The 72,089-nt window shown below is 42.2% G+C and overlaps 3 protein-coding genes across 3 annotated transcripts; 1 reads left to right on the top strand and 2 right to left on the bottom strand.

Moving 5' to 3' along the window:
- Positions 1–13,128: 13,128 nt before the first annotated feature.
- On the top strand, positions 13,129–29,985 carry itga4 (integrin alpha 4; the record flags this gene model as incomplete). Its single annotated transcript, XM_079230876.1, has 28 exons — positions 13,129–13,316; positions 13,646–13,764; positions 14,206–14,306; positions 14,885–15,017; positions 15,325–15,392; positions 15,725–15,857; positions 17,627–17,712; positions 17,911–17,973; positions 18,054–18,194; positions 18,372–18,480; positions 19,744–19,838; positions 20,401–20,491; positions 20,573–20,618; positions 20,909–21,063; positions 21,262–21,416; positions 21,511–21,663; positions 22,664–22,740; positions 23,312–23,453; positions 23,938–24,039; positions 24,674–24,750; positions 24,897–24,986; positions 25,271–25,358; positions 25,589–25,696; positions 26,303–26,428; positions 26,550–26,675; positions 26,994–27,092; positions 27,285–27,404; positions 27,869–29,985. 28 exons carry the CDS (start codon positions 13,129–13,131, stop codon positions 27,977–27,979), a joined length of 3,102 nt encoding a protein of 1,033 aa, XP_079087002.1. The 3' UTR covers positions 27,980–29,985.
- A 336-nt stretch (positions 29,986–30,321) lies between these two features.
- cerkl (CERK like autophagy regulator) lies at positions 30,322–56,007 on the bottom strand (the record flags this gene model as incomplete). The annotated part of the gene is made up of 14 exons (XM_079231060.1): positions 30,322–30,400; positions 30,560–30,756; positions 32,729–32,825; positions 32,953–33,061; positions 33,164–33,189; positions 33,386–33,433; positions 33,817–33,994; positions 36,562–36,636; positions 36,797–36,927; positions 38,997–39,060; positions 39,883–40,014; positions 49,379–49,609; positions 55,484–55,593; positions 55,850–56,007. The coding sequence occupies 14 exons, from the start codon at positions 56,005–56,007 to the stop codon at positions 30,322–30,324; spliced, it is 1,635 nt and encodes a 544-aa protein (XP_079087186.1).
- A 3,875-nt stretch (positions 56,008–59,882) lies between these two features.
- Positions 59,883–62,190, bottom strand: neurod1 (neuronal differentiation 1; the record flags this gene model as incomplete). Its single annotated transcript, XM_079230831.1, has 3 exons — positions 59,883–60,445; positions 60,684–60,913; positions 61,952–62,190. The coding sequence occupies 3 exons, from the start codon at positions 62,188–62,190 to the stop codon at positions 59,883–59,885; spliced, it is 1,032 nt and encodes a 343-aa protein (XP_079086957.1).
- Positions 62,191–72,089: the final 9,899 nt, after the last annotated feature.

Raw genomic sequence — 72,089 nt, 5'->3', positions numbered from 1 at the left:
ACACACATAGGAGCTTCATTAGAGATGTTATTAGTGTGAACCCGTTATAGCTTCCTTCCCCCAACACACCCACACAGCGACCACAGGAGGTCACAGATATGAGGCAAACAGCTGGATCCAACACACACACACACACACACACACACACACACACACACACACACACACACACACACACACACACACAGCACAAAGACACACAGATCCTTTCCGGTCTGGCAGGAGACCAGTGGGACAAGGTCTTGAATGTGTGTGTGTGTGTGTGTGTGTGTGTGTGTGTGTGTGTGTGTGTGTGTGTGTGTGTGTGTGTGTGTGTAGTTGTCAGAGATAAGCATGTCATGGCCACAGAGAGATAAAATTCAGGATGAAGGCCTCCACACACACGCGCACACGCGCACACACACGCGCACACACACTGTCTCTAACTGCCGTTTGAGCCAATCAGATTGCCCGTCGGCTCGTTAACGGACTTTTCCCCCCAGGGGGAGACGTTATCTGCAGCTCATTAACATAATTAATTGCTGCTCGTTAGCTTAATGAAGCTGCAGGTTAGCAGACAGAACAAAGTCCTTCGTGCTCCGCTCAGATTTCGAGTCTGATGCAGCAGAAGATTTTCCACCAGCTCTATGAATAAATAAACAAACGTGTAAACAATCAGTGACAGATTAGCTCTCATTAACAGTGTGGCGTCATCGCCGGTGACTGTGGAGAAATCAAGCAATACGTCAATGATACAATAGATGATCAAAATATAAGCGTACACACTAATACAACTATGGAAACTGTTTTCATCAATGGTGTAATTAAACTAAGTATTTACTCAAGTACAAATTTGATTTACTTTATACTTTTCTATACTAGTCTTTTAGTTGTGTGGCATTTTTTACACAAAACCATGTGTATGGTTCCAGCTTCACAAGGTAAAGATTTGCTGTTTTTTTCTTCCTTTTTTAATTATTGACGGGGTCACCTTGGGCTCTGAGTAATTGGGACAGCATTTCTCGCTATTTTCAGAATTTCTAACCAAACAGTAAATCAATCTATTTAATGATGGAAATAATCAGCAGGATAATCTGTCACAAAAATAATCATTAGTTGCATATACTTGAAGTATGTTTTTGCTGATTATGCTGCCTACGTACTTCTACTGAAGTACCGTCGTCAGTGCAGGACTTTTACTCGTAAAAGAGTATTTTTGCAGTGTACTTCCTCCGGCACTGTTTTTCATTAAACTGATTTGATGTGCAGACTAATAATAGTCTGGGGAATGTTTTGTCTGTCTAACAGACAGCAATGGCCGCCTCTCCCTCCATTGTTTCTAATGTAAACACGACGGCAGCGGTGAGGAGAGCGAGAACGACCGCCGCTATTCATCGCTGCCGCCCGAGTTATCGATGATCGAAGTTTTTCAACTTTTTCCCAGCAATTTAACAATGAGGAGAAAATGACCTCGGAGCTACGTATCAAAGTCTGACTATCCAGTCTTGGACGAGCAATTTATGACATGAGTGAACTTAATTTGTCTGTATCTACCATGTGTCGTGATGTGTCTCATAATGCTAAACATTTCCTCCGGTTTTACACGACAACCCGCTGACTCTGTGGTAGCGTGGTGAGGTGAGAGTCTGTGACATCACCACCTTGTACTGCGTGGTAACGGTCCTCGATGGGATCGGATGCAGCAGCGGTTGCAGCCGGTCCTCAGCTCCCAGGGGCTTCAAACGCCGGCGCTTTGTCACGTCCCTCAAGCGTCTATAAAACGCTTCTGCATCTTTACTCAGTGAGATTCAAGTACCTCAATCAACCCGCGTCGTTATTGGACGCTCTGAGAAAAATGTTATGGGAGTGTTATGACGTAGTATACTGACCCCCCCCCCCAAAAAAACACACAGTTTGGATAAGAAGTCGGGTGTTTGTGTTATTTTTATGTTAAATGACGGTCTTTCTTTAGTCTTTAAGTCTTTAATACGTGCATAAAGATGAACTGATACATATTGGGGAATTGCTACAAGAGTTGGAGATATCGATCAAAACCACAGATATGAAATTTGTCCAAATCGAAAACAGTTGTCAAAGGCTTGCTTTGAATCAGTCAGTGAAAAAAACGCAGAACATCGTACCGTTGTGAACTTAACGCCTTCGCACCGTATCGTGGATCATCTTACATGTTCATGGAAGGAGCCTCTGCTCGTAAATGACCTGCGTTGGTGTGAACATACAGTTAAAAAATACTGTCACGGGTGATGGATCTTCATCATGACTCTTCCTGTTGAACAGCAGTTATCGGCGTCAGACCGCACTGACTGACCCTCGGCGGGAAGAAGGAACCGTCCGCGGGAAGCTCGCTTCCTGGGGAGCACAATGGCCGTTGTTCCAGACAGGATGTGACATCATCGTGAAGGACTTCGGGACAGGAAGGAGCTCTCGTGGGTGAAACTCGGTGACTCCTTCTCTAGGGTGGAGGACGGAGCATCGTATCTGTCCACCCATCTTCTGATCGGATCGACTTCCACTTCCCCGGGTCGTGTTTGGTATTCAAACTAATCCTGTTTACATTCTGTGTGGATAAGAGGAACGATCACAATAAGAGTGGAAGGTTTATAGAAATAGTATTTACAGTTATTTGTGGGGCCAAATCAGCCAGCATTAAATGAATAAATGACATTCAAAAATAAAGAACCATGAATGCATTTAAAATAGATATAGATAACCAAAAACTGTACGTTCATTTCTTAATTTACCAAAATAAATCTCAGTAATATGAGAGTTTCTTACCATCTATTCTGTCTTTTTGAATTTATTACTCAAAGATTTTAATACATTTTCTAGTTTTGGAAGTTGTTCCGTTTTGGAATGCCATAAATGTCTTCTCTTTTCTTTTAACGGCTTTTTTGTCTTCACAGTCGAACCATTCAAAATCAGGAATACGGAGCGGAAACCCAAGCAGTCCCAGCTGACCAATCCCAGCTCTCCTCCTCTCCGCGGGGCGTCCTGCAGAGGTGTTGTTACAGGTTTGAGCTGCAGAGTCTTCACACAGAGTCTGACCCGGGAGGATAACTCCAGCTGTTTTCAGTTAAAAGTGTGAAGGCTCACTGTGTGCTCGTCATCACCGTGAAAGACTGAAGACAATCGTGAACACACCAGATTTGAGCTGTTCAGACTGAGAAAGGTTTTCATATATATATATATATATTTAAAAAAAAGGCATCTTTACATGTGATCTTTATGTGATGATACTTTTAAATGTGTGTCTCATTTTTCTGTTCATCAATGTCATGGTGTAATGTTATCAGCGAGCCAATTCTGCAGCCTGTCTTATACTCCATGCATGTCATCCTGCTGAGAGGGGCGTCAGATCAGATATGTACTGAATTTAGCTGAGAACATTTGTAACGGCTGTCCTTCTCGTGCTCCGGGTGCATATAATAATATAATCCTCTTTCTGTAAATGTTGTGTCGTGTCCGGATAACATTTACGTAAGGGGCACCTATCTGAATGACAACAATGTTACAGATCCCAGGTCTGTAAAGGGGCTTCAGTCTGCAGCGTCATTAGTTGAACTCCTCGGATGCTCCTCTTGTGATTGTTCAGTAGCTAAATCATTTTTTTTTCTTCTCGAGACATGAAGGAGGACAGTGTTTAGAAAAGAAAGAGCTGCTAAAGGTCTCACTGTGAGTAGTAGAGTCATTTCCTCAGTCAGTGTGTGTGTGTGTGTGTGTGTGTGTCCACAGGCATCTTCTTCAGTAACAGCTTGTGTCGCCTGTGGGACAACACACACACACACACACACACACACACACACACACACACACACACACACACACACACACACACACAGAGTCTAACTGCTGCAGGCCTATAGCTCATTACTGATTCAACATATGGCCACACACACACACACACACACACACACACACACACACACACACACACACACACACACACACACACAGTAAACAGTCTCTTTCCTCTAATTTTGTCATTCATTACTGTTGTATTTGAAATAAGACAGATTGACGATATGAACTCTGACCCAGTTCACTGGGGGGAGTTTATTTATGTTGAGTTACAGAGTCGGGACTCCTGCATCGTTCTGTGATGAGTTTTCTGTCGCTAAGCTAAGTTTATAGAAAATCTAAAATCCTCGAGTCGAAAGGCAGCCGGGTTTGAAGATGTTTCTTTTCTCATCCGAGAGACTCCCTGGGTTCTCCTGACTGGTGACAAGTCCCAGACATTTCAGAATTTTCTTTTTAAATTCTATCTATTTTGGGCACGTTTTCCATGTTTCCGCTCATTCTGTAGCATCCAGTCCTCTCACACTGCAGCCCTTGTCTCCCTCTGAAGGCCTCGATGCCCTCCGAGCGGCCTCGTTTATGCTGCTGCACACAGACACACATGTGCTGTGGGTTTGTACGGTCACGAGGTTTGTGGACGTCCAGACACGGGCAGATGACACAATCTACATCGCTCCTCAGAGAGTCGGGTGAGGAGATTGATACCACGCTCGTATTTATCTGTTCAACACGAAGCAACAGCCAGGAGCCTGACATAAAGTACATTATTCCCTCGAGTCTGGTTTTGTGGCGCTTCACTGGAGTTTTTGAAATTCCTGCTACTCCACCACAATTCAGGGGGAAATATTGAACTATTTACTCTACATTTGTTTGATAAGTTTAGTTACGAGGAGTTTCGGATAAATACTATTTCATATATATATATTATTATTAAACTATAAATTAAGCCACCTCTCATTATTTTAAGATCCTAAAATTAGCCCCAGCTCAGTTACAACATTCACATTATCTTAAATAGGCCATCTGCATAATGAGTAGTTCTGTTTTTTGAAAAAAAAAAAACTTTGAATGCCTGGCTTTTACTAGTCAGAGGGTTGTTTTCTTCACTGTGATATTTTACTTAAGTAAAGGATTTGTTACTTCTTCCACCATTGATGTGTACCACTCTGTAGGCGCCACTACCTGGACTTGAACCCCTTGACCCCTGTTTTTTTTTTTACTTCTTCTGGAGAGTTGGTGAGGTCACATGTCCGAGTAGTCCGAGTCAAAACGAATCAAGGTGAATTGGTGTGAGACCACCTGCGAAGGATGTCGGGACACGGCGTCACACTCTCCTCCCTCCACTTCGACCCCTTCGGCTGCATCCTGCGCTCCAAAGTGGTGACCGGCCCTTTTTGCCACGCTGCTGAGGAAGGAAACGGAAAAAACTTGCTTGAAACATACAGGAAAAGTACTTGCAGGCAGTTTGTAATAGTTACTGTGAGATAGTAACTATAACATTGACCACAGCACGCCCACACACACACACACACACACACACACACACACACACACACACACACACTGAGGCCTGATGGAACCAATTAGCCGACGTTATCATGGCCTGGAGACGTCACAAGCTGTTCAGACACCCCGTCTCCCCTCCCTCCCCTCGGGGGGTCTGTCTGTGTGTGTGTGTGTGTGTGTGTGTGTGTGTGTGTGTGTGTGTCACTGCACATACATCACTGCTAAAATATTTACAGTCCTCTGTGTTTTACAGTTTATATTACTGACCTACATTCATCACTGTGTGTGTGTGTGTGTGTGTGTGTGTGTGTGTGTGTGTGAGAGAGAGAGAGAGAGTGTGTGTGTGTGTGTGTGTGTGTGTGTGTGTGTGTGTGTGTGTGTGTTTTCATGGCTCACTGTCAGTGACCTCAGCTACAGGAACATCTCCATATAGGGCTGTGGACCCACAGAGCTTCACAGTGCTGTGTGTGTGTGTGTGTGTGTGTGTGTGTGTGTGTGTGTGTGTGTGTGTGTGTGTGTGTGTGTCCTCATGTTTTAAATCAGATGGGTTTTCTCTGAGTTCACATCCGTGCGTCTGTTTACCGCTGTTGCTATGATACAAGGTCGGCATACATTTTGACGTAAGTGTAAAATGATATTAGAACAATGTATTCCAGTATTTTTCATTTTTTTTAATCTCTGACTATAACACTGTTAATGACCAAGTTCATTACTGTGATCGTAGAACATTGCAACATCACTGAAAAGAAGTCGATCAAACTGTTTTGTGAACAAACCTCCAGGTTAGACAAACTTACTTTGGAGAATAAACGAAGTTGAAGAGTCAAGCTTTGACCCAAACCGTCCATCACGGCTCACTGTCCCACTTCCTGTTCACACGTTGACAGTACGGTGGTTGGATGACGAACTGGACGATGGACTGAAGGCCTTAAAGTATGAAAAATGAATTATTATCTCTTTGGTTTTGCCTGCTTGTGATGAAAGATCCAGTTCTGGCTTTAGAAGAAAGGTAATTGACAGCATTGAAAACCTTTAAAAAATCTGCTCATTTCATCTGTGCGAGTTCAACTTTGGTGAACGTCGACAGGTGAATTTTATTTTTGAGGGAAATGAGAGCTTTTAATGAACCTCTTCTGTCAGAGAGGTTAAGTAAAAGGTATAAACTCCACAAGAGAGGAATGGTTTGCAGATTTTACAAGACAGGAGTCAACGTTGCAAATACTGCTCGCATACTGTTAGCAAGGGCCTCGCATGTGTTCAGGCTGGCTAGCGTGTTAGCAGCTAGCTCGCTAACTAGCACTCTGAGCGGTCACTATACTACCAGCCAATCAGAAACAAGCATTTTCTGTCACAGTGCGGAAATGGTTTAATTCAACAAAACATGCGAGACAATTTGAAAAGGTTTGTATCTGATGTGGGCACGACGTCTGTCTGTGTGTGTGTGTGTGTGTGTGTGTGTGTGTGTGTGTGTGTAATAAACAGTCGTTTCCTTCCATTTTCAGTAATGTCAGCAGCCACGCCCACCTCCTCCACGTCTGACCCGCCCTCTCCAGACCTGTACAGCCTCACACGTACACACACACACACACACACACACACACACACACACACACACACACACACCCTACTCTGAGATGAAAGTCCTCTATCTGATCAGGCTGATCTGTGATCAGTAGATGTGAACCCAGCAGGGATCAGCTGTCTATTAACATACCACAGATAAGTGGTGAAGTGAGTTGGCCTCTTTAATCTGTGAATATGTTTGTTATCTTGTGGAGCTCCATCAGCAGGGAAGACAAACAAACCGTTACAGGCATGTAATCTGTTGTTTATGCGTTGCTGCCTCAAATGGGTCTGCTTTTTGTCCCTTGCATCTTTTTATTTCCACATTCGTGGTTTTATTTTTGCATCTATTTATTGGATTGTTTTGTCGGGATGGTCTGCTTCCACTTAAAAATAAACCGTAGATCTTAATTGAAACTTGAAAACTAAAGTAATCTGAACATCTGCAAAAAAGTATCTTCACTTCGAAACTCCACTGACGGAAATTAAATAAACTTAGAACTCCACTGAACAACTAAAATAAATACAAACTAAGTTTCCATCAATTGCTTCCTGCTTCTTAAAGTATTTAGCTGAACGAGTTGAACATGATTTTTCTTTCAGTGTCACGTCACACAGATGTTGTCCATGACAAGCGGTGTTTGTGTCTCTGTTGTCACAGCGACTACACAGACATTGTGAAATGAAGAAAATTGCTTTCTGGGTGTTGCCAAAGCCACTCCTCTAAAAACTGTGATACATCTGTGTTTTAGGAAAACTGAAGAACAGAAGAAGAAAAAAAGATGACTCTTTCTGAAAGCAAAGACAAACCTTAGGAACAATAGTTTTTATGTTTATTCTCCCTGGTCTGAATTAAGACTGGCCCATCAAATGCCTCGCCTCAAGTCAAGGATGCGCTTACACAGTTGCCAGTTTATTAGGTACACCTAGATAAAACTGATGCAGCCTAATACTCAAGTCGATATTTGTATAATGTCACAAATTTGCCTCAAGGGGTTTTAGTAATAATACAACAGTCTTGCAATTCCTCCCTTTATTTCAGGTCACAATGTTCAGAGTTTCTTAAACTGTATTGTCATTTTGGAGCATGAAGTTGTGTTACTGCTACTGACGGGGGTTTCAATTTAAACCCTCACAGGACAACTTCCATTTCCGTTTTTTACCCTGAACACCCCACAACACCAGATCTATACTCTTCTGAAAATAGCTCAGACAGTTCAACTGGGACTGTGTGAGAAAAAAAGAGAGAAGGAAACGAAAGAGAACGGAGGAAGTGTTGAAGCTGCTCGCTCAATCTGGAACAAACAGCCACTTATATTTCACAGGATGACTGTATGACTGATAACTGCTTTCTCTGCGCCTAACTGTTTGAACTGGTTATGTTAACTGGTCTGACTGGCAGCGCGCTTTCAATCCTTTCAGAGTGAAAAGGCACAGAAATATGATTAGGAGTGGACGTGTTTTTATCTGCTTCCCATCTTCTGTCCTCCCATCCAATGACTGTCTGACCTCTGACCCCGTGATTGGTGGCTGAGGTTCACAGTGACCTCAGTGGAACCTGCTCACAGCTAAAGGGATGCTAGCAGGAACACTTCAGACAGCCGGTGTGTGTGTGTGTGTGTGTGTGTGTGTGTGTGTGTGTGTGTGTGTGTGTGTGTGTGTGTGTGTGTGTGTGTACAGCACAGCCCAAGCTGATAAAGTTTGCTATAACAGTTCTCATCTCAGCCAAAAAAACTATTATTTCCAGTTTTAAGAGTTGGTGTCTGATAGTTTTTGTTTTTAATTTAAATTGTTTTATATATCTCCAAAAGCAGATGAGTATAAAAGCCACATTTTATAGAGCCTGAGCTGCCATGTTTGATCGGACTCCAAAAGCGCCATCACCACCAAATTGTTCTGTTTTAGATGACATGTCATCCATCTTATGACTTGATAACTTCATACTGATCTCATCTGAGTTTGTAACTGTGTGTAACGACTTCACACCCAGCAGGTGTATTGCTGAGGACACAGGGAGGTGCAGTGTTGAGTGTGAAGTTGCTTGTGTGAGCGGTTCTTCGAGAAAGCTGCAAGCAGAAACACCCGGCAATCGGCGGGTACCGCAGTGACAACAAACACCCTTCAAAACATGGAGGAAATGTTTTTCTAGACATAAGGGGCCTCAGAGTGTGTGGGAGGGTGGGAACAGTAGCTGGTCAGATTCCAGCATAATAACTGCAGGGTCATTAACAGGAAATTCCAACAAACACAAGTGAGTGGACGTGTGTGTGTGTGTGTTTGTTTGCGTGTAGCGCGGAGTTCCTGTCCGCCGTTCACGCAAACTGTCTGCTCCTCAACCGTCTTTCTGTCTGGGGCTATTTATATGCCGATGACTTTCTGTGAAAAAATGTCGTACAGATACCGGTACTCCAAATAAACTTGAAAAAGTTTGAATGTTTTTATTTTCTCCGTGTCCCTCGATCTGGTTTATTTACTGAGAGCCGGTCGGAGGCCTGGAATGAATCACAGATGCTTTAGTTCATCAGCGACTGTTTCAGGACAAATGTTCTTTCCCTCGAACTTCATCTGCTGTTCACCTCGTCAAACTACTTATAAAGTCATTGTTTACTGAGTCCAGTAACACTGAATGAAGACTGTTTGGATCACACAAAGTAGTTCTGTGTAAATATTCCCTCAGAATAGATTCTAAAGAAGAACCGCTGGATCAGTTGACTAAGTGACTAACGGCCAGCGCAGCAGGACTGATACGAGGATGGAGGATGGGTTGTACTTCCCAACTGCACTACCTTTTCTACTTTTATTCCATTAGCATATCCCCTTCTACTTTCACTGCTGAGCTTTGTGGCTGGGTATTAGACAAAATAAACAAAATAACAACCTACAGTCATGCTAGAAACTCTATGAGGCTGGACCATACACAATCTGTGAGGCTTCATTTGGGAATCTTGGCACTTTGAGCTAAATGCTAACACTAGCATAAGAACAAAGCTATTATATTGATGTTTAAAAAGTAAACTAATTAGCTGCTAGAGTAGTTATAATCACTCTATTTACTATGTATGTTCAGTATGTATTATTTTGATTTTGTAAATTATGTGTGTGATAATCAGGCAATGCTAAATGATGATATAAGCGTATAAACCTAGTTAAACAGTGAATGAGTGACGTGAGTTTTTCTCTTTTTTTTACCCACAATCCTCTGCATCAGGACCCCCGCTGTTTCACACAACGCTAATGTTGCCCTGAATGCTGCGATAATTATATGTTGTACTACAAGGAGTGTCACTTCAGCTGAGCAGGATTACAGACCACATGACGGCCGTGACGTCACCCTGAATGTAAATCAACTTTAAGAGCACTCTATGTACGCTTTTAAAAACGGGCTACGTCCTCCTGCTCACATCTCTCACTAGAATCTTTTCGGTAAAAGCAGCAATTTTGCACACTGTGGTGGACATACCTTGTTAGAAGTTGAAGTCCTGCGAATATTCTATGTAAAAAAGTACCAATAGTAAATAAAATAAGGCTGCTTGTTATGCAGAATGGTCATTTTAGAATTACTAGGTAGGGATAAGCATTATGCATTATTATGTCTTTTTTATATTACATTGTGGCTTTACTTATTGTATTGTATGTAATGATTGACTGAATACAACACAGACTCTTACTTATACTCATATAATCAAGGATAGGAAAATAAGTGAAATCACAATGAAACAATAAACATTAGTGTCCAATAGAAACAAAAACTAAATTGTCACAAATACACTGCAAAAAAACAAAAACACACACATGGGCTGCATTACTTGGGGCTGATTTTAATGACTTAATACACTGCTGATAGCTTAAGCTAGAATAATATATATATATATATATATATATATATATATATATATATATATATATATATATATATATATATATATATATATGTATATGTATATATGTGTGTGTCATAATGTATCTGTTAATTATACTTTGTATTATTTATCTAAGACTGCAAAGTGACTTAAGTTATCAAATACCTGTGGTGCAGTAAACAGCAGGCTGAAATGTGTCCCTCCGAAATGTAGAGTAAGTTTGGCAAAACATGGAAATGATAAGTAGCTTTCAATAGGCATCCCGACATGTGCTCCATTGTCACACATGTGACATCTGTAGCAGCTCTGACCGACGGAGTCCGATTGAAGACATTTATGACATTTGTTTGTTTGTGTGTTGTTCTTAAAGTTGTATATTAGAGCCTTCAGACAGTAGAAATCAGATTAGAGCCACGCTGAGTCCATTCACACTGTAGTGATAACTGAAGAGGAAACACCCCGACACACACACACACACACACACACACACACACACACACACACACACACACACACACACACACACACACACACACACACACACACGGAACCGCGTGCACACCCTCGCGCGCGTAAGTGGACATTGCGGGGGTTGGAGAGAAAACACCGTTAAGTACACGCACGCGCACACACTACACTCACGCGCGCGCCGAGGCAGGGAGGAGGGTCTGCGCGCGCTCACTTTTCAGTTTCATTGACTTCATCTGAAACTCATGTGAACTTTAGTTTTGGTTTTTTTCTTCTTCTATTCGCATTTTCTTCCACCCGGCTTCACTTTTTCTGTCTGTCACAGACCCAGAGCCTCGTGCGCTCCTCCAGCCGGGTTTCACGCACGAGACGGTTCACGGACCGTGGAGCAACAGGAGGTTTCCGCGCGCGCGTCACGCCGGGAAAGCAGACGGATTTAGCGGAGACTTTGTGGAAGACACTGCGGCTGTTTGGTTCTGGGTTCACATCTGGCGCGCGGAGGAAGCCCACGGATTCCACATCTGCCCGGTAGCCCGCAGTCTGACCCGGGATATCTGCCGTCTGACTCGGGATAGCGGTACGGTAAACTTGCCGATAGTTAGACATGACACGAGGGCGGGTAGTTGGTTAATGAATTATAGTGTCCGGGAAAAAGACATAGTTACTGACAGAGTTGATGAAGAAGAGCTTTCAGACATAAAAACAAACATTCTCTCTTTTTAAACCCATTTAATCTAAATGTTTTATTTAGGGATTGTTGAAAAAGGAATTCAAATACATCCAAACTGTGTTTAATGGACATTTTAGATACAGAATCATCATTGATGAATCCATATTAATCTGTAAATATAGCATATTAATAAGACCATGGAAGGACATTTTGGTCCAGTAAGAGAACCACAATGGAAACATGTTCAATATCAAAGTCCTGATGTCAAACTTTCATGAGTTACACATACAGTTGAGAAGAGTTCCAGTGACATGGCCGGACCAAGACGATCGGGGAACCTCTGCCATAATCTGTTCCTCCAACCGATTGTTTTATTCATTTATTTTACTCTGGTTTATGTATCGATTAAACAAACGTGTTGAAGGGTCACTTCTGTCCTTCTCAACCTGGACCCTATTTAACTTAACCTATGTCCACGTGGATAATGGGGACAGCAGTTTTTGGATTGGGTCCAGCATTGAGCGGTGCAGTAGGCTGCCGCTCAACGGGCTGCAATGCAATCTCTCGGGAGGCAACTCCCCAACCTCAATGTGCTCCCTCTAAAAAGGATCGTTATTATCAAAGTCTGACAACATTATAGAAAGGATCCGACGAAGAAAGGAAAATGTCCTCTTGATAATTCCACGTTGAAATCAAATACATATTCAGCCATGTCACGGAAGACAACATGACTCTCTCCAACTCTCACTCATGTGTCCACCTTTGTCTTCCGGCTGCAAGTCACATGACACAACAACAAACAGCCGCGCGTTGAAGGTTGCCCCGAGCGATAACATAGCAGCCCGCTAGGTGGCCTCCATATTGGTCCTGGGACAGAAATGAACACAAAACATGTGGAAATAGGGTCCAGGTTGAAACATATTGAAGTTGCTTGCTTTCAGTCTTCATGCTAAGCTAGGTTGACCATCTACTGTCTGAAGCTATGTGATGTTTACACTGAGATGAATATTAAAACACAAGACTTTGCAATGTTCCATCAAATAGATAATTACAAGTACATTCAGTCTGACATATTTGATACCTTTAGGAACTTCAAGATCGTCACTAAAATTTAAATAAAGTTGTGTGAGTTGAGACAGAACCGAGACAGATGACACGAGAATCTACTAAAGATGGAGACGGAAAGATTGGAAGTTTGTTCTGATCTCATGCGCGTTGATTGCTGATGTGTGTCTCTCGTGGTGTCCCTGCAGTCTGTCCTCCATCATGCGTCCGTCAGCGGGCAGCATGTGTGCGCGCTGCAGCCTGGTCCTGGTTCAGGTCCTGGTTCTGGTCCATGTCCATCCCGCAGCAGGATACAGTCTGGATCAGGACCACAGTCTGGAGTTCAGCGGCCCGTCCTCGTCCATGTTCGGATACTCGGTCCTGCTGCATCGCCATGGAGCCCACAGCTGGTATCGATCTACCCTTGAACTTATTTTAAACTACTATTAAACCTTTGTTCTATTAATATTTAGTTAATCCTCTATTGACCTGCCATTGACCCTGCGTTGATCTAAAAGAGATCAGTACATTTAGATCCCTTTGATTATGTTAATGCTGCTCTATTAGCTGCCACGCTCACAGAGGGGCTGTGTCTGCGTGTGTTGGTGTGCGCATGCTAATTAGCCCGTCCTTGTCAATGAGAGACGCTCTTTGATGCTTCACACACAGATGCCATTCAGACACTGAGCAGACACAAAGACAGATCCTGTCTAACTGTCTCCGTGTCTCTCTCTCTCAGGTTGGTGGTTGGAGCCCCGGTGGCAAACTCATCCTTCAACCCGTCGGTTCGATCTCCAGGAGCCGTGTACCGCTGCAACATCACCGCAGAGTCCCGCCGCTGCCACCCCATGCGCGCTGGTGTGTTTCTGTCTGTGTGTGTGTATGTGTGTGTGTGTGTGCTGTCAGGTCTTTTCTCCTGCATGTGAAACTCTTAAAAGCACAATCTCAAAAATGTCCTAACAACGCAAAATAAGGTCTAAAATGTACAGTATAATAAGGTATACAATAAGGTAAATAATTCAGAGATCTTACAGTAGTACAAAGCAACACACACACACACACACACACACACACACACACACACACACACACACACACACACACACACACACACTTCCGGTCTGAACATGACTAAACACAGTATTAGACTCAGATGTCTACCATGTTAACAGTCAGCTGGTCAGTTGGGACCTTTAACAGTGAAACACCAATGAATCACCCATGGAGGCTGCATGTGTGAAACTGTTGAATTAATGTATGTGTCCGTGTCCGTGTGTGTGTGTGTGTGTGTGTGTGCAGACGTTCCGAATTGTGGGAAGACGTGTAATGCAGAGAGTGATCACCAGTGGCTGGGAGTCAGTCTGTCCAGACAACGTGGAGTCAACGGAGGACATATCCTGGTAACGCTTTCTTTCTCTCACTCACTCACACAGGCACCAAAGTTTAAAACCAGTAATACATATATTTGTATTTTTAGATTTGTATTTTGCAAATTCGCTTGCCTTGAATTGTCCCTCGAGGGACATACAATATTTGTAATGATATTAAATTGACATAAAAGCTTTTTAACTTTTCTAGCTTGATGAAGCAGCGTGCCTTGTCATTTTGTGCTAAATGTTTGTTGCACATGTAGAATTCACCGCTGTTCTCCAGCAGTGACACAGCAGGTCTGTATCTCAACACACAGCCTGGCATGTGTGAATAAAGCTTAATGGAACATTTACACAACACAAAGCTGCGTTTGAAAAATGAATGGATGATAATGGTCGACACACACACACATACACACACACACACACACACACAAACAGAGCCTCTGTCACAATGACACGGGTCATGAGAATAACAACATTCTACAGCTAACTTGTGATTGTGTTATTGCCAGTAATGAGTTTGTGTCACATGGCGCTTGCATGCTCTGTGTGTGTGTGTGTGTGTGTGTGTGTGTGTGTGTGTGTGTGTGTGTGTGTGTGTGTAGGCATGTGCTCACCGCTGGAAGAACGTCTTCTACTCAAAGATGGATGGTCAGAACCACAAGCTGCCTAACGGAGTCTGTTATCGCTACGGAAACGACCTGAGACACGCCCAACCCATCATTCCCTGCTACCGAGGTACACAAGCGCTCAACAGTAACTTGGTATTATACAAAATTATGATCTTTCCAAATGCATTGTGACACAGAGACCCCTAGGCAATTTGATGGAGACATGTTTCGGGTGTACAGACATCTCTGGACCTCACTTCTTGTGTGTGTGTGTGTGTGTGTGTGTGTGTGTGTGTGTGTGTGTGTGTGTGTGTGTGTGTGTGTGTGTGTGTGAACGCAGCAGCTGTTCAGCGGCAGAAGGAAAACATTTGGGTTTTATCTCCTTATTTATTTGTTCACCTTGACCCCTCGACATTTCTGTTTGTCTCTCACAGACCACCAGAGGAAGTTCGGTGAGGATTATGGGTCGTGTCAGGCCGGCATTTCCAACTTCCTGACAGAGGTCAGTAAGCTGCATTCAAATCCCGTTTGTTTTCACAGTTTCAACCACCGTGATTCATCCCTGCCGTTTTGTGTAAAACTTCTGACGGACATGATGTTGTTGTTTTTTATATCTGTAACCGATCTGCTCTCTAATTTTTTCTTCCTCATTCTTGAAACGTAGCAGTTATTTTTTCTAAAAAGAGAACAAAGACTCTTACTGTGTCAAAGATGAAACGGATGTTACAGAAATATGATGTTGTGATATGTAGAGAAATGTTGCATGTATTTCTATTGGTACGATAGAGCTAAAGAAATGTATGTCACATTATACCATGCCCCTGTCCTTCTCAGGATCTGATCATCATGGGGGCCCCGGGCACGTCTTATTGGACGGGTTCAGTTCTGGTCTTCAACACGTCCAGCGGGGGGATGTCGGTGTACCTGAACGACGAAGCTGGAGCCGTCAGCTTTGGAAGCTACCTAGGTAACAGATACACCTGCTGCTGTACACCTCTGTACTCTGTAGCCACTGCTACAGCACCACAGACACAGAACCATTGTCCCTACCGGGCAGTGAGCATCTTCTACCGTCTTCCTAAAACAAATCCCCCCCAAAAAGGTGACTCAGTCGAAACGGGTTGAGTTCTGCTTTTAATAAGTCCATCTCATAGGATGTTTACACAGGCTTTCTTAGTCTTGCCTATAGTGCCTATGTCTATTTTCTCCACATATAAGTGCAGTGACTGTGAGCTGTGCTCTGAGCGCTGCCAAAACGCCACTAAGCCCACAGCAGTCTGATTTCTACTGTCTCTGAATGCTTCCTGTGTGCCGACTGACAGAGGACTGTGACGATGAGCTGCCTTCACTGTGTCGACTGTGTGTGATAGATAATACAACCTAGTTGCATGAGACAGTTGCTTTTCAGTTAGTATTCAGATTTTGCCTCTTCCTATTTGGCACCGTGTGCATGAGAGGAGGCGACGTCACCGCGTGGACGGTTTAAGGATATGACAGAAGGAAGAGCGTTTTCTGTCCTCCCACACAGCTGCTGTTAAATCCAATAGTTGAATGGGAAATGGAGACTTTATCATTCAGCACCGATGTTGGTCTGGAAATGACCTTAAGTTACTGCTTATACAGACCACATTTGTATTTCTGATTCACTATAAGAAAGGCAGGTCATTGTCATCTGGTTGTCAGTGGTGCTGTTGTTTGGTAAAAAGTGGTCTGCTACAGAAGATATGCATGTGTTCTGCCACAGTGGGCTGCCTAAATGAAGATATCATCGAGGTAAACGGCTTTCGCCCTTTGGTCGCTCCAGTGTCAAGTGTAAATTTTAGTAACAATATTGTCAAAACAACATTATTTTTAACTGGTTAATCCATTTATCCTTTTTTTCCGCTGCTAATGCGGGTACAGATCACGTTCATTCAATTAATTATGAGTCATAAATTATTGTTATATACCACTGGGAAGTACTGAAAAAAATGTGATGTGTTGATAAATAATTGGTGCCATATTGCCAGGTATTAAATTGCATTATCTGTGTCCCACGGGGAACCCTGCAAAAGCCTGCATGTAAAAAGTCACGTGTTTCCATGACAGAGAGCCACATTTATTTTAATCCAGTTTCAAGAAATCAGGATTATATGATCAAATAAGAAATGAGTAAACTGCAGCACAAACAAGACGAAAACAAAACCATGTTTTGTGATGTTCACTCAACAGGAAGCTGAACAGAGAGGTGTGATGTTCAGATGAAGTGTTTCTTTTCTCCCTAAACATCTTCACTGTTCTCGTCTTGTCAGAAAAGACTTTGTGTTGTGCACGTGTGTGTGTGTGTGTGTGTCTGTGTGTGTGTGCGTGATCAGCACAAATAAACAGGATGTAGAGGTTTACATCAAAGACGGGAAGCTCAGATGCTGTGGTTTAAAAGTTTCTCTTTGCGTTTTGCATACACCTTTCTCAACCATAACCACTGGATGTCAAACTCTAACCCTAACCAGAAACCAGCTTACAACCAACGGTGTCATTTCTACCTTTCAAATCTTAGTTCCATATTTTCGGTCTGATATACTCATAATAACAAAGTGCAGATGATTCATTGATTCATTCGGACCGCCTTCAGTTATTACCGTGGGCTCACATTTGAAAAGGACAATTGGACATTTGAAAGATAAAGAATGGGGGTTGTAGCTGCTTTTAAGTGATGAATGCAGAAGTCTGAACGTATGTCTCTGTGTCGTTGTTCAGGTTACGCTGTTGGAGCCGGCCCCTTTTTGAGTCCCGGTACTTTGGAGGTGGTGGGCGGAGCTCCGCAATACAACCAGAAGGGCAAGGTGAGAGCTTCTGTACCTGTGCAGCCACCCACCTGTCTGTTTACTGTACTGAGCAACGTCAAGACAGCCGGTCTCATTCCCACTTCTTCTTGATGGTGGAGTCGTTATTGGTGGAGTTGTTATTGAGTTTTGGTTGATGTTGTGTCGTGGTAGGTACTTGTGATGGTTGAAGTTAGCGTGTGTCTTTGTTCTGTGCAGGTCTTCATCTTCACTGTTGACAGCAAATTGCTGCAAGTCGTCTCTGAGGTGTCCGGAAAACAGGTGAGAAGTCACTAAGCGTTAGCGTTAGCATCAGATTCAAAACAATGGCGTACTTAGCACTTACCTTGTGCGTCTTCCAGCTGGGATCGTACTTCGGCTCCAGCGTGTGCGCAGTGGATCTGAACGCCGATGGGTTGTCGGATCTGTTGGTCGGCGCTCCCATGGCAACAGGCGTCACTAGGGAGGAGGGAAGGGTCCATGTGTACATCAACCAGGGGAAGGTGAGCACACACTTCAACACAAACGCTACTTCAGCACAGAACGGAGAATGTTTATTTGACCCCTGACCTTGGAGCCAACATGGCGGACATCGGCTTCAGGCTCTCGTACTCCGTTCTACGTTTTCATCTCGTACTTGTTTGGCTCGCCTGTTTCCTCACAAACTGACTCTGTCTCAGGCGAAGCTGTTGGAGCTGGACTTTCAGCTGAGTGGCAGCGATGCCTACGCCGCCCGGTTTGGAGAGACCATCGCCGACCTGGGAGACCTAGACGACGACGGTTACCCCGGTAATGAGCGCGCCGGCACAGCCTGACCACCACTACGATTCTACCAATGAGAACTATTTTGAATACTACTACATTTTCAGATACTGCTAATAACTGCTTGTACTGCAAATACTTTACTTCCTTTGATACTGCTAAATATCACTGTATGCTACTACTAAAAATACTACTCTTTCTGTTGTTACTACAACATAATACTACCGTTGTTACTATTACTACTAGGCTTCCACTTTCAAACATAAATATTGCAAATTGTACTCAGAAACTGCTACTAGCATTACCTTAAAAGCTTGTACTACTATCAATTCAGCTGCTTCGGTAGGAGCAGTATAACTATCTTCAGTGGGTCCCCAAAGCATTTCCACTGGAGCAGATGGGAGTGCACATCGTTGCTCAAGGGCATCTCAACAAGGGTAATTAGGGAGCTGCTCTTTTGGTTTTCTGTCCAGATCTGCTGCCTCACAAATGATCCCACAATACTACTAATACTACTACAATACTTTGATAACCGCTGCTGCACTGAACACCCAAAACACATACAGTTGTATATTTTACAATTCTTACCAGAGTACACATCCACCTACCGCCAACAGTAACTGCCACTTCCTGATAGCTGTCAACACTGACTTTAACACAACGCCCTCACACACACACACACACACACACACACACACACACACACACACACACACACACACACACACACACATAGACCCCCCACCATCTGTGTGTGTGTGTGAGTGTGAAGGTCGGAGTGTGTTATTACGTTCATTAAAGCTGTAATGACAAACTGTTGCCGCTCTGTAGCTGAACCTGCCTTCTAATCTGCCACAGCTAGATGTGTGTGTGTGTGTGTGTGTGTGTGCGCGCGCACATGCTTCAGTAGCTCTATCTTTGGACTAAAAAAAACCCCAGAAAGTGTTTGACTTTCAGACCCTCACATCTTCAAAGGACTCAGGTTAAATATTAAAGGAGCAGACTGTTTTTTTCTCACGTTTGTGTACTAATCCTGGATACTTTCATCTCGCTGAGCATTTTACAACAGAGCCTTCCCAACCCTCAGAACATTTGGACCTGAAAAGACCACACTTTTTTACAAATCCAAAATGTAACTAGTCTCGTAACTCTTATCACATATTTATATAATATCAATATATTGCCCAGCCCTAGATTGAGGTTAGGCTGATGGGTTAGCTAATGGAGACAGCAATGGTCCTCACAAATACAGTAATATCAACTTGTGTGTGTGTGTGTGTGTGTGTGTAGATGTGGCGGTTGGTGCCCCACAGGAAGACGACCTAAAAGGAGCCGTCTACATTTACAACGGCAGGGAGGAAGGCATCTCCCCAACTCCATCTCAGGTACAATTAATGATGCTAATAATACCAATGCTAGTACAAAAACAATTAATTATTGAATACATGAATACATACTTATTATAATGTATTATAATGAATTGTATTATTAGATTTGAGCACTTTTCAAGAAACTTTAATGTACTTAAAAGACAATTGCAGTTTGTTACAACTTGGCTCATAGTTTCATTCTATCAGTGTGAATTAGAATACTGTTAGATAAGTCTGTGCACACATGTGAAATCAAAAGAAGGGAGAAAGTGAATAAATAGAATAATTCGATTAAATGAATAGATGTGTGTGAAATGTAGTCCAGCAAACGGCACAAAAAGATCAATCGTAAACCATCGCTGCTCCTTTAGGACACATTCACTTTCCGTTTCCACCAAACTAAGTGACAAGTTTGATGTCATTAAAGATTAAAGATGATGCAGGGCAGACAGTAAGACTAGGAGGAATTTAACAAAGATTGACTTCCAGTACAAAGATTACATTTGACTGAAATTTGACTATCACTGTCCGGTGATAATAATAATGTGTGTGTGCATGTGTGTGTGTGTGTTTTCAGAGGATCACTGGATCCACTCTGGGTCGTAACCTCAGGATGTTCGGCCAGTCGCTGAGCTCTGGCATTGACATCGACGATAACGGCTACCAAGGTAACCTAAACAGACGTTTCCTCTGTCACAACAGCTGTCATGTTGTACATTTAAACCAGATTCAACTCTCTGTCTCTCCAGATGTGGCGGTTGGTGCTTTCCTCTCAGACTCTGCAGTGGTTCTCAGGTAAAACCACACTGAAGCTTTCTGTTAGGACATATAAATGCTCCAGTTTTAGTTCTGCCTCCTTTCATGCAGGTGTACAGGAAGGAAGCTTCCTTATTTTAGCTGATTTGAAAGGAAATTACACTGCAAGGGAAGCAGGACATCCTGTATAACCAAAGCTTCCCAACTTAATGTGGGGAGAAATCTTTGCTTTGAATAATACGATTTTTAGAAGCAGATTCCTGATTGTAAATCAAATGACTGCATTTCAGTCCCGATGCTGTAATCATTTCTCTGAATGTGTCCCGTAGGACCCGTCCGGTGATTCAGGTGAAGGCATCGCTGATTCTGCCCGAGCAGATTGACCAGCAGGTGGCGCTGTGCCACGAACACAAGACTCCAACTGTCTGCTTCAACGTTACCGTCTGCTTCAGTGTCAAGTCCAGGCAGTTCAGAGGAGCTATAGGTAATGCACACACAGACGCAACCCTCCAAAATAATGAAATGCAGAGAGTATCTCTCTTACTACAGCAACATCATGGAGAGAAAGGCCGGCTGTGCCTGGTTACGTTTGCTAAGGGGGGTTCAGGAAATGGTCAATTATTTTGTACATGAGTGCGTCTGACTTACCTACTGAAATTGAAGATGTTCCCTCTCTCTTCAGATCTTCAATATAATTTGACCTCTGACCTCCTCCATAAACCAACCTTCCCTCATCGTTTCTATTTCCATGGCAACGGGTCATCCAATAGCACAAGGGGGCGTGTGAAAGCCCGACATGGTCAGCTCACTTGTACAACACACGTGGCTTACCAAAGGGTAAAAAAACACACACATTCACAAACAGCGACTTTTCATTAGGGCGTGATAACACACATGATGCTAACGTTGTTCCGGTTTGCTCCTCCAACAGAAAGATGTGAAGGACATTTTTACTCCGGTCAAGTTTGAGGTTTCTTACACTCGCAAAGAAACAAACACCCACAGAGCCTCTTCCAAAACCTTCCCTCCATTGAAACCCATTCTGCAGCAGAGCGCAGGACACCAGAACACTATCACCAACCAGGTACCGACCAGCGCTAACACCAGCTAGCTACAGCTATGCTAACACCAACCATGTGCAGGCCAATGCTATCACCAGCTAGCAGCCACTAGTGGTTATCAAAAGGAGTAGCAAGTCGCAGTGTCTAGGTGTAATTCATTGTTGGTAAAGAGCAATTTGCAAATACTTGGCATTAGTTTCGAGCCATTTACCAGTTTAATGTTTTCCAGCTAAGTCAAAGGCAGTTTTTTCTGGAAGCTACAGCTCAGTGATAATATGTTATCTTGTGAATGCCTCTTAGTTTGGTTTCAATGTGATCGTGATTTGTTATTGTAGATACACATTCATTTAGGAAACACTCATTTTTAATGTGTCCCTCATATTTAATCATAGGTCAGCACAAAACAGGTCAAAGTTAGACAAATTAGCATTTCTTAACTCCTAACTTTTTGTCATAATTTCTCAGAGTATTAACTCTTTCTATTAGCCTCACTCATTTGTTAACCAAGGATTTACTAGAAATGAATACCAGCCTCCAGTTTACTTTTAGGTTTACTTATATTTACTCTATTTACTTATATTTACTCATATGTACTGCTGCTGCTACTACTGTTTGCACCATGCTGTTGTTAAATTAAGAATAATATGGAAAAAATAATAATGATAACTAACCCATCAGTTTCGTGTTGGAATAGCTCCCGTGTCAGATCATTCTGTCCATCACCAAACTGATCTGTGCTAAAGGGCAGGAAACAGCCAATCTGATGTTTCCGCCAGCACACACACACTTCCAGATGTGTTTACAGCTGCAGCTCATTAACCAACATCAGTCAGCTCATCCTGAGTCCGCACCACGTCCCACTGACTCATGAAAACAGAGCAGGATGGGTTAGCATGTAGGAATTTGCAGCTGGAGTTATTCATCAGCACATTATTCATCATTAGTGAAGAATTATGACATCCATTATTATCAACATTGATGTCATCAATAAAAACTCACTGCTACTTTTTCTCTTTTTCCCAGACTTGGTTTGCTCGGTCCTGTTCGCTGGTGAACTGTTCGACCAACATGCAGCTGTCTGCTCAACTAGTGCTGCCACAGTAAGAACACACACACACACACACACACACACACACACACACACACACACACACACACACACACACACACACAGCAGGAAGCTGTCCAGTTAGATCACATAAACCCAGTCAGGTTACTGTGCCATTTCTTTGGCTTTTCTTCTCGGTGTGCACGTGGCTAGCCTAGCTTAGCCATAAACACTGACCTGGTTTTGTTTTAAGATTAAACAAAATATATAAACCGACCTACCAAAACAGCAAATTGTCCTTTTAGTCTGTCCGTGTGTGATATAGCATGTTAATTAGTGAGCTGTAAAGATTCTGGGAGGTGTATTTTTAAACTATTGACAGGCCAGTTTTCAGTGTTCATATTGAGCTAAGCTAACTGGCTCCTGACTGCAGTTTCATATTTAGAAGTGTAATTTATTAACAGTATATCGAAGTTCAGCATTTTCCCATTGGGGAAAGATTCTATAGTGGCAAATATTACAATCATTTCTATGGCCTAGTCCTGGTGCTTGTTGCTTTACTTTGACGTCGGTCTGACTGGAACATCGATGTCGTTGCTTATCGTGTTGTTGCTTGTCATCAGTCAGCAGGAGTACTTTGCCCTCGGCTCTGGACAGACGGTCATGTTGAAAACCTCGCTGCTGAACTCCGGAGACGACGCCTTCCTGCCGCGACTCACGCTGCGCTTCCCCGACAACATCCACTACATTAAAGTACTGCAGAACGTGAGTTCACGGCATGCCATTGGGGCAGCTTGAGGAAATGATCGGTTGGGGAGTTTGCAGTAAAAATAGGATTCAAATCCTGGTGGACTTGGCGACACCTGTGGTTACCCCTGGTAACAGCAGGTGTAGGTTGATACCCAAACACTCAACAGAAGAGCAGCTGGTATATCTGATTGCAAACTAACTCACATCGTGTTAATAAAAAGTCAGCCAATAATTTGCCATTTCCCATCCTCCAATGAGACACCTCGATCTGATGATGTCACGCTGCAAGTTTTCAACACAATGGTTTTTATTTTTACTGTGAGTCTACTATGTACAAAGGTAATAACAGAATGTAAACAAAATGAATGGCTATTGCTGAAAAGAAAATCCAACGATAAATAGCATCAAAAACTAAATCTAATCTAAAGAATTATAACGTGCTCACAACACAAATAGCTCATTTAACACAAGTTGTCTGTGTGTGTCTGTGTGTGTGCAGCAGGACAATGTGGTCAGTTGTGATGTCACACAGGAAGTCAACAGCACGACGGCAGGTGTTGACTGCAGCGTCACCAGCCTGCTGCTCTCAGCCAACGCCCAGGTAAACCTCAGCCGATCACACACACCTGCATTGAAATCGTTTAGTTTAGGCTAGCGCAAAATGAATGGACGTCTGAATCAAGATGTGGAGATGTGAGATGTGAGATGTGAGACGTGGCGCTAGAGGAAGTCAGGGGTTCAACAAAATCAAGAGCAGTCATGGTCTGTGAACCATGACTGTCTGTAAATTCATTTGAGACAGTCGGGACACACGGACATTGCCGTCTCTAGAGCCGACACAGTTTAATTAAATCATGCTCAGCCCCGTCTTACTCAGAACTGCCTCTAGATCAAAAGTCAGATCTTGGGTGTTTGTACTTTTTGTTCCCCAGCGTTTTCCTGGTCAGCAGATATTTGCTGTATTTCCTTTGTCGCAGTCGTTTTCAGCGTAAATATTGTGAAAGACACTGTTGAAATATCTGAGTTCCCCACAGAGAAAGACAGAGCAGCAGTTTTAAGGTGAATTTTCCCTCAGTGTGTAAAATGTTTAAACCTAAAGACGAAGGAATAAAAACACATTTATGTATTTTTACATATATTACCAGATTAGAGTCCACAGTACAGCACGGTTAAGTGTTTTGATCCTCCTGCAGCTGTCCACTTGAAATCCCTGACGCATTCCCCGTTTCTTGCAGTTGAAAATCAACTTCCTATTGGACGTCAACCAGAACAGCACACCTGGTGACATCACCATTCACGTCAACACTGGCAGGTAAGGGCACTTCTCCTCTCGTCTAGAGGGGAAGTGAGTCCTCAAACCCTTTACACACGTTGCAACAGGAGTAAAAGTATAGAAGCCTCCACAGTCAAATACATATATTAAAATGTATTAATGTATGAAATATGTTTTCTCTTCAGTGATAACTATGAGAGGGAAGAGTATCTCTATGACAACTCCGTCAGCCTCCTCCTTCCTCTCAAATACGGAGTCAACGTCAACATCCACGGGTGAGTCTGCATTCATTACTGTTATTTCCTTTAAGGAGTAATATCAGTAGTAATAAATAGCTTAGTGCGCTTTTCAAAAAGCGTTTCACACAAAGCAGCGAGTTCAAGTCAGCAAAGTGTGGAATCACTTGATTTTATGATGAAACAAAAAAAAGAAAAGAAAAAACAAACGAGAAACTGGGATTGTGATTGTCTGTCTGTCTGCCTGTCTGTCTGTCTGTCTGTCTGTCTGTCTGCCTGCCTGTCTGTCTGTCTGTCTGTCTGTCTGCCTGTCTGTCTTGCAGTTTTGTGACTCCCACCTCATTTGTGTTTGGAGATGAAGACACGACTCCGGTCGACTGCTACTCTGAAAGATTCAACTACACATACAAGGTATTTACTGAACCCAGAAGAAGAATAGATATGAAACAGAGGTCAACTCGTCTTTTGAATGAGAAACTATTGTCCAAGCTAATGAGCTATGCTTGCTGAGTAGCAACCATTTAATACGTTATACTTCTACTCTACTACATCTTAGTTTTTGCTCATTGACATTTACTTAACTGTCCTTTTTGTGTTTTGTTGATCTCTCCGGGTTCATCTGTTGTTTTGTCTGCCTGCAGGTGTTAAACTCTGGTCCCAGCAGGTCTGTCGATACCGTGGTGGACATCAGGCTCCCGAAGATCCTCACACCTAACCGACACAGACTGCTGCAGGTGGTGGACTGGCAGGTGCGTCCAGCGCAAGCACCAGCAGTGGTGCTGGAAATAGAAGTAGCACCGTCGGTGTAAAAACTACTTGCAGTATAGTTGGACTCCCTCGCAGGTTTTCTGAAGACACTTTTCAATTACAGATGTTTGCGTTTACAATTTGCCGTCGTTCTTGAGCCGGATCGTTTTGGAACCTTTCGGTGCTGCGGCGGCCATTTTCCTAGCTTCCTCTCAGATGTGTGCTTGTACAATCTGGCTGGCCCAGAGTTTTTTTTTATAAAAGTTGACAGAAATGTCTTAAACACAGTTAAATAGAAAAATACAGCTAGAAGGCAGATACAGATGACTGAGAGGGTTTATTTTTGAATACTCATTGGGCCTTTAGCAAAAGAAGCCGAATAAGAACTTTGTCATAATAGAATAGTTTGAAATAATAAATATTAAAATGATGAAACATTTTATCAAAGAGTAAATCAACAAGACTCAGAATCCGTCTGCTGGACATTTAAGGCCAACGCTCAGAACGCTCAGCCACGGTGGTTGTTGATTGCGTAGAAGTACAGTTGTAGTAAGGAGGTCAATTAAGTGCATGTAAAACATTAATAAATACATTTTCTCTCTCTGCAGTCGTCTCACGGCACATGTTCCATCAGTGACACGACTGTTTCGGTCCTCGAGGACTGTGAGGTGCCTCAAGCTTCCTTCATCAAACAGCTCATCTTCTTCTTCTCCTCCACCTCCACCCGCAGAATGGTACGCACGCCGCTAGCAGGGCCAATGCATTGTGAAGCTGCTCCAGCTGGAGTCAATGATCACCACCCCACTATAGTATATGAACTTGTGTGTGTGTGTGTATGTGTGTGTTTGTGTGCAGTTCTGTGGCCGTAGTGATGAGCTGTGTGAGCGGTTAGTGTGTCGTCTCGGTAACCTGGAGGCGGGGAGAGATGCCTTCATCCAACTGGAGATCAGAGTGAACCCTGCTGTACTACTGCAAGCTCCGGTAAAACACACACACACACACACACACACACACACACACACACACACACTGCTAACATGCTGCTTTTGCTGCCTTTACGATGTAAAACTTATCCACATTAGAAAAGCTGATCTAGTGCTTCCTTCAGTAGCTGAATCAGTAAAAGCTAATTTAGGCTTTTATTAACTGAAGTTACAGGAAGTGTTGAGTTTCAGTTCAACTAACTGAAAACTCAACACTAACAATGTTTTACTAAGTTGATGTAACTTATCATGTCCAACAATCTCAAATGCATCTCGAGAAACGAATGAAAACTCCCGACATCTGTCGCCGTCTCAGGGTCGTCACGGTGTCATGAGGCTGGAGAGCACAGCGACGATGTCACATCCCAGAGAAGGTCCGCACACCGTGTTCATCACCGAACAAACAGCCGCACAGGTACAGCACCTCCACACCTCCACACCTCCACACCTCCACACCTCCACACCAGGTCTCAACCAAGACGCTGTAGGTCCAACAAGACCACGCCTGGAAAGAGCTCATCTTCAACCTGAAAATGTGTTTCCTATCTATCGACTGTGTGTTCTGGATGTTGCTAGTAATCACATGCTGTATTCGGTACATTTACAGGTGGTGGTAGAAGCTCTTTTTACCCAGAAACCCTCAACAGCAGTCAAAGTCTTCATCATCGTTGTCAGTTTAGTTTTGGGTCTGATGATCCTGGCTGCTCTCATCTGGTGTCTGTGGAAGGTAAATTACATACACTATATTGTTTTTATATATTTTAATATAAAGTAATGGTAAACTGCAGTATTTCACAATACAATGGTACCAAAATTGCAGAATATTGCAATATAATGTATAGATTAACTGCAGTAAATTGTAGTATATTAGTACTGATAAACTCCAGTATCTTACAATACAATAGTATTAAAACTGCAGATTATTGTGATATAATAACATTATCAAATAATGTTTTGATAAACATTAGCAGCATATTGCAAAATAATGGTCAGTGTATCATAATATAATGGCACTAAAAATGACGGTTCCCCGCAGCATCATCTGATAAAGAAGTGTTTCTTATATAACGTTGCAGTAGGAACAGCAGCATAAATTTTCGCCTGTATGTCTCTATCTCTACCCGCCGCCTGTCTGTCCGCCCGTCTGTCCGCCTGTCTGTCCACCTGTCTAACTACCTGTGTGTCTCTCAGGCTGGCTTCTTTAAGAGGGAGTTCCAGAAGGAAAAAGAGGAGGAGGAGGAGTTCAAGAGAGACAGCTGGGACTACGTCCCTAAAAACAACAAAAGAGAGAGCACTTCATAACGCCGGCTGTCTCCTCTGGCCACGACCTCTGACCTCTAACCAAAGGATGAAGGAGTTCACATTGTGACTGTGCAACAGCTTCAATGAGACATGTGTGCTGACGGATGGATGGAGTGCTGCCAATTTGCCTAAAACAGTAGAACAATGCTGCTGTTGAGCGTCGTCGGCCAATGAAATCCGTCCAGAGCGAGTCAGCTGATCTGACTCACAAAACAGTCTGTTGCTTTCATCACAGACCTGACAGTGAGAGTGTGATGAGTGACAACATGTCTCAAGTGAACGCCTCCTGAACACACCTGAACCTGACCGCGACCTTTCAGAACTACTTCATGTGCCTTCACAAATACAGATGAGTTCAAAGACTTAAAAAAAGACTGCAGCGGTGGATGGATTACATTTAAAAAAGGGAAGTGACCCTGAAACGACCTATCAGAAGACCCTGAAGCTTCCTGGAACCTGACAGTTATCAATGACCGCCGTTTTGACTCTTTTGAAGAGGAAACAAATCAAAGGAGGTGACTTTCTGATGACATGCATCAGGGGATCTCAGGGGATGGAAGCCTGGCCTCTGAGCGGCTCATAGCTTTCTGGTGCTCATTGTTGTTTTCATGCACTGGTAACACACACACACACACACACACACAGCGGACACACTGCATGCTGTCCAGACGGAAGTAGAAGTCAAGTGCTGACAGCTGGGATGTGCTGCTACAGGGCTTTTATGTGTGTGTTTTATGGACGCCGAACATCATCAATGTGTCACTTCAGCCGGTTTTTAGTACATTATGTTGAGCTTTTGTCTCCAAAGTACAAATATCATGTGACATCAAGTTAGACTTGACTAGTTTCTGCTGTTTGGAGATCCATTTAATTTAAAGAGAGTTTTTTGAGACACTTAAAGTTGCTTAAGTGACAAATGAAATCCTGTAAGATACGCAGATTTACCACAGTCTCACTGGAACTGATCTTGGGCCTCTTGGTTCAGGTTAATCCAGTGAAGCCGATGCAGAAGCGTCTTGAAACTTGCCTTCTCTCTACTGACCAGCAGGGGGCGACTCCTCTGGTTACAAAAATAAGTCAGATTGTATAGAAGTCTATGAGAAAATGACTCTACTTCTCTCTTGATTTATTCCCTCAGTAAACATTGTAAACATGAGTTTATAACTCAATCTCTAGTTTCAAGTCTTCTTCAATACAGCATGATGGTCATTTAGTAAATTATGCTCATTTAGAGTCAGACACCATAAAGCAGAGTATGCTCAGCGTCACTACGCCACTCCTTCGCATTCCAAATATGGTCACTTCCGTTCAGTGGTTGCAAAAAAGCCAAGATGGCGAGGGCAAAACCGCTGAACTCGAAGCTTCACATCTTCAGTCCATGTGGGTGACATCACGATGTCTTTGTCCACGTCTTATATACAGTGAAATCCCAGTAAAAGAAGCAGCCTGTCGGGGAGCAGAGCCACAGGGTTGAATGACGGAAGACGACTTGTAGAAAGGTTCAGAAGCAGTTTTAACTGTCTGTATTTTGTGAATGCAGACATTTAAAACCGCTGCCACCCTCACTTCCCTTTTCCCCATTCTATTTAGTACAAATGCACATCACACAGAGAGATGTTTTTTATATTTTAATAAGTTTGTTCTATGTTTATGTGAAGTTGTTCTGCACTGGAGAGTCTCACTGCTTTTATCAACACTTTTCTATTAAAATGAAGGGTTTTCTATTTAAGCAACAACGTTTCCTTGTTTTGTTTTTTCAGCATCATGAATGCAGCCGTTACACAAAAACAGTATTATCTCACTTAAAAAAACATATAAAACGGCTATATTAAAATCTATAACTTGCAAAGTCTTTGGACACTTTGGGTTGCTGCTCGACTCATCAACAAACAAACAAACATTATTTAAACAATAATCAATACACTCAAGACTCGGCTAATGGAAAACAAACTATTTTTTAGCTCACTTGACTATAGTTTAAATTACAGAGGATTCTTTGATCTCTGCAGCAGAATCATGAAAAAACTAAAGAGACTAAATGAAAAATGTAATAAAAAAAGATATACAAATAATATTAATAGAAGAGCTGGTGATTAAAATATAGTAAAATGTAAACATGAACTCTTACAAAAAGCATGAATCTTCATCCTCATCAATCCGGTCTAGAAGTGTTAACCCTTTCATAGGTCTTTTGGAGTTAAAGGAATCCTACAAGTTACCTCCTTGGTTATTAAGCTGCAGTTATCAATAATAAAAAATAAAATAATGCACCTTTAATGTCACTACTTTCATGTGTGTTAGCCTCTTCGAATCGAACCTTTACGTAAGTTCACAGTAATGAGTCAGAAGCAGCTGCAGGAGACGGTCGACTCGGCCTCGTCCACCTCCTCCCCGTACAAAGTGATGAGCTGCGGGTGGACCCTGAACGCACCATGTAAACACACACACACACACACACACATAATGCACTTTAGTAAGATATATAAGGATACAAAATAGAGTACACCCCTTCTGCATGCCACTGAACGCAACACAATGAATCATAATAATATCATAATAAATGATATTTCTGATGCATACCTGACGAGCACTTCGTTAGCGATCTCCACCAGCTCTCCATCGATGTTCCAGGGGAAGGCGGCTCCCTCTGATTGGATGATGGGCGAGGTTTTGGACTCGCCCTCCTCCTCACTCTCCTCCTCTGACCAGCCAATCAGGGAGCGGGGGCAAATCCTCACCGCTGACACGGCTTGCGTTTCCACGAACGAGAAGCTGAACTGCAGACAGACGGTCAGAAAGTGTGTGTGTGTGTGTGTGTGTGTCATCATAGGTCAAAGGTCAGCTGAGCTTGTTATGATCCCGCTAAGCAGCTCGATTATCTGGAGTGACTGGGTTTCTTCCTATCCACCGTCCTTTACGGCCTCCACTGTAACACCATGAAGCTCCAACAGGGGGCAGTAAAGACCAACAGACAGACAGACAGAAAAGACAGACTCTTTCTCTGTCCTTTCTCCTGTCTTTCATTAGAATAAAGCTAATAGTCTGTTTAAAAAAAAAAGTCCAGTAGTGGAATATCAATAAGTAATAATCTACTACAGTACTTAAATACAAATTGGAGGTATATGTAATTTGCATTTCCATTTCGTAGTATTTTATACTTCTACTACCTTACATTTCTGAGGGAAATGTACTTTTGACTTCACTGTGAATTTGATAAAACTTGAAGAACTATTCAAATGAGATGCACTGTAAAATAAACAGGTATGTATAAATGTAATACATTTGATAATTTTCATTATTCTGTGACTATTTTTCATTGGAAAAACCAAGCATCTCGTGGTTGTAGCTTCTTAATTATGGTCATTTGCTGCTATTTATATTTATTTGTTATACTTAAATAGTAGCAAACTAAATAATGATGACGTTTGGACTGCAGGCATCTGAAAGTCTCATTTCTCACGGTTTTAATTCGTGATGGAAATAATCATTTGTTGCAGCCTGATATAAAATAGTCAAACATTATCTCCACCTCGACCAGCTTCAACAGTAAAATGCTGCGTAATGCCCCGTCTTGTCGTGTTTGGCTGTGAGCCGTCCGTCCCTTCACCAGGATGGAGGCTAACAGGATGTATGTCAGCGAGTAAACAGCCGGTTTAGAGGACAGTGAACGCCACGCTGTCAGTATATTTAGTAAGTGGGTCAGAGTGCGATCTCCCAGGCCAGGCCAGGCCGAACCGGGCTAATCCACTCACTAATAACTAGTTTGTTTATTTTTATCTTTGAGGAGGCTTAAGGATGGCGATGTCAGGAGTGAGACAACACAACACACATTAGGGATGAGTGTAGACAGCTGGCTCCATTTTGGATCCGGTAAAATACCTGGATTTGTCAAACCAGGTAGCGGCATCTCGTTTTATTAGCTGACTGTTGCTGGTTAAAGTGAAAAGGTTTTCTGGTTAATGAGGTGATCTCTACAGGCGGTGACTCTATTCAGCCCAAGATTGTTGGTGAGCGAAATCACTCTCAACACCAAACACTGTAACCACTCTCGGCCTCAGGATTTTCTTCAAAGACCGGTCAAGGCAACAACTAACAGGACATCAGTGAACTGCCTGTGCGTTGTCTGATTTATTTGTTGACATCAAATGCAACCCCAATAACTTGACTCATTTCTACTTTGAATTAGATACACGTCAGTCAAATATTTACTCTCTTTTAGCTCAACTTTGGGTCCGCTAACCGTGAGTATTTCTCCTGAAGATAAAGCTGTGAGAGCGGTGAGAGTCAACCAAAACAGGAGGGGCTGGAGAGTCATGTGATCATTCTCTGTGAGTTCATCACTACGAGCGGCCTCTGTCACATAATGACACACAATGATTGTAAAAAAAAATATATATATATATATATATATTACAGCCGCTTAAGGAATCACCCAGTTTAACATAAATTCCAAACATAAGTTACTACAGATGTTAAATAAATACTTCAGGTACATTTAATCAACGTTTCATGTTCATGTTTTTGCCCTCTCTGCCAAGAAAAAGTGATCAAACACATTTTAGTTTTAGCCTTTAGATACTTTTAAATGTTGAAAGGTGAATCTAACACGATCTGATCGGAGATTCGTAAGGATTTGGATCCCGTGAGCAGATTCAATACTTGATTTTGAACCCCATCCCTAACATTGTAAGTTTCCCTTTTGTTTTGAAAGTACAGACTGAGAGGATGTTGATTGACAGCTGCTCTCACCTGTCCACTAGAGCTGCTGTATCTCTTCAGATGTTTGATGAACTCAGACCTGGAAGTGTTTCCTACTGCGATCAATGCCGCGCTGCCATTTGCCAAACTGTCACAAACAGGGTGGAAGAGAACGTTCAGTAGCAGAAACACGATGACATAAACCCGTGGTGCGTTCGAGGACACAACACAGCTAACTTTAACATTCCCGAAAGGATTAACTGCTTGTTATGTACCTGGTGTTGGGAGCCAGTCCTTGAGGTGCGTGTGGACTCAGACAGGGGATGGACATGATGCTGATGCTTAGATACAGGCCCTGATTAGTCGTCCAAGACTCCTCCCCTTCTGTATCGACCAATCACAGAAAGAAAAATCAGTTAATCAAAGTGGATCGACGGAGACGTAAATCTGAACCAGCTTTTTATCTCCTGCCCTGATTGGTCTCACCTGACTCTGGGTCCTGGTCCTGGTTCCTGAGAAAAGAGATCTAATTTAGTTTCGAACATGAAAGGACAGCTGTGTTTATTCTGAAGAGAATCATTTTGACATGTATAAACAAATACACAATATTTCTCTATTGCATTAAAGTCAAACAACGACTGTTTGTGTAAATGTGTCTGTAGCTCCAGTTGTTTTACACAGTGCTAATGTTGCGCTTGTGTTTCTCACCTGTTTGACTTCTTCGCCGGGAGAAAGGACAGCTGACAGTCCTCTGGTCTGAGGGAGACAGAAGAGAAAACAAGAAATGGTGAACCAGAATGAGTGCTCTGTACTGAGACACAGAGGCGATGAAAGCTAGCCACAATGACGGCGCCAACATGTTGACCATGTCCACCATCTTAGTTTAGCCTGTTAGCATGCGTACATTTGCCGGTTGGCAAAGAGGACATGAATGTCTTGCAAAAATGTCTAGGCCATCTGCATCAAATACTGTATCAAAGTCATGGCAACCCATCCACTACGCTGCTAGCCTGGCTGACTTTTTATCATTTTAAACTGTAGTGACATATTTATTCAAATCTGAATTCAAACTATCCAAAATCACAATTTTAACTTTGTGTGTGTGTGTGTGTTCATTTGTGTGCACGTGTGTGAGTGACCTCAGCCTCGCCAGCGTCTTCACGAGAGCGTACTCTCGGCGCCGCGACGACGGCATCCACCTCTTCTTCTCGGCCCGCGCTAAACTCCGCCCACCAAAGCCGAACATGGCGGAGAAACCGAAACGCACCAACTGGCCGAGAGACGAGAAGCTGCACATGTCCACCTGCTGCAGGTGACCTGCAGACGGACAGAGGGGGGAGATTATTATTAATTATGAATACTTATCCGGAAAATGAAGGACCGTTCACACACACACACACACACACACACACACACACACACACACACACACACACACACTCAGCCTGTAAGAAGGCCAAGTGGTCGTATGGTGAGAAGCTCATAAATATTCATGAGAAGCAGGATGAATATGGGCGACAGAAAGAGGTCAGACGTGCGTGTGTGTGTGTGTGTGTAATATCTATCAAGCTTAGGGGAATCACATTGCAGTGGAGTGACCGGTTGCTATTGCTCCAGTTTGACTGGCTGTATATCTGTATAGTGGGGCAGCACAATTCAGAAGACATGTACAGCAGATTTTGGACAAATGTGTCTCACTCAGTGAAAGGGGACATACCATAAAAACTTTAAGTTCTTGTTAATATATCTGGGATTGCAAAGGCGCGCCATATTTTTATTACAAGGCAATCAGAGCAGGCGGGGCTTTTTCGGGAGGGGCACTTAAAGAGACAGGCGTTAAATTGGAGCGGAGGGTGAATACAGGTATATTTAGATAGACAGGAAGAGAAAAATTATGTTTGAAAATGAGCATGTTTTGTCCCCTTTAATGTTTTTTTCCCAAGCAGGAAATCTTGAAATTCTATATTTTTTTTTTTTATATATACTGTATATATATATATATATATATATATATATATATATATATATATATATATATATATATATATATATATATATATATATATATAAATATATGGCATTCGTTAGCATCTGAGAGGGGTTGTTACATCGCCTTGTGTTTTTACGTGGTACCTTCCCGCAGGTGTGTGAGGAGATGTGGATGTTTGTGCTTTAGAACGTAACCACCTTCAGACAATCAGGAAATATGATTTTATTCTTCCGAGTCATGGCTTTGTTCTCACTAAGGCAGTCCCTCTCTTCGTTCACTCTCTACGCTCTCTTCCCCTCTACTGGAGCCGGAGAACAGCAACCCGAAAGCGTTCAATGCTACGAGAACAGAAACAACATGAAACCAATGCCGATGATGGCCAAGTTTTGTCTGAAAACTAAATTCAGCAAATTGACTACTATGATTTCTTCCTGTGAACGCAGCACAAACTGTAGAAGTGACGGTGATACAAATATATTTACTTCATTGACCTGATTTCCCCATTAAGACCATTCAGTAACATGCTTTACACACACACACCCTCTCTCTCTCTCGCTCTCTCTCTCTCTCTCTCTCTCTCACACACACACTCACACACACACACACACCATGCCATCTGGCCGCATACCTGCTGTAACCTACTGAACTGCTCTCTGCCCACCTGTCTGTCTGACTGCCTGCCCGTCTGTCTCTCTGGATAGCGTTTGATTTCCTCTCCATATGGCATGTTGTCTGCATGTTGTGTGTCTGTGTGTGTATGTGTGTGTGTTTGTGTGATAGCCAGTCTCACAGTCAGTGTGTCAGTGAGATCAAACCTGCAGCGCTACTTAGAAGTGGAACCAATGTTTATTTTGGCCAGCAAGTAAAACATATTAAAAATACTGGAGAGTTTGATTTGCAAAAGAAATTTAAAAAATCATACTTTTCTGTTTGTTGACTGATCTTAATTGAATACATTAGCCTGTTCTGTTTTGTAGGGGCTACAATCGTCATTTTAGAAACGTGACATTTTATAACATGTTAATTACTGTGCTTTAGAGATGCTGGTAGGTGGATTTCATTACATTTGGATAGAGCCAGGCTAGCTGTTTCCCCTCGTTTCCAGTCTTTATGCTAAGCTACACTAACTGGCTGCTGGCTGTAGCTTCATACAGGAGAGGCACAGTTCAGGTATGTTCCCCTCGGTTGTGCCGTGAACCCATCTGAACTCACCTGTAGTCCCCTGGTGTTTGTGGGAACAGCTTCCTGCCTGGGAACTTTAACTGTTTTCTATTGTTCAGGAATTACTCTCAATTGTGCCACTGAATACTCCCATCTGTCACACACACACTCACAAAACCTAACGAGCGACCATCTCACCACAACCTATCATCAAACACAGCAGCCTGTCCTGCTGCCAGCTGATTAGTCGTCAGGTTTACCTGAGAGGTGAAGGGGGCGGGGCTACAGTGAGCAGAGGGGACCTGTGATTTAGAGTTAAACTGATCCTGCTGTTAGACATCTGTCTGTGTGCCGCCTCCAGAGTCTAGTCACACAGCCTGTGCGTCTGTTTGTTCTCAAACAATCTGAGTGACCGTCAGCCAATCACGGCAAAGCTAACCAAGAACACAAGCTCCTGATTGGCTCCCTGGGAGTTGCTTAAAGTAAAGTAAACTGTAACCATGATGGGGAGGTGATTTAAGACCTAGAACCGGTCGAATCAGGTAGAAACTACACAGGGCGATAGATCTGGAATAGGTACATAGGTAGAACCAGCCAGAACAATTTGACTGTTCAGAGAACACAAAACCCATCAAGGATTATTAGACGATAGATCTGGAACACACAGAACTCACCGTGTGATCAAAGACCTATAGGATGTTGTACCTACAGACGTAGAACAGGTAGAACCTACCCAGGATGATGTGCAGGGCTGCAGTGACTGGATCTCTGACTCCATGAACAGAACAGGAAACCACATCTGTAGAACCTGTGGAGACAGACAGACAGACAGACAGACAGACAGACAGACAGACAGACAGACAGTTGATAAACACCCCGTCTGGCAGTTTTCTAATGTGGATAGATGTGTTTCTGCACAATGTTGGTCTACAGTGTTTGGATCTAGAAGGATGTGTCCGCTCTCTCACCAGCAGGAATGATTCCAAGTGGCAGCACTGGTTTCACTGGTTTCTCTGGAGAATCAGCATCCAGCTGAGCTCTGAGGACCAGAGCGTGACACAGCTCCGCCACCGACCCGTCCCCACCAACACACACCACCCTGACAGACAGGTGGACAGCCAGGTAGAGTCAAAGTAATTATCTGGTTCTCACTCATCCATTCGGTCGAATTAGAACGATGCTCTGGACTTTTATGGTGAAGTTGAAGATAATCCATTGGTAGGCAACACTCACAAAAGAGCTTTATATTTGTTATTTTTAACAGGTATCCTCAAGCTCATGGTCATCCAGTAGGGTCTATGGCTTATTCATAGGAGCATGGCTGAATATTTCCCTTCTGACAGCACTCAATATGGCTGGGTATCAAGCCTCAATACTTTTTTGGTCCCGACCAAAATGTGTCTGTAGTTACAAGGAACATCCCAATCTAAATAAAAATCAGGCTGTTTTTTATTTAGACAAAAAGACAATTTAAAATACTCGGCTTCTTTTGAATATATATATATTTAATATATATATTATGTATATATATAGTTTAGAAAAACATGTTCATATTTCTTAAAGTAAGTTATCAATAAAGTATTGTTATTGCATTTGAAAGGCATCGCTAACTGTTGGGGCTGTAGCTACCCTTGATGTCATGTCCTCTGATATTTCTGGGAATTGTGGAAGTTTACTGTACATTATTACATAAAATACTTAATAAATAGTTTTAAACACTCACAAAAAATGAACAGGTAGGTGGTCCAGTCAAATGTTTCCTTTGGATTTTGGACAGGTGAGGGAGTTTTTGTATTACTGTAATACTAATTATTATTATCATAATAATTAGTAGTATTAGGTGTAGAGGTAAGATACAATAATAATAATCACATGTTAATCACATGTTTTCAGGAACTCATTAAAAAGCGAGAAGGCTCATCTTCAGAGTTCGTGTTTCCAGTAAATGTGAAGTAAACAGACTCCGCCCCCTCCTCCTGTGTGTGGGATTACCTGAAGCTCCGGTCACCACGGTGACAGCCAGCCTAATTGGCAAATGTAGGTTTCAACCAAATCCTCACCAGAGCAGCCACACACACACACACACACACACACACACACACACACACACACACACACACACACACACACACACACACACACACACACACACACACACAGCAGCAGCAGCTATCTTAGCAACGCTGAGCTAATCCGCTCTAAGCACATTAAGCTTTATGAGGGTTGATCACAAAAGCTGCTTACACACACACACACACACACACACACACACACACATGCACACACGCACGCACGCACACGCACACACACACACACACACACACACACACACACACACACACACACACATAGAGGGACCATCGTAGATAGTGAAGATGAGAGTTTGATCAGTGTTTTTGTACTTGTATAAATACAATATTATTTCCATTTTTATTTAATCGGTGAGGTTAGCTCAGTTAGCAGTTGCAGTTTGAGCTCACCTGTCTCCGTGTGCGTCAGTATGTGTTTGTGTGTCAGTATGTGTTTGTGTACGTAATCAGTCTGGGTCAGTGGGTTTTGGTCCGCCTCTGACCGTAAACTGCTGTTTAATTATCTGGTTCAGTTCAGACTGCTGGAAGGATGATGTCACAGTTTGATGGTGAAATGTTACCTTACTCTTCAACGTAAACGCTGGACTTTAATCTTACAATTAAAACCTAATTTAAATTACAAATGCAGCAACCCCAGACAAAGTCACTATTTGAGATATAGTGTTACATTTACTAAACACAGGTCAGTCCTCCTAAAAGTCTTTTCTCTTGCATATTGAAGTGTATTATATAGTTTGACATTACAAACAATAGCGCATACATCTCTGTCTTGTTTGTTCATATAAACCAAACAGGGTTTTGTAAGAATGAGATATGTTATGAGTAACTATAGCTCTACAGTGAAATACAAGAACAGTATTTATTTTATGTCTTCTAGATATTCAGCTGGTGAGGATCCTGACTTTTAGCCTGCTAGCTTTGGCTAGCTTCGTGGAGAAATAACATCAGAATATCAGAATAAATACCCTTTTATGCATACACTACCACCACACATTAATTAATTAATAAAAACTGTGACATATTTACAGCCGAGTAATCAATTTTAGATCACAGGAGAGAGACAGACGGGACAACTAACCCATCATATTCATCCAGCTTACATTCCTTCATCACTGAGAGAGCATGACCTTTCCTTTCTGTCACTGGAGAGAGAGAGAGAGAGAGAGAGAGAGAGAGAGAGAGAGAGAGAGAGAGGGGGAAACAGATGGGGAGACATTGAGATGGACAGAGATAGAATGTTCATATATGTGTGTGGTCACAAGTACACACATGCATTTGTTCGATGGCTGCCAAAAAAAAGTGGGACAACGGATATCACACCATCTGCTAAGAGGAGGACTGGAAAAGATATGAGGACGAGGAGAGGAAAGGAGAGGGGAGGAAACCAGGATGAAAAGAGGAGAGGAGAAGATATGAGGAGGAGGAAATAAGGAGAAAAGAATAGATAAATAGAGGAAGAGGAGAAGAGGAAAGGAAAGGAAACAAGAGGAGAAAAGAAGCAGCGATAAAACAATAAAAGAACGGGATAAGGAAAGGAAATAAAAAAGGAGAGGAGGGAAGGGAAGAGGAGACAAGGAGAGGAGAGGAGCAGGTTGTCTCCCTGTCACAACAGATGGGCTAGGCTCCACCCCCTGTATCAGGTTACCTAGCGACCAGAGACTGCCATTAACTCTGACCTTTGGACCTCCTCCACACACACACACACACACGCACACCCACCCACACACACACACACACACACACACACACACACACAGACACCGATTTAACATTGTCTTCTCTAATATCAATAAAGAAGGAGGGACTTTAAAAATATTAAAACCATCTGCTGCACATTAAGTACACATTATTTTATCACAATACACATAAGGTGTGACATCACTATTACATATAATAATAATACTGATCACTATTTTTCCTCATGAAGATGATCAGCAGATAAATAAACATGTGGGTGGACTGACCAGTGATGTCAGTGCGGACGTCGGCCATCTTGAAGAGCGGAGCCACATGTTCTCTGTAGATGTGGACGGCCTCCTTCTTGTGGCTGCTGGGGTTGATGAAAACCTTTAGATACCTGGGACGAATGCTGGACTCTGCACACACGCGCACACACACACACACACACACACACACACACACACACACACACACACACACACAAAACATAATGTTCAGTGAAAATGGTCTGTTTTTAGCCCCGCCAGTGGTCCGTCATCAGAGGCCTCACACTACGACGTTATCACAGTAATTTAAGTACAATATCATTGCTATTTTAGACATTTTGCGATATGCTTAGTGCTTAGTAAAATATTTGCGATTTATTACCTTTTTGAAAATTATAAAGTTTATCAACATCATCATCATTAGTCATCATCTAATAATTCAAATGTATTTATATTGATAAAAAAATCTTTAAATAATGTATTGTAAACTGCTTAGAGCCAGTGTTAGAGCTATAAGTTAAACAGGTCATAACTTCCTCTCCCATATCTATTTATGCTGCTTTGAAAACATCTCCTAAAAAAACTGTATTTATTAAAGTTTCTTACCAAAACTAAATTGTACAAGATTATATATGAACACATCATTATAATAATACATTTTATTTCGTCCATCACTCATTTTTACTGAATCAAGCTTGAACGCTGGTTGCCTCTGAAATGTTTAAAGCAACACTTTAGGTAAGTGGCAATATTTTTCACCGCACATGCCAATGCCATATAGACGGTATATAACAAGGTCAATGCAGGAAACATGACACCATAGATATCGTAGCCTCTTCTATTCTTATGCTTATAAATTACATAAATAGCCAAATCGGTAGATGCAAAGTTCGTAATTTATATAATAAAAGAGCGATACTTGCTGAAATAAGATGGTGAATGTCTTATACCTGCTAAACATTCGTATGCTAGTATGATCAGTGCTAGCATGCTGACGTTAGCATTTAGCTCAAAGCTAAGTGTCTAAATACAGACCCTTAGCGCCATTAGCACGGCAAGACTCCAAGGATGTGTCTGGGAAATTTAAAAAGGAGTGAAAGATGTCCTTCTCAATTTGCCAGAATTTCTAGCTTCTCAAATGCAAATATTTGTTGCTTTTCATTCTTTATCTATATTATCTTGAGGTTTTGGACTGTTGCTTTGTCCCTTTTGTCACGTAAATCCCCCCCCCCAAAAAACTCGCAAATGTCTGGATGATGAGTTGTAGATTGTGCTCTAGGAGATTAGACACCTGTCCACTGCTCTAACGCTGCAGAGGCCTGTTTGATGAATATCCAGCGTACCGTTTCCATCCCCAACACCGGTAGACGGTGTGAGCGTGCGTGTGTGCGGTCACATGGTGTCTTCTCCAAACTACAGTCACAAGCACACACTCCAGTCCTTACCCCCCTGTACAGTTTATCATTAGGCAGATTTAGAGGCCGCATTATAAATCCCCATAGACCAGCACAGATCAATACACACACACACACATACACATACACACACACACCGGTTCCATTATCCAGATCATTACTATAATCTGTTCCCGAGAGGCTGTGACCTCGCCCTGTTAATGACCCCACACACACGCACACAGTGCACACCTCCTGCCATCACTCATACCCCACGGCTCTGACCAGGTTTCTCAGGAGTTCCCGTGAGGAGTTACCCAATCCCCCTAACCTCTCTCTCTCTCTCTCTTTCTCTCTTCTCTCTACCGGACCCCCACCATTACCAGAAGTTCCTCCCCTTTGGTACCCCTCCCCCCGAAAAAATATGTAGACCCAACCCCAACATTAACAACATGATTCCACGACAGCATTTATAGAACTTCCAGTCCTACCCTGTTTCACAAGCGTCTCAAGGATGCAAGGAGCCACGGTGGCAATGACACTTGGGACTCTGTCTACCCGACTAGGACGGGGTCCCAAGGTAGCATGAGGAGCCAGGGTGGCACCAGGACCCAATTAGCCCATCAGGGCCAAACAGTTCCACACAGTCTATTGACTCCGATACTAAAAGTCCCTTTTGTACATTACTGTTTGCATTGCCTTCACATCTGAAGAACCATTAAGATTATAGCAAACAGGGCCGTGGACTGATGTAGTGTTGCTGTTTGTATTTGCAGTAGTTGCCTGTGACCCTGTGGTTTGAGTGGATGTGATGAATGAACGTCAACTAGAGGAGCAGAGATGGAAAGGAGACTGAGAGCAGCAGTCTCCTTTCCATCTCAGGGGACCACCAACCCTCCATCTTTCTCTCTCGTAACTCCACAACATCTAAAATTAATCAAAATGATGTGACGTGGCCACCCCTCACCTAAATATTGACATTAGAGGAGCAGCCCAGCACACAGCTCATGGAGGCTATTAAGGTACTTTAAAACACTTGATGCAATTAGGGTCAAAATTCGTACTCCTCTGCGTCACAACTCAGTCAAATGGAAACACGCAGCCGTGATACACACATGTTTATACTCTGTTACTTACACTTCCTGAGTATATCATTATCGCCTCAGAATATCATGGAAAAAAAGATGCTTGGCATATTTCCAGAAGTTGCCGAAGAAATTTAGGATTTTCTTCAGTATCAAAGTAATCCAGCGATACTTGTCTGAACATCCGTGAGTAATTTGCACAAACATGAACAGCTAATGGATAATTCGGCATCCTTTAATGGTGCCAATTTGCCATAGTGTAAACGATGTAGGCCACAGATAAGTAACAGACACCATGGCATCATGATACTTCCTTTTTACAGGAAGTACAATGTTTACCTGTTTCTATAAACAGATTAATAACCATGGTGTTAATGACAAAAATATAAAAATTATGTCAGAATCACTGTCATGTCATGAAAGAAAAAAAGGATCCTGACGCCTAAACTGGGCCTCTCTTCCTCCCTCTCTCACTCTCTCTCTCTCTCTCTTTCTCTAAGTGATTGGTGCATGATTGATTATCTCTCTCTCACACACACACACACACACACACACACACACACACACACACACACACACACACACACACATGCATAGTCTCATAGGAGATGAGATCATTCAATTTGTTGATATGTTTCTAAGGAGAAAGGCAGGTACATGTGAAGAGATCAAGTATCCATCAGATCATCTCTCAGCCTCGGCCAGCGGCAGGTTGCTATGGCGCTGCTGAAACGTTCCCATGGTAAACAATCCCAGTGTTGTCAAGGAGAAGTGTTGAGTTTCTGACAGAGGACTGAAGCTGCTGCATGTTGTTGACAAAAAGCAGATAATATCTTGGTGCAGACGACACCGAAGGTCAGCGGACAGAAGTAATCAATTAAACGTAGACACCGTTTACTCAGAAGACGTTTTATAGACACTGGACTTAAAGCTACGGGGACAAATGCATTTAAGCAACAGTTTTTGTTGTTAGTAGAAATTCTTATGATCGCGACAGCGATCAAAAAAGTCAAAGGCTCTGATTAAAGAAGAAAATAATCTGGTATCCGTGGCTGTCGCAGAAAAAATTGTCAATTGATCTATTAGTCCAACAGCAGAACATTAATCCTCAGCAATTCATGAAAGTCATTTTCTTTTTACTTTCTTTCTGGTTCCAGCTTCTCCAAAGGGGAAATCACTGATTTCTCTGTGCTGGTGTTTGGCAAGTATCATGTTTACCATTTCAGTTGAGCATGTTAGCTTGCTAGCGTTGGGTAATTAAAGCTAAACACAAAATACAGCGGTAGCCAGGTTTCCATCCAAATGGAAGGCAAAATATAACTGAATATTCAGAAATCTGCATGAGAAAATGCTAACGTGTGTATTTTTCCATCCACTGCTGTTAAATGCAATATATTTGGAATTGGTTCATCGTGTTAAAACGGTGGGTGGCGCTAATCCTCCAACCAGATGCCAGGATAACATTGCAGAAGAAGTGGGCACAACAAAATAACTCCAGTCAAGCCACAAATAGTGGGGGGAAATATAGAAAATATGACGTTGTCTGCTTCATGGACGTCATGGTTGAATTCGCCTAGTTTTCTTTTCACTTTCTTATGTTTCGCCTTTTATCGACAACTTTTCCTCCTCAGCCAACTTTTCGCTCTTTTCCCGACTGGCTTCTGTAAGAGTCTGATTGACAGACGGTTCATCCAATCGCCTGCCAAGTATTTTTTTGAAAGTCGCTGCCCTTTTTCCAAAGGGTTTGGTACACAGAACCTCTCAGATGGTTCTGAGTAACAAACCACCTGGCTGGTCAGATTAGTTTTGAAAATTAAAAAGGCGCATACATGGGAGAGGTGGATGAAACACACCTTAATGCCAGTAGTTTTGCAGGTATTTGGCTGTAATCCAAAGTATGTTTGATATGTTTGATGGTAGGACCTGATGGTGCGTGATGAGATGTTCAGGGATCACCAACGTTATTATTACAATTCAGGAATTCAAAATCTTCATGGCAATCCATTTAAAACACATTTCACCACATATTTTAAACTTTAACCTGCTACCGGCTTTAGAGGAAAAGACAAGGGATCCCTGAAGTTGGTTGGATTCATCCTCTGGGTACCATGATGGTTTGGACAAAATGTCAAGTCTGATTTCTGTCTGGACCGAAGTGGTAGACTGACTGCGACCATCATTTCCCTCCCAAGGCTTAAAAGTGAAAATCTATTCACAGCTCTAACTGTAAACCTCCCGTTCTCATGTGGACGGGTCACAAGTCCGTAGAAACCTTTGAGTTGCCTGGTTGCATCAAAAACAGTGTGCAAATGAAAGGAGGTATCAAAGGGTCGGACATCTGATACCCTCTGAATATTGATTGGGTGGGCGAGGTTGGTTACTGTAGTGTGTGTGCTGCTGTGCCATAAAGTTTGTCCTGACAAACAGAAAATAAAGCCTTCTACCTGAATATGAAGGGGATGAAAAGAGAGACAGGTTTCTCCCATCGCGTCACTATGGAGACACTTGCTGACTTCACGGAGGCCCCAGTTAATGTGTAACACAGACACACACGAGGCCATAAAGCAGTTTATAGAGTCGTCCACAGACCGAGCCATCTCTTCATGTTAAAGAGACAAACTAGAAGAAGAGAGCCATCATAGCAAACTGTTATGTGCTCGCTGTATCTTCGGTAATAAAAACCCTCAGTAAAAGCAATTACTGTGATTCTGTGTTTTATTGAATGAAGTGATTTTTACAAGGGAAAAGTCCAAATTAGAACTGAGTCGATCAGTCGATCGGCAGCTGTTTCAATAATCAAACCGTCGTTTGTCATTGTTCAAGAAAAACAATTCCAGCTTCTCCATTGTTGACGATGTGTTGCTTTTCTCAGCTTTGTATGAATGTAAACTGAGTAACTTTGGGTTTCGGACTGTTGCTCAGACAAAGCTAGACATTTAAAGACGACACCTTGGGCTTTTCAGGAAATTGTGATTAGCATTCCTTTTCTATTTTCTGCTATTTTATAGATCAATAGATGAATCAAGGAACAAAACACAATAATAATATCACGATATTAAACCAAAAATTGCTCGCCTGTTGGGTGTTGATGTTTAATGGCCACTAGCATCTACCTCAGATCGCCGATTTACATTTTGGATCTGGTTCATTATGGAGTTGTTTTATCAACATAACAGGCTTCTCATTTTTAGCCCACTGTTGCTCATCAAGTTGCACTGTGGGTAATGTGTGTATCAGGTTTTGACAAGAAAGAAGAATGCATGGAATAAAGAAAATCTATGGTGGCTGGCTGCCTGACTAAAATCATCATATCAACCCTCAAATCATAGTTGTGAATCAGAACCTTCACTATTTGGAGTAAGTAGCTTGTGGACAGTGTGCTGCAGCTGTGAATTTAATGTGTCAGATGCATTTAATGAACGGTTCATATTTTATGCTGCTCTTCTCAGTCTTAACAGCAATTACACTAAAAACAAAAACAAAAGCGATTAGAAGTCTTTGAGTCTGAGATATTTTAGCCTTGAGTTAAAAATATTGAAAGATTTATATGTGTATATATATATATTTATATATATATATATATATATATATATATATATATATATATATATATATAAGGGAGAAACGAGAGGAAAACAAAAAGATATGGTTTTGATGAAATGCTTACTGGCCACACAGTGTTTTGATGGCGTCACTTTGACCTTAAGGCACCTGACAGTGCCACCAGATCCCGCTTTGTCAAGCTGAACTCAAACTAACAGCTCTGTAAGCGAGCGCAGGAACTGACGTTGGATTGACAAGACAATTGATCTGGGAGGAGTCGCGGCGGCCGCTGGCGGCCTTGGCGAGCTCCGTCTGGCCGTCCCGTGAGCTCCGCCGCCGCCACCGGCCTGTCAGTCTGTTGTGCTGTTAAACAACTGCAGTCAATCCATCCCGCCGCCTGACTGCATGTATGGAGGCAGACTCTATACAGCACCACTGCCGGCCTTTTGTCACCCTGACTGCCATTCACTCTTCGCGCGGCGGTCTGCAGCTGCTTCACACAGCCAATGGCGCTCTGGAAACAGAAAAGTGTCCGCTCTCCCGCTCGCCATTGTGCTGCTGAATGTTCTCGGACCAGAGGGTTAAGAAGCGGTGGAGGTGTCGGTGTCAGTGGAGGGACTGCCCGCTCCGCGACGCCACGATTCGCACAACAATGCGCTTTTCACACTGACCCCTGGCTGGAAAATAGGCTTAATGTCCGCACCACAGCAGAGTGGTCGACTGTTTACCTTCCTCACACACACACACACACACACACACACAGAGGCTCCTCCACCGAGGTGTGTAAAGTCACAAAAGGCGTCACAGTTTGATGTGCGGTGTGACCACGCGAGCTGACACGCGACCTGTGAGCCATTCATGTGTGTGTGAGTGAGTGAGCGTGCGAGCGTGAGGCCAAAGACGACACGCTTAAAAGAAGTTGTGACTCGGCTGCGGGGCCTCCTGGGTAATCTGGTTTGACGGACAGGCGGACGGGACAGACAGACAGGTGACCAGCGATAACGTGTCGCACCGATGCCATGGTGACGGCGCGACGGTTGCGCGACCATTTGACCTCGCCAATTTATGGATAGCTTGTAACGTCTCTGTTGCAGTGGACAGAGAAGAAAAACAACGAAATGTAAAGCGTGTTTTGTGTGAGTTAAATCCATACACACTGCACTCTAACATTTCTATTGTGTGTTCGGTGTCTGGCGCCTGGGAACTTTAGTGGCAGCAACGTCCAGAACCTGATCAGACAGTCAGGAGGTGGTTGACGCACAAGTTGCCTGAATTCATGCAATATATGAGAACATTCAATGGCAGAAAACAATGAGTTTTTTTATTTTTAAAGCTTAGGTTAGCTTACATTCAGCAGAGAGGCACAATCTGCAAAAACACATTAACACCTTTTAAAGTTGTTGGTGGCAAACAGCAAGAAGTGGCCTATTTATACCTATTTCCATACGTATTTCTTCCAGCAGCCACATGAGCATTCAATTGAAGTCATGTTTGTATCCACCTGATGAATTATAGTCCAATATTCACTTTATTATTAAAAACTACATCTAGCTCTTCAGCTTGTAAACGCTCCACTTTCTTCGCTTTGTCTGTCTGACATGTGGTGCTGAGCAGGCAGTGTAGCGTGGGGTTATCACAGAACAATTTTTCATTGTGACAGGACACAAGTGCCTCATGTGGCTAGAAATGATCGCTTGAGAGTGAAACAAAACTAACAAAACAAAAAACAGAACAATGCTTAATGCTCAGGAGAGCTGCACGGCTTGGTGATAATTCTCTGTGGGTTTGTTACTATGAGTGTAGTGATGCCTTTTGCATTACGTAAAGGCACAAGAAGATGTCATTGTGTGATAGTTACTAAATGTACATGGGCAGTCAATCTATAAGTGTACCTTTAGTGAGCAAACAAAGATGCTTTTGTATTAGTTGAAGCTCCTCCAGCTGGTCAGAGAAAATAATCTTTGCCGTTTTTCTTTAAATAACATTTTGTGCAGTACCTTTTATTTTGATGAGATGCAAAGTCTTATATCAATCTCAGGTCTGTAGTTTTTTCCAGTTTGATTCAACGGACACCTTTGGGGACGAACTAGAACACCGACCGTATCAGCGCAGGACCTCAGTAACGCTCTTACCGGGAGCAAACCCCTGCTGGTGGAAAGTCTGAAACCAGTAGCGTAAAGGCTGACATGAAAGCAGATTAATGCCCACGTTTTTTGGGGAATGACACGGTCAGCTCATCACGCACAGATGCAACGTTTTAGTGACCGCATACGTTTGGCCTTGGACATTAGTGAAGGTTTTTGTCGTGAGCTAAAGTGAACACGCGTACGTGTTTGTGCAGACATTAGTTTAGCTAATCTCTCTTGCAGACGACATGATTCAATTGCTGCTGAATGTGTGTGTGTGTGTGTGTGTGTGTGTGTGTGTGTGTGTGTGTGTAATGTAATCTGAGTCTCTTTGTTCCGGTGGATTAGCAGATTGGCTCTACTGTCTGATGTAACTGTGACCCGCCTCATTAAACTGAGTGACGAACAGGCCGATAGGAAACAGTGAAATTATAATCCGAGCAGCTAGCATCACAACTAATGTGGACCTGGTGCCTTTCCTTTCATGGAGGCCGTATGCAGAGGTGAAGGTGACTTTGATTTATATCCCAGGGCAGCCATCACGGGTGCCTCTTTTCAAAAACTTGCCATTGGAAAATGGTGGGGATAAACAACAACAGGTCCAGAATGGCTAACTAGTCGGATGCTAACCATAGCTGATGTTAATCACATGCACTTAAGTCCAAACTAAGCTCCACAATACAATGTCAGCTCCGTTTAATTTGAACAGGACAGTCTACAGTCCTTCTGAAGGGGGTGCGTGAAGGGCCGTGCCACTTTTAATTGCCATCCATCCAATAGTGGTCGAGATATTTGACCAAAAAAATACATAAATAAATGTCCACGTCACTGCGGCGCTCGCGGAGAAGTTAGAATTCATCATCTGTGAATCAATAAAGACACAAAGTTTGACTGCAATCCGTCCATATGATTCTAAATGAAATCCCAGAAGAAATACATTTAATCACTGTATTGTTTTAATATCACATCATTAGACGGTATCGATGTGAATACTTCAATCTGTCTGTCTGTCCACAATGACAAAGACAGTTACTGCTTATTACTCAGCAGTGTGTGTAATCATCTTACAGTATAATGCTCACAGAAGTACTGAGTCATGTTTCTATTGTATCTCAGCTCTTATGTCACACAGAAAAGATGACAATCTCACTACCGGCCTGGATTTGTTTTTCTCAATGAGTCCATCACGTTGACAGAGCTGGGCCAAGGAGGCTCCAAACTGTTCTGTTAAACGGATGCAGACCACATCCTGGGCTAAAAAAGTGTTCACTGCTAACATAAGTAACACTCGCAATTAGATTTTTGTTTTATTGTGCTTGTTCTTCATGCTGTGTGGCCGTGAATGTGTGTGTGTGTGTGTGTGTACCTGCGAGCAGTTCCTTCAGAGTGTTGTACCAGCTTTGTGTGTGTTCTGCGGAGGCGTTGTGGAGGTGCAGCGTCTCCTCCTCCAGCCTCCTCCCCTTCCTGCGGCAGCAGAACAGGGCCACGCCGAGCACGGGTCCCCCCAACAGCTGGCCCGCCGCTCGGCGGCGCTTGACCTTCACGGCGAACACGTCACGCAGCAGCAGCACGCCCGGCTGCAGCACACACACCTCAGCTGCAGGGAGAGAGGTGGGGTCAACACGCAGCACCTGAACACAACACGTGAGTTTACTAATAAGACCAATAATATAATAGATATCTACTCACTGTAGTGAAGTGCATACTTGTATGTGAACAACTGTATTATTAGTAATAACACAAAATAAACTCTATCAGTTTAGAATTGTGTGAATAACAGGATCTGCAAAGAGGAGGTGTTCCCTTTATTTTGTCCACCCCCCTTGTCAGTCAGGTAGTTGACTATTACATGACATAATATCATTAACTGTATTAGTCACTCATCCATTAATCAGAAGAAAGTACAGTACAGTCCATGAAATCTGATTGGTCCGTGTCCGATTAATCATCCAATCCTGCGAGGATAATGTCAGAGGAGCTCAGACAGTCCACTCAAAGTCACACACACACACACACACACACACACACACACACACACACACACACACACACACACACACACACACACACACACACACACAAAGATGTTATCCATGAGACAGTGTAGTGGAGTAAGTCAGTTGGTCTCAGTGGTCGATGGCGGTACTGCAATTAAAAGCAACTGCGCTTATGAAAGAAAGAAACATCGGTAAAGCTGTTGACAGGGTTTCCAAATGCAAACGTGTTCATATATTACTCTTTCTTTTATAACCTAATTATGACATCCAGACCGTGACGATCCAGTATTTTATCAAACCTTTCGAAGGAGAAGGTTTGATAGTATGCAGGGCTGAAGCAACTAATTGATGATTCGTGTTCTAAAATTAATCGTCACCTATTTTAAGACATATCTGGAAGCTTCTGTTTCACTCGCTTCTGTAACTCAGCATTTCTTACATTTGTCCTTTTTGAGAAAGTTAAAACATCGTTTGTCCTTAATATTTCAACATCTAAAGCGAGCTACACAGCAAACTGCTGAACTCTGCTACGAGAATGTAATCTTATTTTCAGCTTGTTAAAATATTTACTGCCTCCAGCTTCTGAAGTGTGAGAACTTTTCTGTTCTTCCTTTCTCTTTTCTAACATTGTAAACTAAATACATTTGAGCTTGTGATTGTCGGTCAGACAAAGTCTGACATAATCACATCAGTTGGGATTCTGGGAATTTATAATGGACCCATTTTGCTATTTTCTGAAATTCTTTATCAATAAACGATTCTTCAAGAAAATAAGCGCAGGATTACTTGATGGTGACAATAATCATAAATTATTCGCAACACTACTTGTTTATATGCATGACATTAAAAAAAGCTCTTATTATGAAGATCTAAAGAGCAGCGGGTGGACAGACATTTGGACGTGAAAAAACAAACTACTTAATGAGATATTAATCCACAATCATCAGAATTATTAAAATCATCCAGATTTTTGGGGTGGAATTATTTATTATCTTTTCAGATTAAAACCTCTCATATTTTACAGCCCTGCTATAGAGCTGCCACTTTTTTTTATTTTTAAATACATTTGACTGAAGTGTATGCACATTCAGTGAACAGCGATGGAGGCATGTTTTTAATATTTTTTTGTAGGTTTTTTAATCTATCTAATCTGTTATTCAAACGTTTATTCAAAATGATTTTGCTGCTATTATGGGCCAAAATGACGTCATGAAGCACTTTGTTGTGTCAATGATTAACAACCCAACGAAGTCGAGCATAAACAGGTCGCTCTTAAGACGGTGAAAACCCTTCAGCTCCTCCACTCAGAACGGAACGGGATGTTCAGCAGCTCCTCTGCCGACATACGGGGAACTGAGACAATAATGATGGAACCAAACACACAATCCGGCACCTGCAACAGTATGAAACGCACAGCGTAAACACACACTCAAGCGGGGACGGCTCCATCAGGAACAAGTTGTAGACGATATGAACTCCCCCCTCTCTGTGAAGTACTCTCCCGCTGTTATCGAACACCAAACCCCCCCAACCTCGGCAGAGGCCTTCGTCCATATGTCAGGGTCACTGCTCTGCTCTGATTGCACCGTAGCGTTGCAGAGTGGATCACAAAAAGATCTCTGGCTAAGTACAGACCACAGACAAGTTTCTGGCCTGTTATCAAGTGTTTTTTATTTTTATTAAATTGATTTGTATAGCACAAAATCCCAAATTTGCCTCAAAGGGCTTTACAATTTGTACATTTATGACATCCTATGTCCTTGGACCCTCGCATGGGGAATGGTAGAACTCCCCCCATAAAAATATATATGGAAAGAGAGACAGATTTTCCATCCACTCCAATAGAGATGACACTGATCTGAGCTGAAGGAACCCACTGAGTTTGTGTACACACACACACACACACACACACACACACACACACACACACACACACACACACACACACACACACACACACACACACACACACACACACACGCCACAGGTAGCATGTTGGTTGGTTACAGATGGAAATGAGTTTCCCATCATGCCCTCACTGACCCACACATCGACATTCAAACACACACACACACACACACACACACACACACACACACACACACACACACACACACACACACACACACGCACACACAGCGCTGCATTACTCCTCCATTACTGGTGACATTGATCATGTAAACTGCTCTGATGTTGTAAATTGATTGTAAAGTGATCAGTTCCTTTACACTTCTTAGTAAACCTCCAGAGATACTTTGCTGCTGTAGGAATTCTCAGTTTTTAACCCAGAGAAAGAGAAGGTAAGTTTCCCGATTCCAAAGTAATACTTATTCTGGGTCTGTGTTCTTTTTGTGTGAAGTGGTTAAGTTTAGTAAACTACATTAAGAAAATGCAGCTGATTTGTTAATGCTGCTGATGGACATGATTGGCCCTCAATGCACAGAGGTGCTTAACACTAATTGCAGATAATGGCTTGAAAAATACTGGCAGCTCTTTCCTTGGCATTGCATTTTTTTAGAACCACGTTTGTGATTTAAGTACATATTAATTGTTCATGGCAAGTGTGGAGTTCCCCTTTAAATAACATCCTCAGTGTTCACTATCATCAACATAGAAATACAGGACTTTTCCTGGATACCGGACCGATCAAAGGTTTGTTCTGCCAGTTTAAATGATTTAAACTTTGTTTCTCTCGTTTAGCAGGGCAGACTATAAATACCATATCCTTCGGCGGTCGTAGTGAACGTCTCCCCTGAACTTTTTTCATCAAAGAACAAAATATTTTCGGACACAGTTGCATTTCTTTTGCACTGATGTTTCAACCAGGACAGCTACACGCCAATCAAAGTCTTGAAGCGCCCCAACGTGCCCACGGTTCTGGATATTTCATGGTTTCATGATAATACAAAAACAGTCTGTCTGCTCAGGTCAGACAGACAGACAGACAGACAGACAGGCTGCTGTGTGAAAGGGGATGAATTCATGTGTACAAATAAACAACAACAGCTGATCCATTTTATATAGAAATATCTAATCAACACACACACAGCATGCTGACAGGCTGACTGTGTGCGTGTGTGAGAGTGTGTGTGTTAATCTCCTCACACTGAGAGACTCTAATAACCCCCCACGGGCCGAACCAACTGCTCTATACTACTGCCAACACACACACACACACACACACACACACACACACACACACACACACACACACACACACACACACACACACACACACACACTCACACATGGCATAATGACATTAGCTTGGATGAAATACAGCAAAACAGATTGGCTTCAACCACACACACACACACACACACACACACACACACACACACACACACACACACACACACACACACACACACACACACACACACACACTGTATTTACACCTTCATCCTTCTCCACTAACGAGTTCTGTCTAAATGGATTTCAGCTGAAAACAATCACACAATATATTGCCAAAATAATCCCCCCCAAAATACCATAATATACCACAGTGATACCAACACATAACCGAAATATCACCACAACTGGTGATTACACCAGAGAATGTGTTCGAGCTGGACATTTATGGATATTATATTGATATCCTGAAGTGAGGCTAGATATCATGTTACATGAATATATGACATGAGTGTTGTCTTTTCCTGGTTCTAAAGGCTGCTTTGCAGTGAAGTGATGTTGTTTTCTGAACATAGCAGAATGCTGTTTTTTTTGCCTTTATTTGACATTAATTATGAAAAAATATACATCACATTATGTGAAAGCACCGTCTGCCCGACAATATCGTCAGATTGTTCGTTATCGAGGTATTCGGTCTCAAATATCGTGACATTTAAATTCTCTCCTTATCCCCGCCTTGGGACGTGTTTCTCCTATGCTCCGCCTTAGCTCCTCATGTTGCACACACCAGAACTGTGTCTTTTCAAAGGGTGCGCTCTTGTTGTGCTTAGTTTTGGCGAGCTGCAAACGTAGCTGGCTTGATATCGAGCTTCTGCCACTTCCTGTAATCACAGGAGAAGGGAGGATCTCTTCCTGCCAGCTTCTGCTGCGATCAGAGCTGTGGCTGAGGTGAGCGTGTGGGGGATTGTGGCGGCCCATTCTAAGAGACCTGCACCTGAACTCATTCACTGCTCCTTACATCGGTAGAAAGTGCTCCATTTCTTTTGTCTTTTAACTTCCTGTTTGCGCTGGAAGTTGACATACTCTGAGCGGATTAATATATATCTGCTCCTTGTGATCACCTTGCGGCAGTTATTTAGCTAATGTGATATTTGCATAGTGGGTATCAGCTCTACCACACAGCTCTGGGATCAGCTGGTCACGTCACTGTTTCAATAACGGTGGTTGTAACGTGTTTGTGTTATATTACGGTGTCAGAACTGCAGTCCATTCAAAACGTTTCCCGACGCAATGTCTTGTTCCATAACAGTGGAGTTCGATTTGGTGAGTTACACCAACTCTCACGGCACGGTTTTCCATGACATGGGTTCATTAATGTACAACTGATAATTCCAAATAACATAATTAACAAAAGGAATTAATTGAATAGTTGAATGCATTGTGAATTGTATGAATTGTTACTTTTTTTATTATTATCTATTGACTTTACACCAAATACTGTATTTTAGTCTGTGGTGGTGCCAGGTCACCGATGTAGAGGTGCAAACATGTTTAAAGTATGCTAGGCTGTGTGAACCAATCAGCACTGTGACTGTTTACTTTGACTACTTTACAATAGTTAGCTCTATAGTGAGCAAAAAAATGCAAAGTTCAGACTCAAATTTGTGGAATTTTGCACTGCCACGGTGTAAGCTCAAACGACCTATAAATGGTAACACATTGAAATATTGGATTGTTAACAGTTGTGTGCATGCTATGGCAAACTCAAGTAAAAATGGTGGAGGGTAAACTTTGTGCACTATACAGCAAATATGGGGTGATTTCTGACAAAGCCCTAGACGTCATCTTTAAAGGATGGATTTGGATAATAAATATTGAATAGATTAATAATAAACAAGAAGGTATATTGTGAGAGTATTTTGGTCTGTTTGTGGGCAACACAGAGCATGAAAGTTACAGCAATGTTCAGACGCAGCTGTTTGAGTGATTTGACATCATCCAGCTGAGTTTAAAAACAGCCAGAAAGTCACCAAAACTGAAGGATGTAACGCCAACAACCCTTATAACCCAAGTAATACTGTGTGTGTGCGTGTGTGTGTGTGTGTGTGTGTGTGTGTGTCCAGATGTCATGTTTTAGGTGGTCTCAACGTGACAGAACTTCTCCATTACGGCACCAGCTGCCTCGACACACACACACACACACGCACACACACACACACACACACACACACACACACACACACACACACACACACACACACACACACACAGTCAGCCTGTCTGTCTGACATCAACAGGACTGCTGTGATCCCCGTGACAGCTCTGTCACCGTGGTAACTGACCTGTGGGGGTCTCTGGGGTGATGGGGATCCACGTCAGTCTGGTTCGGGTGAGCAGGACGTCGTGACTCTTCTTCCCCAGTTTGAAGATCCCCCGCAACACCACACACTCACTGAGGGAAACACACACACACACACACGTGCAGTTTATTTCAAACAGTCAGAAGGTCGAGATACTTTGTTGTTTAAACATATTTATCAACAGGATCCATTGTTTTAGATTTACTTTGGTACATTTTTGACTGTGGGGCTTTTACTTTGAAAGAGCTGTGTGAGTCTTCATACTTTCCACTGAAATGAAGGTTTTCTGATGAGAACCAATCAGAGAGCCTCTCTGAATCTGAAGGAACCCTCAGAACTACCACTCACCAGTTCTCCTCTTCCTCTTCTTCCTCCACCACCTCTTCCTCCTCCTCCTCCTTCTTCTTCTTCTTCTTCTTCGCGCTCCGTTTCTCTTTCTTCTTCTTCTTCTTTTTCTTCGTGCTGTCTCTCTGCTCTCCCTGGAGCTCCTCCTCGGGCTCCGACATGTTCACCGGCTCAACCGACGAACTAACAAACAAACAAACTCTCTTTTGTTCCTCTTTGATAAACAGAAGGTAAGAATACAGCCAGCTTGTCGCCACTGACGGGATGTGTTGTATTTCCGGGGTGTCGTCGCTATGGAGACCGGGAGCGGATTTGCGGGACTGTCTCGGGCACGCGGGAGATCCACCGGTGTCTCAGAGGCGCGCGCGCTCCCGCGTTCATCCAAGCGGGAGTGCGCACACTGTTTGCAACTGTGGGCTCAGCAAGTACATTTAATAGGTCTACTTAACTTAAGCATTTTCACTGTGTGCTACTTGAAGGCATGTTTACTTTTACTACACTTAAGTTAAGATTTGGCACATTTTCCTACATGCATTAATTATCAGTGGAAGGGATACTCAGATATTTTACTTAAGTAAAAGTATATCACAGTGTAAAAATAGGCTTCTCTGGTTAAAGTACACTGCATTCTAAACTTAAAAACAGTATTATCATCAAAATATGTTTGTTTTTTATATATACTACAAAAGTAAAAGTAGCCTACTCATTGTGTAAAACCCATTTTATTATAACATAATTATAATTATTGGTAGATGAATATATCTCATCGTAATGGTGCAGCTGGTGAAGGTTGGGCAACTGGTAGTTTGACCTTCTGCTCTTTGAATCAGCGAGTTGCCAGGTTGTATGGAGGCACGTCATCGTCATCTTCTCTGAGGTTTTTATAGTTCTGGACATTTTAATTTTTTTATTTATTGTTTTTTTATCCATCGGCCCTGTGAGACAGAGATTTCTGTATTTCAGTTGTTCCATTTGGTCCACTAATATTAAGAATTTCCCGAGCCATGGAATTCGTTTATTTCATCCCATTCATGTGTGAGAAGCCAACAGGATTTTCGCCGGCTTCACAAAAGCAAGTATCAAATGGACATAAACCAGGAGGCCAAAAAACTTATTTTGGCCCATGCCCAATAAAGCAATTTGCATTCAAGTGACTAGACGCCATGTTTGAGTCCAGTGTTCAGTTCAATTAATAATACATCTATGATATGGTTCCAGAAATGCAGAAGCGCATTTGCGCAGTGCAACTTTGGGTGAATGGACCGCCATGTGTTTGTCTAGCTTCTCCAACTCTTAAAAAGAGCGGCGCATAGCGGCTTCTCAAATGGGGCTGAACGTGAAGCTGGAGCTTGGAGGTGGTTAGTTTAGCTTAGCTTAGCTTAGCTTAGCTACATATACATGGATGTATAGAGAGAACGGGATACAGCGTCACTCGACCTAAAACTACACAGATCTTCCGCACCCATTTAAATACGGGTTATTCAAGAGTTCGGACCGGTAAGTTGATTTTACAAACATCTCTTTCCCAATTTAAGTCTATAGGCAAAACATTGTTTTTGCTACCAATGGCATCACGGACCCTGAGGTTTTAATTCAACGCTTTGGCCACTACGAAGGTTGTCTTCAAAGCATGGAGCTCTTCCTGGGGAAATAGCAAGCCTCTGTCAAAAGTTTAAAAAAATACATGTACCAAACACCCCTATCGACCCCGCCCACCATACATACTAAATACACGGCATACAATCCTCCCACTACATGGTTTTAAGACACATGCCAACCATTCAGAGTGCATGGTGTTCCCTCGCTGTGGAATAAACACCATCTTATGTGTGTGTGTGTGTGTGTGTGTGTGTGTGTGTGTGTGTGTGTGTGTGTGTGTGTGTGGGTGTGTGTGTGTGTGTGTGTGTGTGTTGATGGCAGATGGTGGGATTTAAGCTGCATTAATCAGTGTTATGATCAGCCAACAGACTGAAACACAAAACCTCTATCACAAAGACTACTGCTAATACTACTAGTGATGCTGCTAATACTGCGGATGCTAGTACAGTATACTGTATTCTGAGTGTAATTAAGTCCACGTTTTCATTATTTTAAAATAATGTATTTATCTCCAAAAAACAATAGAAACAGCTGAGGTTTAAAAGAAAGAAGTTCTTTGTATTTTCTCCAGATCACCATATCTGTCCGTGCAATGTTTGTCATTAAATTTAAAGCATCTTTTCTCAGCATTGTTACTCGACACCTTGGTGTGGTTGTTCCAGATATCTCACAGGATTTAAAAATAGTTTCTGTTCTATTGGAACATGATGGATCTTTACGTCGCCGTCGGACTTTCTCTCATTATTATTCCACTTTAACAGGAAGGCTAAATGGTGGGATATGGCCACCATATTGTCCCAGTTGACACACACACACACATACACACACACACACACACACACATGCGCACACACACACACTCAAACACACACACACACAGCAGGATGTAGTGTCTATGGAGGGGGGCTCTCATGCATAAACAAGATCATTTTCATAAATTAAAATCTTGCCTGCAGAACGAACATCTGTGCCCTTCATACACACACACACACACACACACACACACACACACACACACACACACACACACACACACTTACAGTGATCCTGGTTTTGTCCTTCAGTCTGTGAGATAATGTTGTTAACGTGTCAATAGGATTTTCTCTGTAAGGAGATATGTGTTTTCCCCTCAGCAACCTGCAGCATGTGGAAAACCTGCAGCTCCAAGTTTTTCGAGCTTCCATCTCATTTAAGACGACGGACGTCTGCAGGTTTGTGAGCTGGTTCTCCAAAAATATTCAAATAAGCTCACTGCCGTTTGTAGTGAATCTTCTGGCAGCAGCTGTGTGGGAAGTTGGATGTTGTAATGATGACTCATTATAATTATAATTGTATCCGCTGATCATTTTCTGGATTCATTGTTCCATGTCTTCAAATTCCTTGCTTTGTTCGATCGACAGTCCAAAACCGAAAGATGTTCAGTTCACTATCATAGAACACTAAGAAGACAAATATTCACATTTGAACCAGTGCAATTTAAGCATTGTTGCTTAAAAAGCTAATCAAATGACTCATTGATTACATTTATTTTTTGTTATTATCACAACTGTTTGTGATATTGACATTAATTGCCAATGAAGTAATCTGCTATTTGTTCATCTATATACCAGAAATCCATTTTAAGCACAATCAAAACCGATCAAAAGTTTTTTTCATACATCACGTGACCGCTAAGATCTTTTTGTGTTTCCCGCCTAAATGTGTCGTCCAAACATTTTGATGGAACCGCTTCCGACCGCAGTGAACCGGACCGAACGAAAAGGCATTTGTTGTGTTGTTGCTGATGAACGAAGTCTCTCGGTAGATTCACATGGAATTCCTTTTAATGAAAGGCCTTTATAAACATATATCTTATAAAATATGAACGAGAGTCACATGAAAAGTTAACAGAACGCTACAGGAACGTTATAAAAAGCAAAAAGTAAAAACCACATGAACAACATGAACATTTCGGCCCGACGCCGGCCCAAACCCCCGGCTCAGAGCCGCCTTACACACCCAAAAATAGAGAAATCTTTATTCTTTCAACATTTGGAATTATCAACTGAGCGTTGCTCAGGTTTGAACAAAATTGCATAGTTTTCTCCAGATTATTGCTCATTGATTATTGATTATTTTTAAGTGATAATATGGATAATAACGAGATATTCAGAGAGCGTCCCCTGTGGGATGAACGCGCTACAGAGAAGGTTACATCAACAACGTGACTTTGTCATTGCCGTCGCCATCGCCTCCCTCGTGAGGACGAGGAGGAGGAGGAGGAGGAGGAGGAGGAGGAGGAGGAGGAGGAGTCGTGGAGCAGAAAGACAGAAAGAAAAGGAAAGACAGAAAGAAAGACAGCGATGAAACGATAGACATAGATCGAACTGTCTGTCTCTCTAAATAACTGTCTCTGTTCTGTCTTCATCGGCCTCTCGGTCTTTCGTCCTCCTCCTCCTCAGGAGTCGTGGAAGATGGCGTTCAGCTGGGCGTTCATCATGCGCTCGTGGTGCGTGTGTCCGTCAAAGCCCATCATGCCGTCCACCTGCAGCTCGCTGCACCGCGGGTTGGGCCCCCCGCCACCGTAGAGGGCAGGATGCCCGCCGGCTCCTCCCGCCGCCCCGTAGTGCACGCTGAAGGAGAAGCTCTTGTCGTAGTCGGCAGCCGCGGCGGCATCGTGCTTGAAGGTCGAGAAGTTCCCGTTGATGCTGAGCGGCGGGCTGAGGGGCGGGTCGAACGCCGGGCCGTCCGACACCAGCACGCCGTCGAAGAAGGGCTCCAGCGGGCCGTAGGGCTGACCTTTGACCTGGTGGAAGACGTGGGAAGGCTCCATGGTGCCGTAGGGCGGGCTGGGCAGGCCGGCCGTCAGCCCGGGGCTCTGGTAGGAGTAGTGTCCGGGATAGGTGGCGGCGCCGGCCGGGGGGAGGTGGACCGGCAGGTCGGGCGTCTGCTCCGGCAGGAAAGTTCGAGGGTTGAGCTGCAGGCAGCCCGCCACCAGGTTAGTGGTCGGCTGAGACAGACCTGAGAGCAGAGAGACGATAATCAGTCAATACCGATCAATACACACAGCTGCTAGCACAGCTGGAGACAAGTTGGGTTGTTTTCCCTCCACAACTGTTATGTAATCTTTATTTTTTAAGTGTCAGATTCAGGTTCAGGTTGAGGTTGAGGTCACATGGTCATATAACTTCCTATAACCAGAGACCAGGACCCAAACCCCAGACTGACTCAGGGGTCTTGGTTTTAAGGTGACACTGACCTTTGCAGAGCGCCTGGACGAAGCTCATGAGGTCGGGGGCCTTGCCGGAGCGCAGGACCTCGCTCAGGGCCCAGATGTAGTTCTTGGCGAGGCGGAGCGTCTCGATCTTGGACAGTTTCTGGGTTTTGGAGTAGCAAGGGACGATTTTCCGGAGACACTCCAGAGCGTCGTTCAGCCCATGCATGCGGTTCCTCTCGCGGGCGTTAGCTTTCTGCCGACGGACCTTAAACCTGCGGAAACGCAAAGCAAGTTCAACGTTAGCCGCCTCGTCAATTAGCAGGGATGAAGCTAGCATCCAAGAACTACATGCAGCAAGAGAAATGTCTGCAGCCCCAAGGCGTCAGCATGTTGGCTTTCAGGCATTACAACAGCAATGACAGCTCAATAGATGATATATGAATGTAGAACAGAAGAAAATGAACACTTGAGGCAATGAAAACATGCAATTAAAACCCAGCTGGTGTAAATGGGCTGTTAGATAAACAGGTTGCTAACTTTAAAGATAAAGAAACTGACCCAAAATTAAACCAGATAGAATCAGGAGAGTGATTTAGTAGTTACAAATCTGCAGCCAAGCTGGAAAAGTTCTGTCCTCAGACCTTCAGGGAAGACACTGAAACTCAACCTAAGGATTCACACCGGAGGTAATGGACGTCAGACGGTAAATTGTTGTTGACGGCCTTACGTTTGATTGATGTTCAATTCAAAATAGATGAAAATATGGAACCATTACGCTGCTGAATGTCAGTGTCATTCTTGTATAACGTGATAAATATAAATACATTAGAGGAGAGGACGACAGATCAGAAACGTTGTTCAGATCAACTGGTGAACTGATTTGTGTTAGTTGAGTTATATTTTTGCATTATAACACATTTTTACATGATTTACCACAAAACATCGAGACCTAGGGAGCTAAACTCAGACTAATCTGCTGAGGCTTCTGGGTAATGAAACATTGGTCCGATGGTCCTTCAACATATTCTCAGATAGTTTCAAAATGTTTTATCATATCTCTTTTAAGTTTGATGGTTCTTTTTTTGTATTATCAAATAACAATGTTTTTTTTGCCTGCTGAGTCCGGATGTTTGTTCCCTTCAGAGGGATGATGATCAGATTTCCATCAGATCTGCTGTTCCTGCTCCTCAGAGGATGAACCCTACTCACTTTCATGACCGCGTGGCCTTTCCTCTAGCGCCACCCACAGGACAAACTTTACACTTTAGGTGAAAAGACTATTTTTTTTTAAAGTCGTCAATCTCCTTCACCTCTGAACACGAGCCTTCGTCATCTTCTTCTTCTTCGGCCCTCGCCTCTTGGGTTTATTCTCGCCGTCTTCGTCGTCCTCTTCCTCCTCATTGTCCTCCTCCTCTTCCTCTTCGAGAAGGTGGGGGCTGTCCTCCTCTTCTTCTCCTCCCCCTTCTCCCTCTCCCTCCATGGGGCTGTGAAGCTCCTGCTGCTCCTCCGACACCACGGACTCCTGCTCCTCCTGCACAGACCTGGTCATGATGCTGATTCTCTGTTTGAGAGAAGAGGAAACAGAAGATGTTCATTATGAAACAATTAAAAACGTGTAATCACACTTCATCTCTGTAGAAGAAAGATTATTGAAAGGAAATATTTAAACTGCCCATTAGAGGTCTGGTTATAGTTATTACGGTTTGGATAAATATTGTAATACTATAATTATCACCTGCTTATTTATATTTCATATATTAATGAACAGGTGGCTTTTTTTAAATGTGATATTATAACACAAGGCGGTTTTATGGAACATTATATATTTTTTAAATTTTGTATTTATTTTTTGCTCCACACTTTATTTTTGCTTCTTTAGAATAAAAGTTTGTTGGATTCAACTTTAAAATATCCGGATTTATCAGATAAACCATATACATGATGTGTTTATTTATTGATGAAAAGATGTATTCCCATGGGATCGGAGAATATGTGTTTCATTTCTATGTCTTGAGCGGAATAAAGGATGTTGTGCTTTTATTTGCTTTAGACAAAAACTACAACTATATATTTAACTGAGCTGCTCTGATTCATTACTTATAAAACACAAGTTTTGTTTAATGCAGCAAGTTCTCTAAATCAAAGGTCTAAATCAAAACGGAATCTAAAATAAAAGAAATGTAGGCGAGTTTGAATCTTAATATATGCGCTTTCTGTTTTGTAAAATAAAATGAGTTCAAGTGATTCTTCATTGAGTCTGCAGGAGAAATGCATCACGCGGAGAACATCACGGTTACGGAGAAATGAACGGAGGCCTTGAGGCTAAAGACAGACGCAGACGGAGGACATTGATCTACGTTTTGCAAATAAAAGAAAATTCCCCGCAGAGTTAAGTCGATTGTATTTAATTTATACCAAAGTCACACATTTGTCGCGGACGGTTTAACAACATTTAGCCCAAAACATGAGCTTTAGTTTTGAGATTAATTATATATAAAGTAAAAATTCAGTTTAGTTGTTGATAAAATGCTCAAATCTGCGGCTTAAATTAATAGATTTGATCTATTTAATTTACAGAAAAAGGAAATCCGTTCAAAGAAAACCTCGTCTCAGGTTAATTACGGACGTCCTAAAACGCAACGATTCACCGTTCAATAAAAGTCGTTGGCTGGAAGTAATCTTTTGAATAATAATTGTCATTATTATGATAATGAGAATTTCCCCCTTCCCGCTTTGCTTACTGGTCCCATTTGTTCAACAGACCAACAGACAGGTGGAGGTGAGACAGGCGGACATAAGGGACGAACACAAATAACAACAAATAACTGAATTAAAGAGTATAATCTTGATTAATGAGTAGAATAAACAGCTGAGGGCAAAAACACATATAGTATTTATATCTATAGAAGTTTAAAAAATCAATTAACATTAAAATAAAAAAGTATATAATAGAAACAATTAAAAACAAATAAGACTTTTAAAAAAAGAAGAATAATCTTTGTTTATTTAGGCTGTCCGCAAAATTGTTCATAAAGATGCAGTATAATTATTGAAGAACTGAATCAGTGTTAATGATTCTCTGTTCTACATTGGCATTGATGGATCATTCATTTGGAAGCCAAAACATAATTAATCATAATTATCATCCTCAAGGTTATTACACAGATCACAATCCATCAGATATTATGCTAATCTTTAAAAGAAGAAAACCCTACCTGTTGTGGCAAGCCGCTGTTCGTCAAATTGCACGCATCCCGCGCGCTATGTGCGTGTCCGGGCGTGACTGTGCGTGATCAGCTCTGAGCTTTCTGAGGTGTGTGTGTGGGAGGATGCTGCATTTATACTCAGCACCACAAACACACACACACACACACACACACACACACACACACACACACACACACACGTACACGCACGCACACACGCACGCACACACGCACACACACAAGGTGGTAATTAACATATCGAGGCCACACCCTCCCGGCACGCGCCATATGGTACGAACGTCATTAAAACTGCCCCGGGGATCACGTGACGAAACCATTTGTATGAGCCAAGAGTCTCCCTCTCTCTCTCTCTCTCCCTCTCTCTCTCTCTCTCTCCCTCTCCCTCTCTCTCTCTGTCTCTCTCTCTCTCTCTCTCTTTCCCCCTCTCTCTCTCTTTGTGAGGAAAAAAGTTGACCATCTGTCGCCACGTACAGCCACGCATGCGCAGCAGCAGGAATATTATGCACATCGTGGAAGGTGCGTGATGATCATATGATAGTTTGTAAAGGTTTACCATAATTGTTGTTGAATACATGCATCAAAGTCAGTCTCCTATATGTCTCCTCCCACCTTTTACCTTTTACCTGCCCTACCTCACCTCTAACCTCATTATGTCCCTGATCCTGAGCCCATGCACCTGTGAAGCTGGTTGGGTCGATCAGGCCTCAGCCCCAGTGGAGAGGCTCTAGAGGAGGATGTTGGTCCATCTCCAGTATACTGGATAGGTTTCCATGAGATTTACCGGCATTCATGTTCCCCAGAGGATGAATCCTCATGATTTTGGTTATCCGCTGATATTTCCTTTGCACCACCAGTTGGTACACAGTCACTTTTCTCTGAGTTACTATTATTTTCCTCTAAAGGAGTAATATTTCATCATTTTGGAGCATAATTACTGCCCATAGCAAATATTCAGAATAAAGTCTATTGGCGTGAAACAGCGTGACCACGCCCACCACGGTTCCTTAAATCCCCTTTCCGCCTCTCTCTCGCTACGCTTTTAGTTTCTTTTGTGAAATATATTGATTACTATTGGATGAACTAACAATGAATTAGTTTCTGACATTTGTGCTCCCTTCAGAATGAACAGTAATATTTTTGGATGATCTTTCAATGATTTTTTCTGTTGTGCTGCCATTAGGTCAAAGTTGGAATCCATTCCATTGCAATCGCTTTTTTTGCGAAATGTCCCCGCAATAATAAATGTATTGAAGCTAAATTTGGTACATATGTATGTACCCCTCAGGATGAATTCTAAAAACTTCCAATGTTTCACAGAGGGACGTTTCATAATTTGGTGTATGACAAATTAACAGCATGGACTATAGACTAATGGGGTAAACATAAAACCTGCTGAACATCAGCATGTTAGCACAATCATTTTGAGAATGTTAGCATGCTGACATTAGCATTTAGCTCAAAGCAGCACGACTTCAGCCTTGCAGAGCTGCTAGCTATTAGTTGGGTGGTTGAACAGCTTCAGAAGCCGCCTCCCCCCGACACATTTACAACATCAGCAATTTTTCCTTTCAACATGGCGGCTCTTTTCCAGTACAACCGTAGATTTGTAAACCAGCAACCTTCATGCTCTGCAGAGTGAAGCCGATTCGGAAACGTCTTAAAGCTGCGTTCTCTCTACTGACCAGCAGGGGGCGACTCCTCTGGTTGCAAAAATAAGTCTGGTAGTATAGAAGTCTATAGAAAATGACTTTACTTCTCTCTTGATTTATTCTCTTAGTAAACTTTGTAAATATGAGTTTATGTCTCAATCTATAGTTTCAAGTCTTCTTCAATACAGCATGATGTTCATTTAGTAAATGATGGTCCATTTTGAGAATAAGGACGACTGTGGCTCAGTGGTGAGCAGGGTTATCCTTCAATCAGAGGATCGGCGGTTCGATCCCCGGCTCCGCTAGCATAAGTCGATGTGTCCTTGAGCAAGACACTTAACCCTAAATGGATCCCGTAGCTGCGCCTACGGTGTATGAATGGTTGCACCTTGCATGGTAGCTCCTCTCATCAGTGTGTGAATGGGTGAATGTTGTCATGTAGTGTTAAAGCGCTTTGAGTGGTCCGAAGACTAGAAAAGCGCTAGCGTAGAAAAAGGCTTTAGGGCGGGGCTACTGTGATTGACAGGTCATGGCTGCTACCACAGCCGTATCCGGCGCCACTCCTCCACATTTTAAATATGATAACTTTCGTTCATCGGTTGCAAAAAACAACAACTTGGCGACGGCAAAATCGTTGAACTCGAGGCTTCAAAACGGCAGTCCACAAACCAATGGGTGATGTCACGATGACTACGTCAACTTCTTATGTACAGTCTATGATTTAAAAGTTGTAGCGGCTTGGCTGCATCGGCTGAATGTTAAAAAAAAGTCAGCAGAAGATGGAGGAAACCAGTAGACGGGGCATATCCCATCCGTCCACATCCAGTGAGTCAGCCTGGTTGCGTTTAGTCGCTCTGACCAATCGGAAAGAAGCAGCGGACTTTGGACCAGGCTGTTCTCTAGTGAAGAGGTTGCTGTGGTGACGCTAAACTGGTTGCTAAGAAGTTACCAGGTAACTTCAGAGGACCGGTGTGTCGGCCCCATCGGCGTGGATCCGCCGACAGATAATGGTTAACACAAAATCCATCCAGGATTAATGAATAAACTCTGTGCTGCTCATGAATGCCGAATACAACATGGAATGATGTTAACTTTCAACACTTATAAGAAGGACGACTTTATAACGTCAAGAATTAACCATGTGGCCATTGGTCCGATAAATCTAAAACAAACATAAATCTAAGGGCCACCATGGTTTGTGGCAAAAGAATGAAGTGTCCATACAAAATTCTGTTTTTCTCATAATTTATTGAACAAAACAAAACAAGCAAACAAACATAAGAACAAAGGAACTTTGAATGCTCTGGTAAAAAACACATAGGTCCACCCAGGTGCATGCTGGTCCTGTACCTGCCTACTCCTATAACCCCAGGGGCCCACAGTGTTAGCCAATTCATAAACAAACGAACCACCCAAAAAACATAGACAATGTCAACAAATAATTAAACTAAACAAAAAACTAGCAAAAGAAAAAGCTATCTTAGAATTTATATATATATATATATATATATATATATATATATATATATATATATATATATATATATATATATATATATATATATTAATCTAAACTAAATAAGCAAACATCTAGATTAAGCAATACAACTTGTGAATAAAATAACTAAATACTACATTGAATAAATGGCTCCTTGAACTTAATGATATTCAAAACAGACAGAAGTCACGGTTTGATTTCCAGTCAAAACAAAGCTGGACGTGGCTTTGAATATATTTACATGCACAGTTTCAATGGATGAAGACATCCAGAGAAACAAAAATTATTTTACAGACGTTTTCAGGAGAAAGAAACAAGAACGAAGAATTTGGACTTCTGATTAAATAATGAAGTGACAATAATTCAAGGGAGAGAAATTACTTTAAACAAAATGAACGAACAGAGCAACTCGCTGTTGAATAAAGTATTATTCCATACTGCAGGTGGTGTTTGTGCATGTGTGTGTGTGTATGTGTGTGTGTGTGTGTGTGTGTGTGTGTGTGTGTGTGTGTGTGTGCGTGTGTGTGTGTGTGTGTGTGTGTGTGTGTGTGTGTGTGTGTGTGTGTGTGCAGAAGGTCAGATTAACCTATTCATAAATAGAAGGAAGCAGCCAATGAAAACTCAACACACAGACACTTACACGGTAGTACATCTTAGACAGAATACAGTGTCTTACATTATGATGAATTTTAAATAGTCCTCTTTTAAATAACATTTTACTTCAACCTCTATATAGCATCTATAAGCAGTATACACAAACATTCAATAAAAGGTTTATAACACACAATATATCATTATAAGCAGCGTTTAAATAAACAAAGGCACTGTTATCCAGTACCAGTACATGAATACACACATTAATTTTCTCCCCGGTGTGATTTGTGTGTGGTTTGAAAGTAAGTTCGGTATTAATCCATAATATTTAGTTTAACTTTCTGGAATTCCCTTTAATAGTGAAAGTAAATGCAATGCATAGTGCACGTTATACACTCAGTGAAAGTGATTGTGCAATACTGTTCTCACATATTCTGTGCCTTATTTTATAGATTTTCTTCTATTAGCATTTACCTCCTTTTATTGAATTCTTAATTTTTTTTTTTTTTTTACCTTAAACCTTGAGTTTTAAGTTATTGTAATTCTGTGTGGAAGGAGAATTATGTCCCGGTGATTCTGTTTTCTTGTTTATGAAATAACTAATGTGAGAAAACCTTTTAATGGCATTAGTTTGGTTTACATTCAGATAACTAAACCTTGGCCGCTGTTGGATCATCAATGATTCGTTGGAAGCAGCGTCTCATTAAAAAATGGTGTTTAGTTCCATCTGGTGGTGAATGGCAGTACTGCAGGTAAAATCTCAGGTCACAATTCCTTTCTTTCTTTCTTTCTTTTTGGACGATACATTTATCTATCTATCTATCCACCCCTCTCAAAACATAACATTAGTTTAGTAAATCTCCTAATTATTACTTAATGATATTTATATTTCCCATCACTGTGTAACGTCACTGTTTCTGCTACAGCAACTCACACATAATTCAACAGCTTGTTTGTAACAAAAGCAACCGTTTACAACAATTACATTATTTATTTTGTTCCACTTTTAATTGTCTCACTCACTCAAAGTGACAGACACACTAGATCTGCTCCAAGAGGTGATTGTGTCATTTCACATATCAAGCTTTTTTAGCAAATCTGCATTTTCTGTGAATTCAGCAAACTCGTGGAATGCTCTTCCATCACACATACGCACAACAGAAACGTACAAAACATTCAAACACAGCCTTAAGGAACGGCTTGTTGCCAATCAGGTGTGCAAGCATGAATACTCCTGCCTGCTTGTTTAGTGTATGTGCATGTGTACATATACCGTATGTACAGTGTTTTCATATGTATGTATAGTTGTTTTCATATTTTATATTTTTCTCTCTTTCTTATTATAGTGTGTTTTTATTTTCAAAACTGACTCAGAGAGCCCTGTACAAAAAATTCCAATGTGTCTGGACTGTTGGTCTAGACACAAATGACAAAATAAAAAACCTTGAACCTTTTTGTGTTGTTTAGTGTTGATGTATTTTAGGTGCCTCCAGTGTTTTGTATGTGCTTACACTGTAGGTACACTTTTATTTGTGAATTAGTTTTGTCTATACGTTACTGTCTGTCTATCGACGATTCTTAGATGCATTATGTTATTGGACATTTTTGTAATTTCAGGCTGCCAGAATCTGGCCAGGGACAGCAGATGAAAATTAGCCTCTCTGGCTAACTCTGGCTCACTTACAGTTGTACTGTTGATTAGTGTGCATTGACCCTGCAAAATAAACAAAACAAAATAAAAAAATACTTTTTTCATTGTAAATCAAAGATGCGCCAGTATTTCCTCCATCCCCGTTTATTATGACCGTCCCGTGTGCGCCGCCTCAGGCCGCCAGGTGTCGCTGTTTCCTCGTCTGCCGCCCGCCGAGGACACGCCCCCTCTCCTCCTGCAGGTTTCAGGAAGCGGAAGCAGGAATGTTGGTGTGTTTTCAGAAAAAGTTTGGACAAGTTTGACAGTTTTGGAGCGGAGACGTAACCCGCGGGGAGACATGACGGTGAGTAGCGCTCTCCGTCCACAGAGCAGCGGCTCTCCGCCGCCCGGCGCCCGGCTACTGGCGGCCGGTCTGCCGCGGCGGTTTCGCTCCTGAGCGCGGAGCTTTACAGCTGCGGCTCCGCGCTGCGCGTCCAGCCGCAGGAACGACCGAACCGGACAAACAAGTAGAGTCTGGGCTGAACAGAAACACCAGGAAAACTTAAAGACACGTGGGGGTTTAGTATTGTTGCTTACTTTGAATTCAATATAAGAGTAATCCGGTATTTAAAGTGAGAGCGGTTCATTTCATCATATGTGTTGAAGCGTGACAGTGATGGGAGTAACTTCAATCCTCACGTCACTGCCCGAATACTGTAACTTTTAAGTCTCTCCAGTCTTTTATTTTTTTATATTCTTCTATAATCTATTATGTAATTCTCTCACAGTTTAAGTTACTTTACGAATGAAGAGATTCGCTCACAAAACCACCGGAGAACCTATGAAATGTGATGTTTTGTTAAACAACAAACGATTAAGCAGTTAATCAGGCAGCTATTCTGGTAATCCAGAAATAATTTCCCATGTAAACGCATGTGACGGCTCATGCTTCTGATCATTTAATGTAATTGTATTTCATTTGTACTTCTGGGTTCAGTCTGTGAAGATGTGGCGTTGCGAAATTGTTCTCTGCATTTTTTACTATTTACTATCAATGGTGAACATTTTCAATGCAGGAGTTTATTTTTTATTGTATATTTACAGTGTGGTGTGTGTGTTCTTTTACTTAAGTAAATGATCTGAATACTCCACCACTGCATGTCAGAGAGAAATACTGCACTATAGTTACTTTTGAAGATTTTCCAAACAAAACATGTGGCCATCTTCTAGAAGATGTTGCAATATTAGAATAATCTGCCCAACAGTATATCAAGTAAGTAAATACCTCCATCAACTACAACATTAATGTACTGCTGACATATTAATACGTGAGCAATTATTATCCAAAAATATAGTTATATAGTGGATTTAGCAGAAGTAGCTCTTTTGATACTTAAAGTAAACATTTTTCTTAATATTTATTTAACCTTTCAAAAGTAGGACTTTTCCTTTACTTTCTATAGTGTTGTGCTAATTTTCCTTTCACAGTAAATTATTTGAAAACTTCCTCCACCGCAAATGATCTTTTCTAGATTATCGTTATAGTTCACACAGACCAAGTTTATTTTAAATATTTTGTCTACTGATTATTGTATCAGTTAATGCACCACACTGTAAACATGTTGCGTTATACGTAAATAAGTAGAACAAATGTACTATTGTACTTAATAAAAATGATGGAATATTATCAGCAACATGTACTTAAAGCATCAATGGTACTTGTTATGCTGCAGAATGGCTCCTATCAGTGTTATATATTACATTATTAGATAATTGTCACGGATGCACAGACAGTTTTCTCCAGGTGAATTAGTGGAGTCAAAAGAACGGCCTGTACGGACCGCTTTGTTCAAGAACGAGGTCACAGTCTTAGAACAATATTCAGCTGCCAAAGAACACTGACACTGTTTTTCCTCCGGTAATACAACTGGCTGCAACTAATGATCATTACTGAATGATTTCTTTTGAGTGCTATATTATTATAAAGTATAGTCTAAACTTCTTTATTATTATTCCATAACTGTTGACCATGTTGCATAGATGTGTTAGCAGGCCAGAACAAAGATATTTGATATTGATATCGAGTCTGACTCAATACTCTGATAAGCTTCAACCTGAAAATGAGGTAATCTAGAACCTAAGTAATTGCAAAATAACTGTTTTGCTGTGTGTGTGTGTGTGTGTGTGTGTGTGTGTGTGTGTGTGTGTGTGTGTGTGTGTGTGTGTGTGTGTGTGTGTGTGTGTGTGTGTGTGTGTGTGTGTGTGTGTGTGTGTGTGTGTGTGTGTGTGAGAGAGAGAGAGAGATATCAGCAGCATGCTCCGCTAGTCGATGTGTCCTTGGGCAAACACTTAACCCCAAATTGTGCCTACTGTGTGTGAATGTTAGCTGCTCCTGATGGCAGGTGGAACCTTAGCTCCTCCCATCAGTGTGTGAATGGGTGAATGATGACAAGTAGTGTGAAAGCGCTTTGATTGGTCAGAAGACTAGAAGAGAAGCTATACAAGTACAGCGCCATTTACAATATGACACACCTTGTTTTTTCTTTATGAGCTCCTCGATCCAAATACCGAAGGCCATGATTCAAAACATTAAAACGATCATTTAAAGTTCAACTGGAACGCTCCCAAAGTTGGTATGATGGGATCAGCTGATCCTTTTAAGAGAGAAGATGTGTCACTCTGTCGAAGTTCTTGGAACTACAACAAAAAAACTTGATTGTACAGTAATGTGACATATTTTATACATACATCTTTTACTTAAGTAAAAGTAGACATACCACTAAAAACACAGCATTACAAGTAAACATCATCAATACAAAATGTTACTTCAATAAAAGTACAGCAGTATTA

Source organism: Taurulus bubalis (assembly GCF_910589615.1).
Source record: "Taurulus bubalis genome assembly, chromosome: 15".
NCBI classification, from domain to species: domain Eukaryota; kingdom Metazoa; phylum Chordata; class Actinopteri; order Perciformes; family Cottidae; genus Taurulus; species Taurulus bubalis.
This window is presented reverse-complemented; position numbering and strand designations above follow the sequence as displayed.